We start from the raw sequence: 72,089 nt of genomic DNA on the forward strand, positions 1-72,089 counted from the left end.
TGTGAGGGGACGGCGTGTGAGGTCATGGCGTGTGAGGGGATGGTGTGTGAGGTTGTTACGTGTGAGGGGATGGTGTGTGAGGTCATTACGTGTGAGGGGATGGTGTGTGAGGTCATGGTGTGTGAGGGGATGGTGTGTGAGGGGATGATGTGTGAGGTCATTACGTGTGAGGGGATGGTGTGTGAGGTCGTTACGTGTGAGGGGATGGTGTGTGAGGTCGTTACGTGTGAGGTGATGGTGTGTAAGGTCGTTACGTGTGAGGGGATGGTGTGTGAGGGGATGGTGTGTGAGGTCATTACGTGTTAGGGGATGGTTTGTCAGGTCGTTACGTGTGAGGGGATGGTGTGTGAGGTCGTTACGTATGAGGGGATGGTGTGTGAGGGGATGGTGTGTGAGGTCGTTACGTGTGAGGGGATGGTGTGTGAGGTCATTACGTGTGAGGGGATGGTGTGTGAGGTCGTTACGTGTGAGGGGATGGTGTGTGAGGTCATTACGTGTGAGGGGATGGTGTGTGAGGGGATGGTGTGTGAGGTCATTACGTGTGAGGGGATGGTGTGTGAGGGGATGGTGTGTGAGGTCATTACGTGTGAGGGGATGGTGTGTGAGGTCATTACGTGTGAGGGGATGGTGTGTGAGGTCATTACGTGTGAGGGGATGGTGTGTGAGGTCATTACGTGTGAGGGGATGGTGTGTGAGGTCATGGTGTGTGAGGGGATGGTGTGTGAGGTCATTACTTGTGAGGGGATGGTGTGTGAGGTCATTACGTGTGATCGGATGGTGTGTGAGGTCATTACGTGTGATCGGATGGTGTGTGAGGGGATGGTATGTGAGGTCATTACGTGTGAGGGGATGGTGTGTGAGGTCATTACCTGTGAGGGGATGGCGTGTGAGGTCATGGTGTGTGAGGGGATGGCGTGTGAGGTCATTACGTGTGAGGGGATGGCGTGTGAGGTCATGGTGTGTGAGGGGTTGGCGTGTGAGGGGATGGCGTGTGAGGTCATTACGTGTGAGGGGATGGCGTGTGAGGTCATTAGGTGTGAGGGGATGGCGTGTGAGGTCATGGTGTGTGAGGGGATGGTGTGTGAGGTCATTACGTGAGGGGGTGGCGTGTGAGGTCATTACATGTGAGGGGATGGCGTGTGAGGTCATGGTGTGTGAGGGGATGGCGTGTGAGGTCATTACGTGTGAGGGGATGGCGTGTGAGGTCATTACGTGTGAGGTCATGGTGTGTGAGGTCGTTACGTGTGAGGGGATGGTGTGTGAGGTCGTTACGTGTTAGGGGATGGTGTGTGAGGTCGTTACGTGTGAGGGGATGGTGTGTGAGGTCATTACGTGTGAGGGTTGGTGTGTGAGGTCATGGTGTGTGAGGGGATGGTGTGTGAGGTCATTACTTGTGAGGGGATGGTGTGTGAGGTCATTACGTGTGAGGGGATGGTGCATGAGGGGATGGTATGTGAGGTCATTACGTGTGAGGGGATGGCGTGTGAGGTCATGGTGTGTGAGGGGATGGTGTGTGAGGTCATTACTTGTGAGGGGATGGTGTGTGAGGTCATTACGTGTGATCGGATGGTGCGTGAGGGGATGGCATGTGAGGTCATTACGTGTGAGGGGATGGCGTGTGAGGTCCTGGTGTGTGAGGGGATGGTGTATGAGGTCATTACGTGTGAGGGGATGGCGTGTGAGGGGTTGGCGTGTGAGGTCATTACGTGTGAGGGGATGGCGTGTGAGGTCATTACGTGTGAGGGGATGGCGTGTGAGGTCATTACGTGTGAGGGGACGGCGTGTGAGGTCATGGCGTGTGAGGGGACGGCGTGTGAGGTCATGGCGTGTGAGGGGACGGCGTGTGAGGTCATGGCGTGTGAGGGGATGGCGTGTGAGGTCATTACGTGTGAGGGGATGGTGTGTGAGGTCATGGTGTGTGAGGGGATGGTGTGTGAGGTCATTACGTGTGAGGTCATGGTGTGTGAGGTCATTACATGTGAGGGGACGGTGTGTGAGGGGATGGTGTGTGAGGTCATGGTGTGTGAGGTCATTACGTGTGAGGGGACGGTGTGTGAGGTCATGGTATGTGAGGTAATTCCAGAGTCCACACAGAGAAGCATCGTCTGCCTCCCCCCTCATGAACGGAGGACAGCCCTCCACACACACGTCACAGTTCGGAAACAAAAGGGCCGAGCAGGGAAAATTCCTCTGCTGAGAAGTGAGCCTCTTATGTCATTTCCCCTTTAAGTGAATGAATCCCTAGACAGGGAAATTCCGGTAGTGGGGGAGGGGAGGTGTGCAGTCAGGGGGCGGGGACTGGACGTACAAAACCCTTTGAAGGTGTGTGTGCCCAGCAGAGGGAAGTTGTGCGCACAGTGTGAGCGGACAGTCAGGACTACAGAGCGGGATAAAGTTTTTATCGTCCGGAATAACTACAAAAGCAGACATGAAGATCGTCATCCTCCTCGCTTTCCTACTATGTGCGGCATCCGCCGAGTCGGTGAGTGATCGGGGGACGGGATCCGCCATGGACCGGATACCGAGACCACCTATAGAGGGGGGAGGGGGAGAGAGTGGAGGAGGGAATGTGGAGGGATCAGTGTGTGTGGTATGGGAGGGGGTTGTAGAGTGGTATGTGGGGTTCTATGGGGAGTAGGGGCTCTACATAAGAGTACTGCAGATTATTGGGGGTACAGCGGAGGGTTTATGAGAAGCTGTGGATTGTAGGGGGGGGGGGTTACTATGACTAAAAGGTAATTTTGGGGGATATCTTATAAGGGGGTTCTGTAGATGGGGGGGGGGGGGAGGGTTTTTTTTGATGGGGGTTATGTTCAGGGGGAATACCTGTATAGTGGAGGTGAATGGGGGGGGTCTTTTAGAGTAAAGATGACTTTGTAGAGGGGGGAGGGGGTTAATAGAGAAAGTTGATATAAGGGGTTCTATAGAGTGGAGGTGAATTGGGGGGGGGGGGGGTTCAAAGAGTAAAGATGACTTTGTAGGGGGGGGTTAATAGAGAAGGGTGAGTTGACATAAGGGGTTCTATAGAGTGGGGGGGTATATAGAGTAAAGATGACTGTAGGGGGGGGGGGTTAATAGAGAAGGGTGAGTTGACATAAGTGGTTCTATAGAGTGGAGGGGATTTGGGGGGGGGCGGGTCTATAGAGTAAAGATGACTTTGTAGGGGGGGTTAATAGAGAAGGGTGAGTTGACATAAGTGGTTCTATAGAGTGGAGGGATTTGGGGGGGGGGGGGGGTCTATAGAGTAAAGATGACTTTGTAGGGGGGGTTAATAGAGAAGGGTGAGTTGACATAAGGGGTTCTATAGAGTGGGGGGTATATAGAGTAAAGATGACTTTGTAGGGGGGGTTAATAGAGAAGGGTGAGTTGACATAAGGGGTTCTATAGAGTGGAGGTGAATTGGGGAGTACCCTTTAGAGTTGGAGGTGATTTGTGGGGGAAGGGCACTATGTAATATAGGTAGGTACCTAGAGTGGAGGTGACTTGTGTGGGTAGGAGTCTATAGAGTGAAAAAGGTGTCAAAAAATGGAGTGGGAGTGTTTTCTATAAGGTGCTGTTTGTTGTGTTTTTTTTTTTTTTTTTTTTTCTTTGGGGTGGGCTTTAGGAAATTGTTGGAATTGTTCATGTAAAATGTGAAGATGTGGCCCCCTCTTATTGCTGGGTATCCATGGAATGCTTCTCCTTATGTGTGCTCTGATGTGTTAAGTGTAGTAGTTTCCCCATACTCCCAGCGTGGGGGTCCTGGCTGCATGGTAACATTCAGTGATGTTGGTGGATGGGGTGTAGAGGGGTCAGTGCCCCCAGGGATGTAGTGCTCATTGAGCTGTTCTTGTGGAATGTCTGGGCAGGAGAGGCTCCATTTATTAAAGCATGCCTCTCTTCTCCTCTGTGCCCCCCTCTCTACATCAGAGCATGAGGTTCGCACTCTGACCTGGCCCATTGTTCCAGCCAAATTCCAGCACCTTTTCCTTGCAGATGTCATTCTCTTGGTTAATGGGCTGTGGATGAGATTCTCTCCTATGTGGAGATGTCAGGAAAGCGGCACAATAAATGAAGTTGGTGTTCCCTGTAATGTCTTTAGGTATCACAAAATTGAGGATGTAAATTTCCCACTGGGGGCTCTGTTTGGAAACTTTGCTTGCTCTAGTCATCCAGACCACCAGTGCAGTATGTCAGCTTATCATGGGATGTTCATGTAGAATGGATGTATATTGCCATCCGGCCAGCACCTTGTTTATTTTTAGGCTTGTTCCATGACCTCGTTCCTTGCACCATAGGCCCCAGGAAGTAGTGACTACGTCACTCATTCCTGCCTCTTGGCCAAGATAACATTTTGGCACAGGAATTGCATTTGTGGTGGCTTAGAAGATATTTGGATTCCAACTTGAGAATGGAATCTTTTTTTTGTCTGGGATAAAGTAAGCTCTTGACTGCCTTATTAGCAGATGCAGCGGCTTTTCCCCTTGAATGTATCTTTCTTTTACTCTGTCAAGTAGTTATGTAAAATGAGATGCTTTGGATAAACAGGACAGGAGAAAGAAGCCAAGGATGTGGAGTGCATGCATCAATTTTACCTGACCCTAGCTGTGTCTTCTGTTTGTTCAGAAGGATCAGATTAGTGTTTGGAAGAAAGTTCTGCCTAGAAATATGCTGTGATTACTGCTAATATCATTGTCCTCTTCTTGGATGTAGGAGGAGGAACTAAATGGGAGGGAAAGACTCCACTGCCATCCCCTTGGAGATGCCTGGAGTTATTTGGCTTTGATGTCACGGTACATTAGTGTTGCAACATAGGCCCTCCTTTGTTGCGTAACGTCACATGAAAACATTTTCTTGGATTTTTTTTTTTTTTTTTTTTCTCCCTTCATTTCCTAAATTGGGTATCCTTCCTGCTTTTGTGATTGCCCAATACATAATGCCGTAAAGTTTCAGTGGAACGCTGAGATTGAGATGTTTCCATTATTGCTCTGAAAAACGATGAACATTCTGACTTTGGGATTTAGGTTTTAAGCGAACTTTTAATGCCGTTTAGCTTATTTATATTTTAGGACTAATGGCCAGTATGGAGACTATACAGCCCCAAATGCTTATAGAATTGGTCTATACTCCCTGTTTGCAATATTATGTAAGTATTCCTGTATACACTCCACTTTGTGGCTGTAGTCCCTTTGCACTGTGTGGAGGCCACGTTCATTAAGGTTTTAAAGAATGCTGCAAAGAATAGGTCATTGTGGAAACATTACCGTCCAAAGAACTTGTATAACAGTTCAAAGAGGGACTATAGGCCAATGTGTAAACAGTCTCTATGGCTTGTATAATGGTGCAATGAGGAGCTAGAGGACATTGTGGAGACCTTATTCACTAACACTTGTATAATAGTGCAAGGAGGGCCTGTAGACCAAATGTAGACACTAGTCACTAAGGCTTATATAATGGTGCCAAGAGGAATTGTAGAACATTGTAGAGGCAATACAGTCACTTAACCTTTTATGTACCAGTGCAGAGTGGGGTTGTAGACCAATGTGGAGACTTCGCCATCACCAAGGAATCTGTAATTGGGCAGATATGGACTATAGGCCAATGTGGAGATTATACAGTTGTCAAAGTGCTAGTGAACCCTCACATTGTAAACAGCCTATTCAATAGAAATGAAAGGCAAACCATTTTGTGTATAGCTTAAAAAAATATATATATTTTTCCCTCTATTTAAGTGATTACATTCCCTCAGTTCTTAGATGGGGGAAGAGAAACAGCATTACACTAATCTGAACAGTGAATGGCTGTGCAGGAAGGGAGGGGTTGTCTGATCATTGGAGAACAGGCTGAGTTCCCAGAATAGCTGGAGAACTGAACATACTGTGCTCTCATGCCTAGTATGGTCAGCTTAATAGGAAATTGGAAGGACTGGCAGGAACACCAGGGATTTCACACAAAGGAAGCAATACGAAGAGAACAGGATATGTCTTCATACAAGTATATAATAAAGCAGGCACATTTCAGAAATTATGAAATATTGGCTTTACATATTCCTTAATATAATGGTTCAAAAAGGGGCTTTGGCCCAATGTAGAGATTGCACTATTGCATAAGCATAGGGACAGTATAAACAGGCAATATAAACTAATGTGACTTCTATGCAGTCACAAGGTGAATAGTGTGTGTGTGTGTGGAGCCGAGAGCAAGAATGTCTTGGTTATTGGCAAACTTTCAACCATGTGTATTGCTCCAGTAAAAATTTAAAAGACGAAAAAAAAAATTTGGTGGCTACAAAAACTGTAGCTGCTGACTTTTACAAGACACCTGTCCTTTGATCCAGCAGTGTCCTCAACTCAGCCAGTTTCACTGGCTGTCCTTTCCTCAGTGCCGGCATCTTAAGTGTGGGCACAAGGCTGTGACTGCTTGTGGCTTCACAGCAGAGTGCTTACTGCCCAATGCGTTAGATCCCAGAAGCCTATGGGACAACTCGCAAGGAGCAGCGGTTCTGTCACTTGCCCTAGAAGACAACTTGGGGGGGGGGGGGGGGGGGTGCAACTTCCGCTTCAGATTGCCTAGGCAAGGTGTGTTAAACTGGAGGCCCTACAGCTGTTGCGAAACTACAAGTCCCAGCATGCCTTTGCCTTTGGGAGTCATGCTTGTAACTATCAATCTTGCAATGCCTCATAGTTTTGCAACAGCTGGAGGGCTGCCAGTTTGACACCCGTGGCCTAGGCAATCACAGTGGGAGTGGGTACCTGTCAAATTTGGGTCCACCCCTCTCTAATTTACCTTTGCCAACAGTGGAAAGTCTCTGGCCCTTTTGAGTGATGTTTCAGCAAAGATTATGCAGAATTATGAGGTGGTGCATTCTGGAACTGTCAGTGTCCTATTCATAGCCATGGTATTGCTCTTGTAATATTGGCCAGCTAGTTGCAATAGGTGGAACCTTTGGGGAAAGCGCACCATACTGTGTTTCCAGTCTAGGCTGCTGCTGCTGTTTTCATTCTCTTGATGAAATGATACAAAGCAGACTTTTAAATTGGTTGCTGGCAATTACCATTGCTCCTGGCACCACAAGCCTTATGTTTCAGAAAGTTCATTATTTGCCCTATTATTTCTAGCAGCTGATAAGAATTTGACTTTAAATGTCTTTCTAGTGCTGGTTAGGAAACAAATATTAGTTGCTGTGTGTGACTGACCTCCAGACATTTTAATACAGGTCATATGAAGCACAACTTTAAAGGGGAGGGATTTCTCACTCAATCAGTGATCTGTATATACAGTCATAGCTCTGTGTAATATAGCATATGGGCGTTAGAACTGAGTTCACTGTCCTCGTGGGCATTGAATTGTAGGACATGGTTAAATGTTAATCTTGAGTAACAAACTCTCCAGTGTTTGAACCCTGTTTGGTAGACGGTGCTCTTTTCGGAAGCAGTGAGGTATGGATGCTACAATGGTTTTGACATATGCTTCTAAAGGGGGTGGAGGGGGCTTCAATTGCAGCAGTTCAAAACAAAAGTCAGCCTGGCAGTTCAGAAAGACTAAGGCCTATAGATTGAGGCCCTGCTAGGGTTATTGTTCTCTGGGTTCCCCTCATTTGCATATAAATGATACTGCAGTTTATTAGGTAGGAAAGTGTTCCACTTAAAACATAATTTCCGTTGGAATGATTAAATTACCATACTCTCCACACATACAGTGCAGGCCCCCTGTTCATTAGCTAAATCATTAATTGGCTGCATGTGAACAGAGAAACCAGCGGTGCTTCTAGTACCCAACCCACCACCATATATTTATGTACTGGCTTGTGTTAATGGGTTGCAGTCATAGATTGCATCATGTTTGGAAGTATCCTGTTTAGTTTTAGTATGACTTTAGTAGACCAATAGGTTCTTTAGCTTGTTTGGCTGGCTGGCAGGTTTCTCCATAGTAAGTTGGCCATACACCAGTAGAATTTTTTACATTCAAAACTTTTTCTTTTTAATTCACTGTTTTCAAATTGTCTGATTTAATGAGTACGAGTCATCTCCTTGCATTTAACCATAGTGATGAAAAATTCCATTAGTTCCAAAACAATGTTAAAAGCAAATGACAAAATGTCCTTTGAAAATCCAACATTTCAAGTTGGTGTTATGAAATTCTTCATATGAACGTTCATTTTAAAATCGACCTAACATATGGCCAGCTTTAAAATAGTAGATATATAGCGAGCGCTCAGAGAAATCGGCAGCTAGAACCCTTCAAGGAACTATCGGACCTCATAACAGAAATATAGTGTGGTGTGTGTGTGTATATATATATATATATATATATATATATATATATATATATATATATAGTGCAGCGCTGTAATGTAATTTGATATAAAATAATTCAAGTCTTTATTTACGATAAAATCAAATATGTGCAGGCCTTTTCCTCATTAGGTGACTGGAAAACAATAAAAATGCGCACTCACCGACCGCACATTTTAAATGCGCCTGTGTGTAATCTTATCCAGAGGACCAGCCAAGCATGCAGCTCCAGAACACATATGGATCCTCCCTCTCAAGTACTGACATCAACCTTGGGTGTAGTAATACCTCCAGATCCAGAGACCCTCTCGCCCCAAATAGGCAGGGATCCCCCTCGTGACTCCAGGCGCCCCAAAATCGAAGGTGTAGATCTGCAACCCTCCAATAGGAGAGTCAAGGAAAAAAGGGGAACGCCAATAGTGTGGTAGGTTCAAAACTTTATTGTAGCAACACTCATAAAGCCAGGGTCACATACACATACATACACTATTAGCCAGTAAGCGGACAGGTAAGTATGAAAAAATAGGTACTAACCCGGCAGTGGTATAGATTGGAGACCACGATTGGAGACCAAGAGGGTCTTAATGGCCAACCTGTCACTAGGGTTATCGTATACCCGTTTTACAGGCATATCATCCAAATCCCTTAGAACTTTCTCCCTAAAAACATTTAAGTAAGAATGTGATTGTGGAGGGGGATTAAAGGTGGATGCGTTTCTTAAATTGGAGTGAATCATACCCGAGGGAGACTGGTTCCCTAAACTAGGTTTGTTAAAAAAATATTTTTTGAGGGACAATTGTCTAATAAACTTGTGCACATCCACATAAGTATTAAATTTATTCATCCGTGTGGCAGGGGTGTATTTTAACCCTTTATCAAGAAGGTCAAGCTCTTCATTAGTCAGCTCAAGGCCACTGAGGTTAAAGATTCCCTGACCTTTCAAACCCGTCTTTTTTGGGGTGTCCTCTCGTTCTCCTTCCTCCTCTTTCCCCTTCTGTCTCTCCTTTTTCGTGGTTGGCGATCGGGCGGCGCATGCGCAGTTCGATACTGCACAGCCGCGATCCACGGCAAAATGGCGGCTATTCGCGCATGCGCAGTACCGCTTTTCGGACTTTGGACGATAGAGCGGGATTTTCGTGCATGCGCGAACCGCGTTTAAATAGGAAGTCTTGCTGTCACACTGCTAGTGGCGTCCATCCTCTGATGAAGTGCATTTGGCACGAAAGGCCTCAGGAGGAGCCATTAGCAAGTGTGACTTCCTGACCACTGAGACCACGAGGAGGTCTAGTGGTCTCCAATCTATACCACTGCCGGGTTAGTACCTATTTTTTCATACTTACCTGTCCGCTTACTGGCTAATAGTGTATGTATGTGTATGTGACCCTGGCTTTATGAGTGTTGCTACAATAAAGTTTTGAACCTACCACACTATTGGCGTTCCCCTTTTTTCCTTGACTCTCCTATTGGAGGGTTGCAGATCTACACCTTCGATTTTGGGGTGCCTGGAGTCACGAGGGGGATCCCTGCCTATTTGGGGCGAGAGGGTCTCTGGATCTGGAGGTATTACTACACCCAAGGTTGATGTCAGTACTTGAGAGGGAGGATCCATATGTGTTCTGGAGCTGCATGCTTGGCTGGTCCTCTGGATAAGATTACACACAGGCGCATTTAAAATGTGCGGTCGGTGAGTGCGCATTTTTATCGTTTTCCAGTCACCTAATGAGGAAAAGGCCTGCACATATTTGATTTTATCGTAAATAAAGACTTGAATTATTTTATATCAAATTACATTACAGCGCTGCACTATATATATATATATATATATATATATATATATATATATATATATACATACTATATGGCCAGCTTTACTTGGGGGGTGGAGAATCTATTTTAATTTTGGATCAAGCTTCCTGAAAATGAATTTTTCAGCTGTACATCTCTTCTCCATAATTCTAGTTCATTGTGCAAACAAGGGAGGAGCAGTGCGTACCTATACACCCTCCCCATGACTAATGATTACTGCATATGTCAATAACTTCTTTATTTAAAATCTTTCTTGTTGCCAGTACTGCACGTCAGTTGCGTGTTCCTCCTCTCACTTAGTAATTTCACATGTGCATGACACATCTCTATGAACAGAACAGCTGCAGTACTATTCATCCAGGGCCTATGGTGAATGTTTTGAAGGGCTGCCTCTTGGCTTCCTGAAGGCCTTTGTTATGCCTTCACATAGAGTAGTCCTGTATGCAGTATGGGGCTCCAGGTGCCTTTTACATGTAGGGTAAACAGCCTGTGTGTGTCTACCTATTATGATGTGTTCATGCTTCACATCCTGACCACGTCATTGCTTAGGACTAAGACAACTCTTGTTTGTAGACATTTGACTGTTATGTCTTTACTTAACAAGGCTTGGCCTTCTGATTGGTGCTGGGGAAACCATGAGACCCTTCCTTGCCTTGCTAAAGGACTGTATTTAAATCCCAATTCCAGCCCTAACCTAGTTTCGGGTAGGGAAGGGTTGAAATTATTGGGTTTTAAATGCTGTCCATAGAATTTTCTTCTAGTCTGATCTCTATCCCTGGACAAGAAGTAAAGTCTCACTTCCCGTTTTGCCAAATGGATAGGGAGGATTCTCTAGTCTCTCAAATGGGAACACCGAGAGCAATGTAACGTTGAGAGGTCCTAACTCTCCCCCACTTTTTTTTTTTTTTTTTTCTTTCAATGTTCAAACAGTTTGAAGATGACAAATTTATATAGGTTTGTTAAATTTCTCAGGTTCTACTGTATAATTTGGTACAATTTAGGTACAGCTGTTGGTGACAAAGTATTCCAGGAGTAAGACTAATGTGTGGCTGGGTTTCTTGGCTTAGAATTAAATGTTATGAGAATGATTTCATAATTGTGCAGTGTTAAGCTTGTGAGATGTAGACCTCAATTTGTTACTAGTACATGTGGGCAAATGAAATGCCCCTGCTGGCCGTTATTGGCAACATGCTTCATATTCCACATTTTGTGCAAGAGTTTGCCCATTATGATCACGTAGATACTACAAAAGTCTTGCATCCACTAATATTGCTATGAACCCAATGCTAACACTTGAAGTTCCAATTCTGTCCCTTGGGTTTAAATGCCTTCAACCTGGTGGGGGAAGAACACCTGCTGGTACTCTTGGGGTGTGAAGAATAAAAGCTGCAGCATCCAGAGTAGCCTATTTTTCTCTGCACAGAACAATGCACTGCTCTGGGTACTGTTTTGATGCCATGGCATTTCAGTTCTAAGAATGTTTGCCATATGCTGAAATCCTCAACCATTAAAGTTGACAAGAAAATCTAGCTACGCAACTGATGTATGAGAAGTCTTGCCTGCCAAAGGAATGTTTTGATTGTGATCTGGGCCCCTCAGCCAGACAGCATAGCCAGGATGGTGACAGCCCATTTCATCTCTAAGAATACAGCTAGGTGCCTAGCGCCAGTCTTGACTGGAAAGGAGCAGCAGCATGTTGGCCATTATTTTCTCATGTTTTCTACTTCTGCTATACTAATGTGGATGTAAAGTCCTAAGATTATTCAGCCGTGTTAAGTATATTCCAAATCAGTCATCAAAGTATAATGATGGCATGTCAAATACATTATCCCTCCTGAATCTGCTTATATAGTGCAATATTAAACGTATATCTTGCATCTGACCAGAGATGGCTTCAAGACTGATATTTTTAAGGACCTACATAAGATTCCTGTGCCAACCCCCCTCCAGTTATGATGATTGGTGGTTTAGTATTGTCACTGGCTCAACATGTATAGATTTTGGGAATGCTGACTTTCTGATCTACTTGCTTGTTCCAGGTCATTGTTTACATGGTTGATTCCAGAGACTACCAGGAAGCTTTGACAAGATCTGCAATAGCAGCCTTTGCAGTTTTCTCATTCTAGGTTTCTGCATAATAAAACTAGATAGCAAGTCACAAGTTGCCCATTTCTTTGGACTACCACTGAAACCTCTTGGAATCTGGTTAGTGGTCAGTCCATTATGTTTTGCCCAGTATCATTAGCACACATGGATTTTTTATGCTTTGCTCTATGAAAATCTTGCATGAGTTTCATAAAGTTAGCAGGTATCTTATTTCCTTTTGAAATGGAAAAGTACAATTCCCTTTATACAGGTTTCACAATCGCGTATGGACACGTTTAACTGTTGAGTGAAAAAGAATAGCTCTATTGTATGGGTGTGCTTTGTTCCAACAGGTGCTTGTCTCGTGTTCGAACTGCGTTATCTCCTTTTACAGCTTTCTCTGCTTTACTTGATCAGTCTCCTGATCTGAGAAGGTGTTTTTGCTTTTTGTGTTTATTGTATACAAGGAGTCAAACTACAAGTTGTGTGTGTATATGTATTGTTTGTACATTCTGCCATAGGATATGAGGGTCATTCTTTATAATCTTGTTGTGTCTGGGGTTTTTTTTTTTTTTTCTTCTCCCCCTGCTTTTTACTAAGAAAGTAATACTATCCTGAGGGTCGTAGAGCCTTTAAGACTGACATATGCATCACAGTACTTGGTTGCTTCAAACCTCAACACTTTCAATTTGTATGCAATCAGACAGGCCCTTGCACTGCATAGTTGAAGGTAATGCTAGAGGAAATTTAACAATAACTTTGTATAATGTGTAGCCAGCTTTAGGGAGATTCCCCCTTTGTCCTGGTTACCATTATCATTGAAAGTAACCAATTCCAAAATTTTGGGTTGCCCCAGAAAAGTCTTCCATTGGGGACACCAGTTCTGGTTTCCTGGGGGTCCTCAAATTCTCTTACGTTGCAGGGATTTCATCTTACTTCCTGGTTTGGTTATGGAACAATTTTTTTTTTTTTTTTTTTCTCTCCCCTTGTGTGCACTCTTCTAGCCACAATTCATTTTTATTGGAGCAACTAGATAAGGTGTTATCCTGGGGAGGTAACCTTTTGTAAACATATTGTCCCCTTTCTACATAATTACTTTGTGACTAGGTCTATGGAGCCTGGCACTATTGGTGTGCAAATGACTTTACACTGCAATCAGGAATCTCTGCATGATCCCAGGTGTAGGCAAACAACTGATTAATTACTGATAGCCAAAGTCAATAGTATAGAGGTCAGGCAATGAAATGGATTTAATGGTAGACACTTTGATTATGCAGTCTGCTAAAGTGTTAATTTCCTGTTCCCCAAAAGATCAAATTGGGCATTTGTTTGTCCTTCCAGCAGCAAATGTGCTCCAAGATGTTGGATGACTATCTCCTGATCTATCCTGATTGTAAAACTGAATGTTTGAAGCAACCTTGGTATGCTGGATGTTATGGAACTACAAATCCCATAAGGCGGCTACAAAGCATGACCTTCAAAAGACAGAGGCATGATGGAGTTTGTAGTTTCCTACCTCTGGTCTATAGGCTGTTCACTGAGCATATAGGAAAAGTTGGCAAACCTTTTCTGGCCATATATACTTTCCTTAGAATATTGAGCCATCCTAGTCATTCGCATCATAAAACCAGTTGAGTGGGTGTCAGCCAGCATGTTGGGTTTTTAGGATGATTTTAGTGGTGACAAAATGGTTTTTCCTTTTTCGGTGCACTCCTACTGTTTTGTTTTTCATTTAGGCCATATAGTTAGAATCCAAAGTTAGTGATGAGTAAAGCTGAAATGTACTATTACATAAGCGTGCGTCTGTATAGTTAAAACTGGGGTGACAGAATCATGAGCTCCTGTGGATTTTTAAAGTCTATGCTGAATGAATTCTATTGATATATAAATTCCCTTCACCTTAAAACACCTTGTGGAGCTTGAAGGCTATTTGTTGTGGGGACGCCCCTACCTTTAATGTTAATGTGCCGTGATTGCCTTCTGCTGTTTTTACCAAACATGTACAGACTCCGAGCTCAGTTGTACTCTCAGGAAGCAGCCCCCCCCAGGCTTGGAATCTCTCCCCTCCATGGAGTTTGATTCATTCTTAAAGAAGGTATTTCCTGTCTATCCAGTGTGGATCAAGGGGCTGGCTTATAGTTTTTCTTCTACAGCATGTTTGATATCACTGCTCTGATCTGCATCTAACAAAAGACATCACATGGATTTTCTCAAAACTGTTGCTGGCCTCAAAGTGGCAGATATGAGGTTAACAGCTAAATTATTTGCCCACCAATATCCCCTCCCCTCCCCCCACCTTCATTTAAAACTGTTTTTTTTTTCTTTATGCTTCATAGGCAGAGCTGGTAATGTTTTATACTAGGAGTGGTTAACAGCTAGTCCATACTAGGACACCACAACTAAGCCTATTTGGCCATGTCTGTGAACCTGCAGTTCATCTTCACACCTAACCCAATCTCCACAAATGAAAATTCATGTATGTATAGCATAAATCGAAGACGGCTTGCATAGTAATTCAGTGGGTTATAAATGTTGCAGATGTGCACTCCAACTGATAGAATTTTTGTGCACCCCCTCATATCTTGCTAGGTTTACCTTTCTTTTATAGGGTTTTCATGCATTGGACCATGTGCATGTTGTCTTCATGTTTTTTGTTTTTTTTTGTTAGGAGTTGGCTTTTGACTTTTAGACTCCCACGTTTTTCTTTAAAATACTTGTCTTGTTTTTTTTATTTGGGTCTATCCAAAATGATTGGGTCCAAATTGCACTGCACTGAATCACATGAATCTAATAGGAATGCACAGCATGTTCTGTGTACTGTATTAGTGTGAACCAGGATTTGGACAGAATACTTTGCAGCCTCTCTATATGGTTTTAGTGAATCCCTATTAGAATATAATTCTGCTTTTACCTGCTAGTAGGTATCAGAGGGTTAATGATGTATACCAGAGGGGCTGGACATGCAGATTGTAGTTTGATTACTGTAGTCAGCTGACTATGATGAGCCCAGATGGTTAGACATTGCAGTGCCTTCCCTTCAAGAACCCAAGTTTGTTAGATGGAAATGTAGACCTTTTCCCCCCCCCCCCTCCCATCAGCTAACCCCCCCCCCCCCCCCCCAATCATGAATGTTGTGCATACTTCAACTGTGTTTTTTCAATAAAGTTTAACCAGTAGGATTCCGTAAGAAGCAGAATATTGAACACTAGTACTTGAAACCATATAAATATGCAGAGTACATTCTTGTGCATGATTTGCTAGGAAGGAATGAATGTGCAAGCCAAGGTGGTGGTTTAACTTCATGCTCCTAGTTATTAAAAGCAGATTTAAGATCGATTACCCCTTCTTTGCCCTCCACTGGTGTGTAATGTGAAATTCCAGCTTGGGCGGTCTTCTTTCTTTTTCTTTCTTCCTTTTTTTTTTTTTTTTTTTTTTTTTTTTTTTTTGAGCTGTTCTGTCCCAGAGACTGACCTTGTTAAGAGTACAACTTATCATGAATGCTAGTTGAATATTATCCACATTGATTTACTATGTACAGCATAGACTGGAAAACTTGTTTTATTGATATTGAAACACAGGCAGTGCATATTGCAAGGACACACATGGAAAGATGCAAATCTGTTAATGTACTTGGTAACCTGCATGTTTCTACATGCATAGAATGTAGGCTTTTCTATTCCTAAGGCTGGCCATAGATGCCTCATGGGTGTGTGATTTTGTATTCTGGCAGCAGGACTCTCCACTGTCAGAATACAGTAATCAGCAACTGGAGCCTATTGGTGAATTGACAGAAGTGTTCCAGCAGGCCCAATTGACAAAGTTGATAGTTTGATCGACGTCTGTCGAGGGGGAACAGCTGTAGATGGATCGAAATTTCAGTCCATCTATGGGTAGCTTAATGTTACTAAACCCACAAGGTAAAATTGGTCTGTATATGCAGTATAGCATGCTTGTTATACTCGCTGTGGAACTTAAGGGGGTAATCCTTCGCATTGTGTAAGAGGGCTGTTTGATCCTGTCTTCTCTGATCCTCCCCTTCTGCTGTCCTGGATTCATCTACTGATAGTACAGAGCTCTAGGAGTCGCTCTGCACATGCCCAGTTAAGTGCGTTATTCATTATTATTTATTATATATTTTTGGGGAGTGCATGTTATCAGCACTGTCAAGACAGAGGGCCAGGGGTTATGCAGCCTCATAGGACAGTCAGAGGGATGAGAGCTCCTCTTACAAGCTTTAACCAGTACTCAGTCAGACACTGATAGAGGTCACAAGACTGCTATATACTGCTATTAGCAATATTTAGTATTTAGCTGTTTATATTTACTAAAATAATTGCATTTCCATGTGCATACTGTGGGAGACCATATATATTGAATGCAGGATCCTGGGTTTAGTAACACTTTAAAGTGGTTGGAAACCTCAGCCATGAAATCAGAACAAAGCGTATCCCTCTATAGTGTGTACTTGTCTCGAGAGCACGAAACATCATTTCTGTCTGCTCCGTTGTTCCTCAATCCGTATAAATCGCTCCTGACATCACATAAATGGTGACTGAGAGGGCACAGCCTGTGACAGCCTCAGCTCTGTTCCTGAATGTATCTGCTTTCCACTTCTTCTTTTTTTTTTTTTTTTTTTTTTTTTTTTTTCCCTGAACACTCAGACAAGCTGAAGTTCTGGACTTCAAACATACAGTTGTGTTCAAAATAATAGCAGTGTGTTGAATAAAGTTCAAAATTCTTCTAATAGCTTTTATTTCCATACACACAAATGCATTGGGAACACTACACATTCTATTCCAAATCAAAACATGAAGGAAAAATATATCAAATCTGTGGTGTTACTCTAAGAAAAAAAAAAATTGAAGAAAAGTGAATATTAGACTGTAAAGAAAACACTATTTTATTTTTTTTAAACTCAAACATTCACTGAACTGAAAAATGTTTGAAGATTATGCTTTTCTTTTGAATCATTTAATGAATATTTAGTTGTATAAGCACTGTTTCTGAGAACTGCTGTACATCTGTGTTGCATGGAGTCATCCAACTTCTGGCACCTGTGAACAGGTATTCCAGCCCAGGATGATTGGACTACATTCCACAGTTCTGCATTTTTGATGTCACCCCACAAGTTTTCTATTGGATTAAGATCCGGGGATTGGGCTGGCCACTCCATAACGTCAATCTTGTTGGTCTGGAACCAAGATGTTGAACGTTTACTGGTGTGTTTGGGGTCGTTGTCTTGTTGGAACACCCATTTCAAGGGCATTTCCTCTTCAGCATAAGGCAGCATGACCTCTTCAAGTATTCTGATATATTCAAACTGATCCATGATCCCTGGTATGCGATAAATAGGCCCAACAGCGTAGTATGAGAAACATCCCCATATCATGATGCTTGCACAACCATACTTCACTGTCTTCACAGTGTACTGTGGCTTGAATTCAGTGTTTGGGGGTCGTCTGACAAACTGTCTCCGGCCACTAGACCCAAAAAGAACAATCTTACTTTCATCAGTCCACAAAATGTTGCAGCATTTCTCTTTAGGCCAGTCAATGTGCTCTTTGGCAAATTGTAACCGCTTCAGCGTGTGTGTGTGTTGTTCCCCCCCCCCCCCCCCCCCCCCCCCCCCCCCCCAACAGTGGGACTTTGCGGGGGCTTCTTGCAGATAGCTTGGCTTCACATAGGTGTCTTCTAATTGTAACAGTACTCACAGGTAACTTTAGACCTTCTTTCATCTTCCTGGAGCTGGTTGTTGGCTGAGTTCTTGCCATTTTGGCTGTTCTATCCATTGGAATGGTAGATTTTCGTTTTCTTCCACGTCTTTCAGGTTTTGGCATTTTTTTAAAGCATTTTTGATCATTTTAGCTGAGCAGCCTATCATTTTTTTTTTTTTTCTGCACTTTTGTTTTCCCCTCTCCAATCAACTTAATCAAGGTACGCTGTTCTTCTGAACAATGTCTGGAACGACCCATTTTCCTCAGAATTTCAGAGAGAAATACACTGTAACCAGCATGTACAACATTTGCTGCCTTCCTTCCTTAAATAAGGGCAAAAATTGCCACCTGTTTTTCAAAGAATGAATGACCTCACTAATAGAACTCTACACTGCTATTATTTTGAACATGCCCCCTTCACTTAGTGATTCAATTACACAGAATCAGCAGCATGCATGTCATGACTGTTTGGTCTGTCAATGACTCTACTACACCTGCTAGTAAATTATTTGCCATGTAGAAATATCATTTCTACCAAAAACAGTAATTGATCAGGTTAGTGATGTCTGACTGCTATTTTCTACACAACTGTATGTAGAGAATGATGCAGCTAAACAGGTACAACTTATGAGTATGTGTTTAATGAAGTGAGGCCAGTCACTTGGTATATGTAAGGGTTCACAACCACTTTAAAGTGACACGAAGTAACATTCCTTATTCTCCCCCCCCCCCCCCTCCCCCCCCCAAAAAAAAATCTATATATCACGCATCCACTACTTAATGGCCCAGTAATCTAGTTTTCATGAAATTGATCATAGTGTGTGTGTGTGTGTGTGTGTGTGTGTGTGTGGTTTCTTTGTATCTTTGCTTTGTACATATCAGAAGACCCTATTATAGTATGTCTTTAGGGCCCTGGTCACACAAGCATTCAGTCTGTCTGTCCATTTTTCCGACAGATTCACAATGTGAGTCTATGGGCAGGCAGATGTAAACACTTTCATCCAAATCTGTGTATAACTGGGGAAAGTCTGCGTTCTTTTCAGTTGTGGACAGATTACACAGGTCTGCGACTAAAAAGCTGTTTAGGAGTTTTTCAATATTTTGTTTTCAGCACACCAAAATACATGGAAATTAGATGAAAATAATCAGACGTCATGATTTGCCACAAAATGCAAAATTGTTTTCAAATTTATCAAATTTTTGTTTAAATTTGGTTAAAAACCCATAACAAAAAAAAATGTAAAGTCCACATTACTATTCACATAAGTGCATTTAAGATATAAAATGACAAAAAAACCTTAAAGGGGTTGTCCGAGTTATGTAAAATAAAATCTAGCACTGTAAATCTGATGGCCAGCAATATATACATAAGCTAAGCAAGTTTTAGGGAAAAAAAAATTCTATTTCCTTAGTTCTCTTCTGGCCCTTTATTTGCAGGTAAACAATCTGTTATGACCTTCAGTTTTATGTCTCATTTTGTAGGCAAGAAACCTTTTTTAGTTTTGTTGCCTATGACTACTCTATTTGTAGTCACTAGAATTTTTTTACTTTCCAGCATTGTTTTCGCCCACCTTTCATTGTAATGTTCTTGTGTCCTACCTCCTTTATCATGCGCGGCAACATATTGTGCCTTTTACAGGGAACATATTTTGTTAGGTGTGTTCCTGTGAATCAGGTGTGGTTGTAACGCTTGCTGTAAAAAAAACTTCTATACCAACCTGTTTTAATTGAGATCTCATTGAGAATGGAATGCTTTATATGCTGACATTAACATTTTCCTGCCAAACGTAAAGGTATAGGTGCATTTGTAGTGTAGATTTGTGATTGTATACCCTTTTTGTAATCGCCTCAGTCTCTACTAATTGGTCTAAACTGCTGAAATATTGCAAGCAGGGAACGAGAGATGCCGAATGCTGCACATCACACGAAGCCCTGCATTTCACTTCCATGACCAAGCCCTGTGGGTTGAAATGCTTTGGGACATGGCCTGGACAGAGTCTAGGCTGAGGCCTGCTCTTTCTGGCCATGCAGGGCTGTGTGTGATATGTGGCAATCAGGACTTTCTTCCTTTTCCCTGCTTGTATGCATAGAGCTTATACAAGATAATTTCCTGCCTCAACTCCCAGCAGTTGATAGTGAATAAGGGCTTACTGGAGCCTTGAGCATTGACTGAAGTTCAGCCTTGACCGGCCAGATTTCATGTCAATGTCCTTTGCTCATCAGAAGGTGGGGTGTGTAGTTTGCCCCCCCCCCCCCCCCCCCAACATCAACAAAAGGGTGTGTGTGTGTGTGTCCCCGTCCAGGTTTTACTTTTGTAAAGTATGGCCATATATTTTATTCCCAAAAAAAGGAAAGTAACACCATTCTACCATCCACATACTCTGTGGATGGGAATCCCTCCTGAATTATTGTACTTTGACTGTAGGGAGAATGTACTGATCAGCATCATGAGAATTTTCCAGCTGGTTTGTACACAAGTCAGTTGATCAACTTGTGTACAACCAACCTGCCCTTTCATCAGGGATCAACCTAATTTCAATCCATTGTACGGCTGTAGTTCATCCATTGACAGTTACGTGGAATGTGTTTATCACTTGCATTTCTTGCTACCTGCACCACAGAACACAGCCAACAGAGGACAAATTTTTCATGTAGCTAACACATTTCTGAATGGATTGATCTCCTGGGTCACCTGCAGCCCTCATTTACTTTGTATATTACCAGGGTGGCTTTAATGCCAAGTCCACCTAAAACCAATATTCTAATCTTTTTGGAGATTGCATGCATTTGAATTGCCTAGGTACTTTATTTATTTATTTATTTTTTTGTCTGGTTTGAAAGGCACAAGTCAATTTAGTTCAACCCACAGGGGCTACTTCTTCCAGGGACTCTTCAAAATTCTCAGCCACCCTAGTGGTTACTGCTATTGGCATGGGTTGACCAGAGAAAGTAACAGTTTGTGCACTGTAGTCGGTGATGGGTTTTATCACCCTGGTTTCTCCAACAAAGGCTTTGGAAAAAAAAAATTTTTTATATAATTTGTTTGATGTATTCTGTGATTGTTGCTGTCATACTATGAAGTTACCTATGTGTGGCATATATATTTAATTTTTTTTTTTTCCCCTACCTTATTGCAGATAAGAGAAACTGAGACAATGGACCCAAATGGTATGTTTGACCTTATGGAGTCCTCTGGGTCTCTACCTGATGATGAGGATTTGGATGACTTTTATGAAGACCTGGATTCAGATTCAGAGGATGATGAGGAAGATGATGATGGTTCTGCCTCTGGAGGTAAAACTTGTTTGTATTGGTTATTTAAAATTAAAGCAGATATAGAACCACCTCAGAATGAAGTGTGGGTTTTTGTTTTTTTTTTTCTAATGACGAAGCATAGAGCTGGATAATTAGCATTTCACCAGTAAATATACTGGGCATGCTCTGTGACCCAAGAGGGGCCAGTCGCTTTGTGTCATTTTTATACATACTGACTTTTACATCTATAAAGATTTTGCACTGGTTCCTTAACACTTATTAAAATGACTGTTTTAAGGTGTTTGTATGTAAGGGAACAGGTCCACTTAAGCAAAAAAAAAAACTGCCATGGCCAGAAAGACTAAAAGTAATTTTGTATGTAGTGTTCAAAGCATAAATTACTTTGCATTTACTTCCCTCCCTTTTTTGTATTCCTTCATTACACGTAGGCGCCAAAAGTATCTCTGGTGCCTACTGAACATGTTGAAACATACTTGACACATAAATGCATAGGAAAGATAAACAAGGTGTGGCTATAGAATACTTGGGAAGATGTTGTTTGGTGCACTGAGAAACTTGTGTTCTAAGTAAACATGCAAGTTATCTGAAATGTTATGGGGGATCTTTAGTAGTTAGCAAAAAATGGTACAATGGTCACCCAGACCCTTTTTTTTTTTTTTTTTTTTTTTTTTTTTTTTTTTTTCTTCTAAACGTTGAAGGTGCCTAGTTTTTTAAATGAGAACATTGTTAACATTTTTCACAGAGCTGTTGTGTACAGCTCATGCTTGGGGGGAGGGAGAAGTATGACTGTACATATGCATTACAATTGTTGCACAGAGTTTTTACTAATGACTTGTCTATTGCAAGTACCTGTGCTTATCTTTGAGTCCTTTTTTTGAATGATTGAGATTATCCAGTTTGAATTATCAGTTCTCTTAGTCCATTTTGAGATCCTTTTTTTAATAGGTGTTTTTTTGGAAACGTGATCTTTCTACTTTAAGACTACAGAACATTTTGTTTAATCCTGTTGCCATGTCATTTGAAAGTAGTCCTGTCTGCTTACTACCCCTTTGGTTTGCTGAAGCTGGTAAGGCCTTTGAAATGCATACTGATATTTTATCTTAATCTGCTTTCCTTTGCAGATGAAATGGATGACCTTGAATCAACTTCGGACACACCCACGGTGAGTATTGAGTTTAAAATGTACTGCTGCATCGCTCCGATCCTTTGCTCAGGGGGGTTGGAACTGTTCCCTTTTGTGCACTTGTCTTTTTTATGCTTTTTTGTGTTTTTTAGGATTTGTAATGCATATGCTTATTGCATATTGTGGTTGTATAGTACATCGCATAGCTTAAGTTTCAAGTAGGTACATGTTGCAAATGCACATTCAACACAGATGAGGCCAGATCCTTTTCCTCAGTGTGTTCTTTAGACCTTTTGTTCAGTTTCAGATCTTTGGAAATATTGCCAGTAATTACTTTGACCCCTCAGACCATATCTTATCAAGAGTTCAGTGTGTATTTTGGGGGGGATTTAGAGGAAACTGTTCAATTGGTCATGGTTGGAGGGGGTGTCTTCCACCCCCCTCCTCCATTTTTAGTATATGAATTTACAATCCTAATTTTAAGACATGCGTTTATTTTTGACTAATGGGAAATTTGGTGTTGCTAAAACCCAGGACCCTACATTCACTATATCTGGTCTCCCAATTATTTCAGGAAATATAAACTGCTAAATATCTTTTCTCATCAGCAGTATTTAGAAGTCTTTGACCTCTGTGTCCATCTAGCACTGGTTGAAGCTTGTAGGAGTTTTCATTCTGTCGGACTGTCCTAAGAGGCTGCATAACCCCTGGTGCTCTGTCTGGACAGTGCTGATTGGCTTTGCTGATCACATTCACTCTTCCAAAGGAAAAAAAACTAGCAATACACCTTAAACTCTGCTATCAGCAGATGAATTGGGGACAGTAGAAGAGGAAGATCAGAGAAGACCGTATCAAACAGCCTTTTTATACAATGTGGATGATTAACCCCTCAGGTTCCACAGGGAATACTTCCTGCCAGCAGGGAACCCTCCCTGCTAGCAGAATGCTGTCGTTTTGTGGGAGGGTTTCCTCCAACAACTATATTCCACCTGTGTAGAAGGAAAGAATTTGTTTAACGTCTGGCTTGCCTAACATGGAGCTTTTCCTACCTACTTTGCTGGTAGGTGGGACGATTGTGGAATTAATTTTGTTTTTCTTCATGACTTACAGACTACTATGGGTAACAAGATTCCAGAAAACAACTTCAGAGACTCGAATAATAACGATATTGATGTCCTCCATATTGACAATGATATCATACCCAGAAAGAATGTCTTACCTGATGAAGCTGAACCATCGAATGAAATCTCAATGGCTAGCACTGCCAGCAGCTTCTTCAGCAAGACTGAAGTTATAGTCGGTAGGTTCATTTTATTAACCCACTTCCTTCCATATAGTAGGTTTATATTTGTATACAGATGGCTGTAAGAGTTCCTGTTTGTACTGTTCTGCTAGCTGACTGCCAAATAACTGAACAGGCATTTTATTATGATTGTTTTCCTGATTGGCAGGAAGGAAAAGCAATGTGAATTGTACATTCTATTTTATCAAGAGGCATTTCCTTATTACAATAAAGGCTGGGGGGTGGGGGGATACAAAACCTTTTTGTATTTGACTTTTTATTAAAAAAAAAAAAAAACCCCTATCATACGCAAAATAGAGGCTATCATTTCTCTTCTGTGCAAACATGCTAGCTTCCTGATTGTCTGTCTGGTTAGGCTAGTTTATACAAAGGAGGATAAACCTAATTTGGTGTTAACTCAATTTTATGTGTTGGTGTTTTTGGCCAAAATTTGTGGTGCACATGTTTTAACATGTCTGTAACTTTAATGAGCTTTTTTTTTTTTTTTTTTTCCTTTACAGCTCTGGTTGCTGGTACTCTTGTTGGCCTGCTGTTTGCCATCTTCATCATTGTTTTGTTGGTCATGCGCATTAGGAGGAGCAAAGGAGACCTCACCTATGATACAGTGAAAAAGCCCATCTATAAGAAGGCACCTACAGTTGAGGCGTAGAGGTCTTTCAAATCTTTTGACTGAACTTTTTTGAAATTCATTACGGACCCAAGAAACACCTTTTTGTATAAAAATGCATTCCTATTACCGCTATCAAGAGGTTTTTTTTTTTTTTTAATATAAGAAATCAATTGACTCTTACCTAGTTAAAGTACATTGCAAGGATGCAAAATAAGCTGTTAAGTGTTGACTCTCTAAAGCTATGATGGTTGCCATAGTCTCTAGACTGGCAAACATATTTTTTTTTTTTTTTTCCTTCCCACCCCCCCCCCCCAGATGTTCATGTATGGGAACTGTTGCAAAACAAGAAGTTGATGGTAAATGTTAAGGTACACTACATAAAAGGTGGACTTTATGTTCATTATGCATAAACACTAATGCACATATACTGTATTTAACTTGTGTCACAGAGACTTTACACTGCAGTTTTTCTAGGATCAGCAATCATTATATATATATTTTTTTGTAATAAAATGCATTTTGGATTTTATTTCCTTCCACTAAGGCCAACCTTTGTGTTTAAAAAAAAAAAAAAAAAAAAAAAAAAAGCAAATGTATAGTATTCCAATATCACATCTGGGTTTCGGATTGCCTTCTAAAGCGGGGTTCTCCCTGTGGAACACGCTCTGATTTCGGAATATTGTGCATGACAGACACCATACTGCAGGGAAAACCTGGTTCTGCAGCTTTTCTCCTTAGATCTGTCTAGCTGTGATATGGGCTATTGTTGGGCAACCTTAGCTATTGAGGAATTGTGTTGTCTAGTACCTTACAGGCTGGCAAGGCACACTGGGAGTTATCTAGCTGGATGTCCATGTATTGCTTTCTCTTGGTGTGGAGCAATTGAGCTCCTTTATGCAGAGGTCCCATGATTGTTAGTAATATTGAAAAGAGCAGTCTCAACAAATAGGATGTTGGATTACTAGGAACACAGATTTTGTGGCTCTGACTCGTGTTGCGTACCCCCAGTGTATGCCAGTTCCCATTTTTAAAGGGATAGTGTGTGTGTGTGATGGACTCTGTACCTGCAGACTTTCAAGTCTCTCCATGATTGCTGTTTTCTTTCAATTTTGTAAGCATCACAGTTGCCAAATCTGACAGACAACTGTTTTCTGACCAAGGGAAAAGCTTGCTATTTTGAATGTCCTTATGTTTGGTGGTTTTTTTTTTTTTTTTTTTTTTTTTTTTTTTTTTTTTTTCCCCATGCCTAGAACGAATGTGGGGTTGTGAGTGTGGGGAAAATATATATGTGCGAAAAAAAAAATTGATATGGTCTGATACAGCAGACTTTTTTTTTTTTTTTCTTTTTTTTTTTTTTTTTCATTGGATGGGGGGGGGGAAATGGGTTTTTTAGAATTTTTTGACATTTTAAGATTTTGAAGTGAATATTTAAAGAGTATTTGCATTCTTTATATTCCCTTTATAATGTTAGGTTAAATAGTGTTTTAATATTGATCGTGTTTTGTAGAAATTTTGTTGCAAATAAAATTCTACTTCGTAATTTAACAGCCGCCCCCCCCCAAATGTTTTATATTAACCTGAGTGTGTATGTGTATATATGTATATTATATTTTTATACAAAGGGCATTTTCTTATTGTGAACCTGTTGCCAAAACTATTTTGATGACAAACTCCTTCCCCGCCCCCCCCCTTGCTTTTTTAAAATGTAATCTATTTTTTTTTTTTTTTTTTTTTTTTTGGCTATGGTTTTGAAAATTATAAAAACTGAGCTGTATGCATACTCTGTAAATCACCCCAGTGAAAGTCTGCCAAAATTCTGTAATTTTTTTAAGTGCATCAGCTCTAGGCCAAGTAGATGTCTTCCAAAAAGTCTTAACACAGCTTGTCACCAAAATAAGTGTGACAGGTTCACTTTAAATACATGTAGGGCAGTTGCTAAATTGCATTTCCAGCTTGTAAGTGCAGCCACAATGGTTTCCTTGTGTACAACTGCTCTGTACATCATTCAGTTCTTCTCACAGTACAGTTTCAAGTTTTTTTTATATCTTGTAAAATATTTTTATGTAGCAACTATTAAATATTTATATTTCACAACTTTAATAGCCGTTTATTTATTTTTTACTTGCAGACATTTTATTTAAAGCAGGTTGTTTCAAATATGAGATGTGACTCAACTTTGTGGGACTTTTGTGTTTTTACTCCCCCTGCCTCCCAATACATTTACCCAGTGAAGTGACTGGCCTCAGGTGATGGTTTAAACCCTCCTACAGAAGCTGTACCTGTTTATGAGCAGTCTTCTCCATCTGTTCAAAGTCCAGAATTTATACAGCTTGTCTGAATGTTCAGAAAAAGGTGTGGAGAGCTAATACATTCTGGAGAGCTCTGAAAGTGCACCCCCCCCCCAAGCTGCTCACAGGTAGGGCTGAGGCTATCAATCTGCTGGAGGTCCCTCCTCTGTCACTTTTTTCCTGCCTAAATACCTTATGCAGCCACTACATTCAAGGATTGGTAATCTGCAATATGGTTTTGGGTTTAATATAGCTTTAAAATTGAAGTGAGGGTCATTTTAATGCCTACAAACCTCTGGGTGGAAAGGGGAACCTTTTTTTAGTTTCAGTTGCAGGATTTTTCACTTCTGTTTAGTTTGAAAGTAACAGGGAAATGTGGCCCTTTTACACCACCCCTGCAGCCTCCTGGGATACATGTCACACATTTGTAGCTGCTGACTTTTTTTTTTTCTCGTAGAGTGAGCCTCAATGCTTTCTGGGACTTCTAGACCTTCTGCCAGATATGCATAATTGCCAGTCTCAGCCACCTAACCAAGGTGTGTCTAGAGGCATTGCAACCCTTTCTCGCCCCTGAAAAATACAAAAAGGAATCAGACTTCCTAATAATCCGATCTAAATAATTAGGAAATTTCACACGTTAGATGTTAAAGAGGTGTATTCTTTTCTTGGTCATGAAGGATTAGAACAAAATGTCAGTAATTTATTGGCCCTGATAAAATGCTAGTCCACATTTTGGTAAAACATCTGGGTCTGTACTGGATGTTACCCTATCTGGAGGAAAGGGGCTCACTCACCCTCCTTGCTGTGGTAATGGCTACCAGAAATACTGTCTTAGGAGGCAAATTTCTGAGCAAAGGCATTAAGCACTGTCAGGTCCCATTCAGGAAATGGCTGCTCCCTCTCTGGCTTTTGTCTGGCCGAGGACTTAAAAAAAAAACCTCACCATGAGCTTGCCCCTGGCCAAAGGGGACTCCTGGGATGTGCTGAGACCTGCCACTTTGTCTGCCCCCAGCCGGAAGGAATTCTAGGGCCAACACTAAACTATGCACTTTTGAGAGTCTGAACACATCACCTGATAATGTTTCCAAACCTTTAGGATAAATTGAACAGGTTTCCTTTTACTTTTTAAGAGGGTTATTGCTACCCTAGAAAAAAAACCCTTTCCTCAGCAGCTGTTTTACAGAAACAAAGCTGCTAGACTCCACCTGGGGGCATAGAACTGGACCCTGCAAGAGAAGATCCTTAGCATGGCAACATCCAAGGAGGACAAGTTGCCAGGGCCACGAGGGTCAAAAACCACGCCTGCCTGGGCCAGTGCAAGGTTATCAGGGAAGTTCGCTTGGACCTGAACTTTCTTACTACCGCTGGTAGTAACGACACTGGAGGGAAATGGTAACACGGGGAAAGCTCCACTGCTGTGTTAGTGTCCACCACCAATGCCCCTTCATGACAGTTCATGGAAAAGAACTGGACCTAGGCATTCTGCCCTGATCCAAATAGGTCTATGAACAGAGTCCCCCATTTCTCTATTATGACCTGGTAAACCTCCTGGCTGAGCATCCGCTCTGATTCCCTCAACTTCCTCTGGCTGAGAGACTGCCACCTGGTTCAGGTCCCCCTTCAGGTGGACTGCAGATAGTGAGGCTACAGTGGCCTTGACCCAGCTGAGCAGATCTAAGGCAAGGATCCACAGGGCTCTGCTTTGTGTTCCTCCTTGTCTGTTGAAATACGCCATGACAGAGGAGTTGTTTGAAAGCATCAGCACGTGTTGCCCCTGGAAGGCTGAGAAGGCCTGCATCACTGCTTTCAGTTCTTTCCAGTTTGGGGATCTGGCCAGCTCTTCTGAGAGCCCTGTGCCACAAACTCCTACAAGTGGGCTTCTCAGGCACTTGCATCTGTTGTCTCCTTGGAGATGGGAAGGGTCCATATCAGCCCTTGAGTTAAGTTGGTTGACCTCCTTCACCACCAGAGTGTTCTCTTCACCCAGGAGGAAACCTGTACAAGGGAGTCCAGAGACTCCTGACTGATCTCAGATATCCAGAATGAACAGCTGGAGGGACCCAAAATGCAGCCCTGTTCACTTCCCTGCTGGGATAGATGAAGTCAGGAGACCTAACACCAACATGGCCTTTCTGAGGGACACTGTCTGACTCCCTAGCAGCTGCTGGATTGCCCTGTCCAACTTTAGAATATTCTCCTGGGATAGAAAGGTTTTCTGAAGGGTGGAATCCATAACCTAGCACACCATCCTTTGAGCCAGGACCAAATTTGAATTGGCTAAGTATAGAAGCCAACATAAATTCTCCAGGTGTCTCATCACTAGGTCTATGTCCTGTGTCAACTGCTTCTCTGAATATGCGAACAGAAGAAGATCGTCCAGGTATGCCACCACTGAGACTCCTCTTAGTCGAAGAGACACCAGGTCCTTGGCGATGACGTTTGTGCAAATCCTGGGTGAGGAGGAAAGCCCAAAAGGCAAGGCTCAAAACTGCAGGTTGACTATTCCCCTGGGGCCCTGAATTGCCAACCTGAGGAGCTTCTGAAAGGGTTCCACAATTGGGATGTGCAAGTAGGCATCCCTTAAGTCTATTGAAGCCAGAAAGCAATTCGGGGGAAGAAGAGACCTGATTGAAAATATGGAATCCATATGGAACTTCTTGTATTTTATGGACTTGTTGAAAGGTCTGAGTTTCAGAATGAGCCTGTACTTTCCCAAGCGCTTTCTGACCACACAGACATGGGAATAAAAACCTTTGCTGATCTCTGAAGAGGGAACCCTGACAGCAACCCTCTCCAGCTCCTGCAAGGAAGAAAGTAAAGGAGACACCTTTTCTGCACTCTGAGAGTTCCGTAACCAATAGCCTCTGTGACGGAGGTTTTAAGAACTCTAGGGGGTACCACCTCCTTACTATACCTAGGGTAAAGTGACTGGAGGTCACCACTTCCCACTGTGGGAGAAAAACCCCAATCTTCCCACTGTGAGAACTCCATCATTGAGACTTTTGGTGCCGTTCAGGAGGATGTAAAATCACTCCTCCCCTGCCTCTCCCCTTCTGCCCCCAGGATCTCTTATCCTCTGGTCTACTGGCTTGTGTAGCAATCGTGCCCCCAGAGATGGACGCGGACCTCCATTTTAAGAATTTTCCATGTTTTACCATTTCTCACTCCCAAAGCAGGCTGCTTCCTCCAATTATTCCCCCCCCCCCCCTCGCTTTGGAGTGATGTGGTCTGGGTGATGACAGAGGTCACAGGCAGCCAAAGCACAGCAGGAGAGCTCCAGAGCTATAAAACCCCCAACAGAGCTGGGGCCTAGCTGTCTGGTAGCTGTGCAATCTGGGATATCGTAAAGGCGTAAGTCCTTCACGGGAGTTCAGACATTCCAGAGAAGGCATAAAACAAGACACCACATTCAACATCCATTTTCCCCTATGATTTGATATCTTAGAATATGAGACTTGCATAAAAACCAGGCATATCTTCAGATTGGTCAAGTTAATACAAATTGTTTGGTATATTACATTCCCTAACTGGCATATATAGGAGGGCAGGAAAGTACCGTATTTTTCGCCGTATAAGACGCACTTTTTCTTCCCCAAAACTGGGGGGGAAATGTCAGTGCGTCTTATAAGGCGAATATGGAGCGGCAGGTCCGGTATTTCCACCGCGGCCGTGTCAGAATACCGGGCCGGCCGCTCAGCTCTGCAGCGGGACCTTACCTGTTCCTCTATCCAGCGGCGTGCTGTCTTCCCGGCTTCTGTAGTGTGGGCACTGGGCATGACAGCTGGGTGCCAAGTGTGCATGCGCGAGAAGCGGTGCGCTTTGTGAATGGTAAGGCGGTACCTGGGACACATGACCGATCCCAGAAGCCGCCGGACCAATCACAAAGCGCAAGTGCTTCTCGCTCATGCGCACTGGGCACCCGGCTGTCATGCCGAGCGCCATTACAGAAGCCGGGAAGACAGCGCACGGCTGGATCGAGGAACAGGTAAGATCAAACAAAAACTCTGCGGAAGTAAGAGCGGGTACCTGTCAAATTCAGGTACCCGCTCCCCACTTCCCCAAAGGTCAGCAGTCATCTGTACTGTCCGCAGTCTGTGGTCATCCCTGTGCTGTCCGCAGTCTGTGGTCATCCCTGTGCTGTCCGCAGTCTGTGGTCATCCCTGTGCTGTCCGCAGTCCATTAGTTCAGAATTTTTTTTTCCTGTTTTCTGCCTCTAAAACCTAGGTGCGTCTTATACGGCGAAAAATACGGTATATCTCCTGAACCATTCAAGTGTATAATATTATTATTATTATTATTATTATTATTATTATTATTATTATACAGGACTTGTATAGCACCAACGGTTTGCTCAGCGTATATGACATGTTTCATCTCTAACCATTCCGCAGATGCTGCTGAGTATTAATATACTAGTGCCCAGGCTGCCAAATGCCCCAAGAATAAGTTCTGAATCATAATAGCAGCTATGAGAGTTTCTAGCCTTAACTTAGGGCTCCACCTACACCACCCTCCCCAAAAGGAGACGATTGGTTTACTGCTCCAAGTAGGCACCCGGTGGAGGTACTAGAAAAGCTAAGCTGAGTTAAGGGGTAGAAAGAAGAGTCCTCTGATTTAACATCGAAACTGACAGTGGGAGATAAATCCTTTTGGCTTATGAAACTTGAAGCTGCTTAAACCAAGGCTGACCGGCAAGTACTTTAACCCTCTAAATTCCTTTCTGTTATCTCTTTGCTGTGCTGTTGTTCTCCGTGTATATTTATATATATTGGCTACATCTTTTTCTGTAAATATTTTTATTGCACCCTTTTTGACCTTTTAGTAATAAATTTTACTTTCTGAAAGTGAACTGTTTCTAAAGCTCTTTAATGCAAATTACGAATTCCTGTTGCTGAAGAGCGCTACTGTGTGTTTAACCCTCTGTATAGCCTGCCTGCGGTGACAGTGGTATACAGACGATTATTTCAACCATCATAGTGTTATTGCTGATATTACCGAGTCTCCCCTTTCTCTGTACAAAAAGGAGGTGGTGGCAGTGTGAAGGGTTAATTGCGTAATTAACCTGACCCAGTAACAATTGCTGCCAGTACATCGATTGTGGTCCAGTGAGCTGGAAAATCTTTGTGCAGGGTGCAGCTGGGCATGGCATTGTTAAGCACGTGACATCGCGGTTTTAGATTGGCTAGTCCTTCGGTCACGAGTTTGGTGAGAAGGGCTGGGGTCTGACACCGTGATCGTCACAGCTTGTACCTGCTTTTGGGGGCAAAATCTCTTCTTCCCCTGTGCCTGGGTTTTTTTCTTATGCGGAAAAGCCTTTTTCTTGTAAGCGGTGTGGTCCACTCACCGTCTCAAGACCGGGCCCAAAAAGAAGATCCCCTGTGAATGGGATGCCATTTAGCTTAACTTTGGAGGCAGCATCCCTCTGCCAGGGCTTAAGCCACAGCGCTCTGTGGGGTCGAGTTAGTCAAGGCTGCTGACCTTGCCGTCATCCTCACTGACTTCTGAAGCGCCTGCAATATTAGACTCCCTGCAGTAAGGTGGGAAAGGAGGCTAAAATTTTTTCTTTTGGGGAACCTGCCACAATATGGGCCTGTAGCTGTGTGAGCCAGTATTGCATGTTCTGGGCAACCACCATAGTGGCCATATCTGGCTTTAAGTAGGATAGTGTGGAATTTTAGGACTTCTTATGAAGGGAATCCGCCCTCCTGTCCATGCTGTCAAACAATATCCCCATATCTTCTAAAGCGACGTCAGTCTTTCTGGCTACTTGGGAGAACGCTGCATCAAGCTTAGGGCTTTTGTTCCACACAGAGGACAAATTCCCATCAAAAGAATTAAGGGATTTAGCAAAGAACGGCTTCCTCTCTGGGCCCTGCCACTCCTTTTTTTTTTATGGATACCACTAGTAGCTCGAGAACTGAGAAGACTCTACATCTTTGTTCCCCCATACCCTGGTACATCTGATCATGTGACTTGAGGGGCTTCCTATCCTCTTTAATCCTCAAGGTGGTATAAATGGCCCCCAGTAAGTCGTCCACCTCCTCTAGGGATAACTTATACCTAGAGCAGCTTCTTGACTTGTGAGTCTAGGAACGGCTTCTCTTCCTCTACTTCAGGCCTCGGACCCACCGCTTCCCTACTGGTCAGTGGGGAAACTTGGTGAGTTGACGCCTCTGCCTTTTGGGGGGGGGGGGGGGGAGCTCTATGCATGGGGCAGAGAAAAATTTTCTACCAGGGACCTAAAAGAATCAAAAGTGGTTCTCAACTCTTAACCAAGTCCCCCCTTGAAAAGGAGCTTGCACCTTAATAAGGCCCTCAAAACAAAACCCGCATATCACCTTGGTCCAGGAGTCTCTAAGTGTCACCCTGTAAGGGGCACTTCTTTTTAGTCCCGTGGTGTGGCTTGGGCTTCTCTCTGGTTTTCACCTAAACAGAAACACACAGAAAAGAAGCCCATTACACCATAGCCTTCCAGGCCCCCCCAACAGTGCAGCGCCTGGCAGGGTGTGGGAATCTCCTTAGCCTGAGAACCCCCGCTTCCTGCCCTGTCACCCCACCAGGAGGACCAAACACATTCCTGTGGAGCTAGGGGCCAAACAGGTAGAGAAAAGGACCCCTCAAAGCCACCTACCAGTGTTTGGCTGATAGCGGTGTCACATGGTCCAGCTACCTCCACTCTGGACATTGTCCCAGTGTGGTGGTCCGACCCAAGGTCCGCCTTGTCTGCCTCTGCAGGGTGCAGCTCCCCGCACCAGCCTGCTCTCCTGCCTGCTAGCACGGTGCAGTGGCTGGAAGCCTCGTGCCAGGAGGAAGTTCCACCCTCAGCCGGAAAAGACGTCCCCTGCCATCCCGCCCAGTGAAAGCTCCACTGCCAGAGTCTACACTGAGCATCGGCATCTCCCCCTGGGCCAGTGACCAGCAGACATCTGACACTGATCTCCTCCCCAGGCAAAGACTGTCCGAGGACGCTCTGATTTGCCAAATTCCCCAATCCATCTTTTGTCCCAGGGAGTAGTTTTGCTAACATGAAAAAAAACAAAAAGGGTATCTTTCCTATTCTGGGCATAAAATCCCTCAGCAATTACCTTCAAATTTCAAAATTTTGAATGGAAGTCATAAGGTTGGTAATTGCCTCTCTGAGACAGGGGAATACATGGCATCCATAGACATCCTATATTATTTGTCCACCTCATCAGAACTACCTGCACTTTGCAATGCCAGACAAACACTTCTAGTTCATGAACACTCTGGGAGCAGAGGACAAGCCAAAGGTCTTTTCACCTCTTTGTGCCCTATTAGAGGCATTCAGGTCACAGGTCATCTAGATGACCTCCTGAAAGACTCCTCTCCCTTCCAACTGTCAGCAAATGTCCACAGGACAATTCCGAAACTCCAGACTGTTGATTTGGTGATCAATTAAAAAACACTGTTTTCCAGTTTTCGCTCTGAGCCCATGTTTGAGAATTGAGGTTGAAGAGTGATCCCACAAGAGATTCTCCATGAGAGTTTTAGGCCTCAAGGTAGCCTCCTTGGGGCTGTACCATTTTCTCTAAATCATTCAAGACCTCTCCAACACATTTTGTTGACCTGGAGCAACCATACTCTTTGCGACCTTCCCATGCTCCGGTCTAGACAAGCTAGGGATTTCCTAACTTAATAAATCTCCAGCTCAGCCTTAAAAATAATGAAGTCTTTCTTTTCCTATCACTGGAAAATAACAGTTGCCAGTCTTTCAGGCTGGGGAGGAGTGTTCTAGTCCTTTATAGTCCATGGAACATGGTCATGTGGAAGCCAAGTTCTCATTCAACATCCTGGAGCTCAGAGCCAGCGGTGTATTTTGGTAATATTGCCCCCCTCCCCATCTAGATTTTACATTTTACACTTGTTGCAAAACTTGTAACAAGTCTGCCATCCACACAGCCACAGCCTGCTCTCATGTACACCTTATACATGCCCCTAGTGCCCATACTCACTTTTAACCACACTCACATGCACCTTGTACATTGACCTCCCCAGTGCCCCCATAGTCAAATGCACCTTTTAATTCCCTGGCCCTAAAGTGCCCACACTCACAGGCACCTTGTACACCCCTTCCCACTACTTACACTTTTATATACCTTGTACATCCCCACTTCCCCCTCCAGTGCCCACTCATATACACCTTGTACATCCCCACTTCTCAGTGCCTGCATTCCCATGCACCTTGTACACCCCCACTGCTCATACTCACATATAAGTCCCTGGTCACACTGGATGCGAATTGGCATGCGACTTGCAAATCTCATGCCAAATCGCACCCCATTGTTCGCAGTTACAGCAGTCAGTGTGGTTCTGACTTGGTCGGAAGCGCACCAATTTTTATAGTAGTACATCCACTACCTTTGGTATGATTTGCATAGACGTCTGTGTCAGATGTCTTGCAAGTTGCACCTGAAATTGGCATGTCATCCAACTTTGAAATCGTGCGACTTCACTGTAAGTTGCGCAATTTAAAAGTCTGGTTTGGCGTGACCGGGGGGCAACTTGTAAAGCCCCCCCCCCAGTTTCGACAGTCACAACACCTTGTACACCCCCCAGTTCTCACACTCCCATTCAATCCCTTACTTATGGATGAGGAGGGTGGGGGTGGATTATACAGTGGGAAACGGAGCTGCCACACCAAACAGATCACGGTACAAGCACCGCAGCAGAGCTGGCTATCCTCAGGGGAGATATGACCGTTGCCCAGCCCAGCCCAGCCCAGGGGAGCCAGGAAAGCTGCTGGAAAATCAACTCAGGAGCCTCTGAGCTGCCCTGCTCTGAAGACCGCTCACACCTATGTGTCCTTTCTTCGTGCTGTCCTTCAAAGATGCTGCCCTAGGCAAATGCCTTGTTTGCCTCGTGGTAGATACACCCCTGCTCAGAGCAGTTTGGATTGCTCTGCACCACTGGACCCCCCCCCCCCCCCCCCAGTGCGAAGACACTCAATCAGACAATATCATCACTGTGGCTTACATCAACTATCAAGGAGGCACCAGAAGGCTTACAGCCCGGAAAGAAGCAAACCAGATAATCTCATGACCGGAAAAACACTGTCCAGCGATCTCTGCGGTCTGTGTCCCAGGAGTAGCCACCTGGAAACCTCAGCCTCTACATCCAGGATCAAAGGGAATTGGCCCCTTCACACAGACATTTTATAAATGATTTGCCAGAAATGGAGACTCCAGATGTAAGCATCCCAGGGTCCAGATTTAACAACAAATGTTTGTAGCAAGGACCAAAGATCCTCTAGTGCTGGCTTCAGAGGCCTTGATAATTCTCTGATCTCAGCTAAGGGTAAACTAAGGATTCTCCCCAGTGTGAATGCTGCCTCCTCTGTTAATAAAAAATAGCAAGAAAGGACAAAAGTGATTCTCATTGCACCAAACTGGCCCAGAATAACTTGATACATAGACATACTCAGACCTCTAACAGACAACCCTTGGCCTCTTCCCAACAGGTCAGATCTGCTGTGTCAAAGCCCTCCATTCCATCCTGCCTCTCAGTATCTGCCTTTAATGGCATGGCTAAAAGATAGAAGGGTCTATAAGTCTGTTATTCCTACCTTGCTCAAAGCAAGAAAAGCCACTTTCAGAAAGATCTGTTGTACCTGGAAAACCTCTTTCCTGGTGTGAACATAGGTGCTTCAATCCCAGAGATTACTCTATGCCTCACATTCTAGCCTTTCTACAATCAGGTCCTAACCAAAACCTGGCCTTAAGCACTCAAAAGACATTTTGGCGTTGCCCGTACTTTTTTTTTTAAAGAACTCTGGCTTTGCTCTATCTTGTCATCTTTTTATTAAGATGTGTCTTGCAATAAGCTCCCATTGCACTGCCTTGTGCTTCCTAGGAACCTGGTTCTCTCTTTCCTATTAAAAACACTCTTTGAACCCATCAGGGATATTCCCATAGGCGACTTCTCTTACAACTCAGCCTTTTTGGTTGCTATCACATCTGTCAGATACTGTATGTAACTGAGTTGGCAGCTCTCTTGAGCTGTTCCTCATACCTCACAAAGATAAGGCTGTCTTACACCTCAATGAGGACTTAGTCCTACCATCCTTACTGTATGTCCTTCAAAGCACCTAAAGTAAATACTGTATCTCTTCAATGCCTGGATGTAGCCAGAGCCATTGGGGGTCTTCCTCAAAGCTACAGCTTCAATCAGACAGATGGATTCCCTATTTGTACTGTCCTCGGACCTTGCAAGGGACACCTTGCTCCCATGTCCACAATAACAAGATAGATAAGAAAGCTGATTGCCAGAGCTTACACTCTCAAGGACAAATCTCCTCCATTTTTATGCACTCATTTAATCAGTTCTAGCAGGTGGTTGTCCAAATTTCTGTGGATGTATCTTTTGGCAGCGAGGTTCTTGCAGTGGCAGTCTGAAGATATGCCTTTTTGACCCTTATTGTTGTTGGGCAGTTGGCACAGTTCTCTTTGCCAAGTTGTTGCCCACCCTTCCTGCTCCAAGTTTGTGATGCTCCTGTACTTTGTAATTAAACTCACCTGTATCAATTAACAGGTGCTGACAATATAGAAATCACACCGGCAACCAGTTAAAATGGTGAAAAATTTACTCAACCTTTCTGTTGTGTCTCTCTGTGTGCCACATGGAGCATGGAGGAGAGAAAGAGCAGCAAAAAAATTTGAGGCTTCGAAAACACAAATTGTGGAAAAGTATGGCCAATCTCAAGGTTATAAGTCCATCTCCAGAGATCTTAAAGAGTTACTAAACCCACAACAGTAAAATCAGTCTGTATATGCAGTAAAGTGTGCTTGTTATACTCACTGTGGAACCTAAGGGGTTAATTCTCTGCATTGTTTAAAAATGCAGTTTGATCCTGACATCTCTCATCCTCCAATTCTTCCAGTGTCTCCCTCATCTCCTGATAAGACATCGTGTGGAGACACTCTGCACATGCTCAATTTGGTCTGTATTGCTAGAGAATTTTATTTTTTCTTAGGAGAGTGCATGTGATCAGCACAGGGCCAATCAGCACTGTCCAAACAGAGGTCATGGGTTTTACGTCCTCCTAGAGCAGAAAAAAAACTCCTACAAGATTTAATATGTACTCTGCTGGACACTGATGGAAGTCACAATACTGCTCTAACTGCTGATGAGAAAAGGTATTTAGCAGTTTATATTTACTAAAATAATTGCATTTCCATGTAGTGTGTACTGTGGGAAAGCAGATAGAGTGAATGTAGGGTCCTGGGTTTAGTAACACTTTATTGATCCTGTGTCCACTGCGCACAACATTGTCAAGAGGTTTACAGCCCGTGGCACTGTAGCTAATCTCCCTGGACATGAACAAAAGAGAAACATTGACCAAAGATTGCAACAAAGGATTGTTCGAATGGTGGATAAAGAACTTCGATCAACTTCTAGACAAATTGAAGCTGACCTTCAGGCACAGGGAACAACTGTGTCAGTTCGCACTTTACTTCGCCATCTGAATGAAAAGGGACGCTAATGTAGGAAACCCAGGAGGACCCCACTGCTGACACAGAAACATAAAAAAGCCAGATTGGAGTTTGCCAAAACTTACCTGAGGAAGCCAAAGTCCTTCTGGGAGAATGGACATACAAAACAAAATTACAGCTTTTTGGTAAAGCCTATCATTCTTCTGTGCTCAGAAAAAGAAATAAGGCCTTTAAAGAAAAGAATACCGTCCATATAGTTAAAAATAGTGGAAGTTCACTGATTTTTTTGGGGTTGCTTTGCTGCTTCAGACACTGGATGTCTTGATCATGTGCGTCATGAAATCTGAAGACTACCAAAGAATTATGGTGTGCAATGTAGGGCCCAGTCAGTGGCGTCACTATGGGGTTGCGGACCACACCCAAGTGACACGGAACAGAGGGGTGACACCGTGCCCAGCCCCGCAATTTACACTGTATTTGGTCCTCTGAGCTTCATCTCCTTCTTCCATTCCTGCACTCAGGGCTGGGACAAGAGAGGGCAGCCTGGTGCAGTAAAGTACAGACAGTGGGTAGCAGCGGTAGAGTGGATAGAGCTAGGAGGAGGTTCAGGCTGTGCCCTCTCCCTCCTGTTAGTGGAGCACTCCTCCTTACAGCAGATGGCACTGCCCTGTGTAATCTGTTGTATGGAGGAGTGCTGTCCTGTGTCTCTGTAGTGATTTTCTGCATGTAAATTAGGGTGGTGGAACTTACAAGCAGAGAATTGTACTGGGAACACAGTGATGATGGGGAGGGGTAACAATAATTTGTGCTTGGGATGAGAGGTTTTTGGGGGAGGCTATCTGGACTGGTTAAGGTAATTCTGGGGAATGGGGATTGGTAGGGGGATATGTGCTAGGAGTGGGGATTAAGGGGAATTAATATGCTTGGAGGGGGGATTGGTGGGGGGATATGTGCTCAAAGGGAGGATTGGTGGGGGATATATGCTAGGAGAGCGGATTGGTGGGGGGATATGTGCTAGGAGGGAGGATTGCTGGGGAGATATGTGCTAGGAGCAGTTGGCAAAAGGAGAGTGGTCCAAAAGTCCAGTAGAAAAGTGAAGAAAATCATTGATCGTTACAGGAAGCGATTGACTTCAGTTATTTTTCCAAGCAGTGCGCTACCAAATATTAACCATTAGCCGCCCGGCCTATAGCCATTTGGCGGCTGCAAAAATGCTTCAGCTTTCCGGGTGCAGGCCATGGCTTCAATCATGCCATCCATTGTATACTAGTGCCTAGCTGTGAATGGTCACAGCAGGTCACATGCACATGTCATGTGATTAGCTGTGGCCAAATCACAACTAAGCACAAAAAAAATAAATAAAAAAAAAAACCTGAATGAATTGATTTCATTCAGGTAAATGCTTGCTTATAGCAAAGTAATTCTTTGCTATAAGCAAATTGTGTAACAAAAAAAAAAAATACTGATCACTTCCCCAAAGTAGTACAATGTAACTATGGTAACATTGTACTACTTTGGTCATAGTAAAATATGAAAAAAAATCTTAAAAAAATAAAAAAAATTGTAATAAAAATTAAAAATAATAAAAAAATATATATATATATTTTTTTTTTTCATACTGTCACCAGTCAGTGTCCCTGTTCACCGCCATGCCAGTTATATGATGACGCTGTACTGCACTGGTGACAGTATGTAAAAAAAAAAAAATAGTGAAAATAATTTTTTTAATTTTTTCATTTTCCGAAACATTATGACAAAAAAAATACAACTTAAAAAAACTCGCCATTCCTCTTATGAAGTACGTCGGACTGTCTACTCTGCAAAAAGGGGTCACTTGGGGATATCTGTACTGTTCTGACATTCTTGGACCTCAAGAAATTAGATTGGCTGTCAGTACTTCAGGATTGATCAATATTCAGATCTATACCATAGTTTGTGAACTCTATAACTTTCCTACAAACTAAATAATACATCCTAATTTGGGTTATTTTCACCAAAGACATGTAGCAGAATACATCTCGGCCTAAATTTATGAAGAACAATTATTTATTTGTAAACTTTTATAACAGAAACAAAGAAAAACGTGTTTTTTTTCAAAATTTTTGGTCTTTTTTTGTTAATTTAGCAAAAAATAAAAACCCCAGCGGTGATTAAATACCACCAAAAGAAAGCTCTAGTTGTCTGAAGAAAATGATAAAATTTTAGCTTGGGTACAATGTTGTATGACCGCGCAATTGTCATTCAAATTGTGAGAGCGCTGAAACGTGAAAAATGGCCTGGGCAGGAAGGCGTAAAATTGCCCGGTATTGAAATGGTTAAAAAGAGGGTGCCAATAATTTTGTCCAGTCCATTTTTTTGAGTTTTGTGTGAAATGTGTCAGATTTGGCTTTCAGTTTCTTTTTTGTGTCATACCGATACAAACAAAAGAAACATTTGTAATTGCAATAATTTTCTGGGCATTATCTGACAGAAATGCAGGGGTGACAATATTTTTGGCCATGACTGTATATATATCAGTTGTAAATGGGTTACAGAGGACTAGTTAGTGTAGGTGTTGTCTGTCACAGCAAGGCTACAGTACAAAATACTCCTGTGTAGCATTACACACAATGATGTTTTAGGAATTGTTCACAAATGTGTGCGTTCCTGTAGTGCACTTTTTTTTTTCCAAGTGCGCTTTGTTGTCTCTCATTCTTAATAGCATCCCAATGTCCTAATGCACCTTGGTAAAGTGCGTGGTAATAAGTACCATCTTTTTTTTTTATTTTTTTTTTTAAATATACATTATTTTTATATAAGTATATAAAAAAAAACATCACTTAACCTCCCTGGCAGTCTGATTACAGTATGTCAGTATTTTTTAATCCAAAGCGGTACATTGTTTTGCATGGAAATTTGTTGTTTATATTGTAGGTTTAGGAATAACTCACTTAAATCTGTCCAAAACAAGAGTCTAGTAAACATCCCGGATATGATAAAGTTTGAAATACAAAATCATAAATTATAATATAATAAATAATTATCAAAAATAATATTATAATAATATAATTCAATAATGTTATCAAACCAAAAACATTGACATTTGTCCAAACAAGAGTGCAATATTACTAGACACTACATATTGGTTTAGTAAACCTCCCAGGTATGAAACATTTTGAAGCATGGAACTGCACAAAGTCCGACGTCACAATCAGAACAATGGAACCTGGTTTCCTTTCTGATTTTCCTTCCACTGTCATCTCGCTTCGAGCAACAAACCATGCACATCCTAGTAGGTGCTGACTTTTTCTCAGTTGGTGGGATGTAGTCGGTTAGCCCTAACGGTTCCATAGGCATCAGTTTTGTTTTGTAAAAGAAACTCATGATGTTCAGAAGACGTATAAAAGTTGTCAGTTGTTACTCAATAGCCCTGATTTAGCAATGGCTCAATTAGTGAAAGAACGGAAGATGTTGCCATTTCATAGTTGCTGTATTTTGGATTGAATTTAGTTCATTTTCCAGTGTATATCACTGAATTCCAAATGTAGACGCTTCGCATATCATGTAGGATTTTACGCCAAATTGTGCTCTCTTTGATGCAATGTATTGCACCCAGCTGAGCCTTCCCTTGTAGGCCATTAGACTTTCATCTATGCTAATATCTCTGTCTGGCACATAGCTCCATTGGAAATTCTTTAGAATCATTTGAGATACTTCCCAAATTTTCTTTAGTTTTGGTGCAGGATGAATAGTTTCATCAAATTCTTTGTTGTTTTCAAAGTGTAAAAATTTCATAATCAGGGAAAATCTGTACTCTGACATGACCGTGCCAAAGAATGGAGTGGCAAGTAATTTATTGGTTGTCCAATACCACTTCTGAAGGGGTTTCCCCACCACTCCCTGAAGCATTATTAGGCCCAGAAATTTCCAAATGTCATCTTTGGTCACCGGTTCCCACTTTCTGCTGCTTGAAAACCAAGTAGCCAATTGTTGCTCTTGGTACCGTTTTGTCTCAGTAACAATTTTTTCAATAACCTCATCAGTCAGAAATAATTGTAAGTATGCCAAGGGGTTTTTATGTTCGACGTCTACCTTCATACCAGGTGCTCCAGTAAATGGGAATCTTGGGGGTGCTGCCTGATCCATACCACAGACAATAGCGCACCAAGTTCACACATAACTTAGCTCAGTCACAGAATTGTCGCTGTCCTCACTTTCAGTGTCTGATGACGAATTTCCACATGAATCACTATCGCTCAATTCTGCAAGTGAGTATAATTCTCTGTCTCTGTCTTCTAGCTGGTTCAAAGCCCCTTTTGGCATACAGGGATGCTTTTTAGATGCCATGGCAGAAAGAACGGTCAAAGTGCAGCCAGGGCACTGGACAAAGCACTAGGGACAAATCTGAGGTGAAATGGTTTGATACAGTAATGTTATACAAATATATTACAATGTATTGTGTTTGTGTAACTTTTTTTAATTTCCGCCCCCCCCCGTACGTCCTGACGCTCACAGAGAACGGAACCCGTAAGACGGATGCCAGCATCTGCTGGAGGACATGGCCGGGGACGCAGCGGGAGGACATCACGGGACCGCAGGACAAGGTAAGCGCTCGAGGGATCACTGCAGAGTAATTCCAACTGTTGCTCGGGGTTACCACTTCTGTTACTGAAAGTTAGCCCCGAGCTACACTCAGGATTACCGCCAGGGAGGTTAATCACTTAATCAGGGTACATTGTACCCTGTACTGCGACGCAGCGCATAAATACACCACATAACAATACAGTTCCAATCATACAATAAATATATTCTCTCAGCGGTATGATGCCTTACGTGATGTGCGGAGCAAAAAGTTCCCCGTACCATCACGTCATGTATGATGCTGCCTACCCCAAGACCATTTTGTAGCCTCCACCAGAGTATCTAGTGGCTTGATGTCAGACATGCAGTGCCTGGGTTGGACCCCTGTTCCACACGTCCTACCTGGCACCACAGCATAAACTGTAGAATGCAAAACATTACCAATGAACAAAAACAGTTCAATAAGCAACGGGTGTGATGGGGAGTAGGAAAGAGATGAGGCTGAGGGAGGGAAAAAGAGTTAACAGACACAAAGCTTTATTGAAAGGACAAAGACACGCAAGGGAGAGTGTGGGAAGGGGAAATCTTCAGATGTCTTCTTCCTCTTTGAAGTCCATCAAGTTATAGTCACTGAGCAGTCTGTGGACCAGTCTGTGACTGTCCTCAATGTATATCCTCTCCTGCTGTTGGATGAGGCGCTTCCTGGTGCATCATAAAGCATCCTTGAAACAACACAGCACCCACCAGTCGCCGTCAATGTCCTCCTGAGTAAAGGTTCCACAGAAAAGTATGTTCAGAACACCAAAGTGTGTGATGGCTGCCTGTGGCACAAAGTCCTTGAGTTCTGGTTCCAAGGCCCTCAACAGGTCCTGAGCAAAGAAGCACTCCCAGAAAACGTGCAGTGCAGTTTCCTCATGGATGATGCAAAAAAGGCAGTGTCTGTATCTGCTCAGGTTCCTGGCATGCATAAATATCCTGAGTGGCAACCCCCCTTGGATCGCCATCCATGTCAGGTCCTTGTGCCTGTTGATGAGTCTCTTTGAAGAAACATTCCTCCAGACCACCTTACAAGTGGCTGAAGGCAGGCCTGGAACTGACTCTAATCAGCTTGTAGATATCATTTGGCTTCCACAAGTCAGGCTTCACTCCAGCCAGCCCCTGCTCCTTGATAAACTTAAAAGTGTCCAAGTAATACCAAGAAGTGTCCCAATTGTAGGGGATGGAACTGTTACATTTGTCCGAGGGACCTCTAGAAGGGCAATAGGAAAAAACATGACATGGAGTTACCGCCAGAATCCATTGTCCGGTTCAGTTAAGTCCTGCGGATGCAGTTGCAGACAAGGAACACCCTCAGTTGAGCAGCAATGTCAGGCAAACCCTTACTACTCTTGAGGGGCTCCTTGAAAATGACTGCTCGCTTCACTCTGTCCATCTTGGAGCCACGCATTAAGTAAAATGCCACCCTGGTGATGGCTTTGCCGGTGTTTACCTGTGGTGGCCAGGCCTGGGCGAGGTACTGCAACACAGGGAGAATCTCGCTGCGGAGTACCAGTGTCTTCCCTTCGATTGTAAGTTCTCTGAGGTTCCCAACTTTTGCTGCATTTTAGACAGTCTGTTCTCCCAAGACTTCAGGGCTGTGACCTCAGCTCCAAACCAGACTCCCAGAATTTTGATTAAGTCCGTCTTGACGCTGAAAGGGCTGGATCAGAAGGCAGGAACCACTTTCTGAACAGCATGACTTTTGATATTGCGCAGTTGACTTTTGCCCCTGAAGCTTGACCGAAGTCTTCGCAGGTCTGGACGAGCAGGTCGATGGAGCGCTGATCAGCACAGAACACCGTCACGTCGTCCATGTAGAGCGAGCACTTTACTTCCCTTCTGTGTGGTCCCGGTTCGGTGATCACTCTGATCTCTGAATTTCATCTGATGCATTTAGCGACAGCTCTATACAACAAACAAAAAGCAGAGGTGAGAGAGGGCAGCCTTGCCTGACCCTGGAGAGAACCGGGAAGGGGCCAGTTTTTCAGCCATTCACCAACATCATGCTGCAAGTATCAGTGTACATCAGGTCAACATAAGAACAAAACAAAAACGAATCCTGCACAGGGCTCTGCGCATAAACCCATGAGAAACACGATCAAAGGCCTTTTCTTGGTCAAGACTGACCAGGGACAAGCGCAAGGCTGTCCGCAATCCTGGGACCAGGAATACCGCAAGTCTGATCCAGGTGGATGATTTGTCCAATGACCGCCTCCTGCCTGTTGGCCAGTACCTTGGTGAGGATCTTGTACTCCACGTTCAGGAGAGAGATGGGACACCAATTTTCAAATCACATCTCTCCCCCTTACGCTTATACAAGATTGTGATCATCCCTTCCCTCAACGAAGGAAGCATTATGCCCTCCGCCACCATCTCTTCGTACAGCTCAGCAGGTCCGGGCCCACGAGATCCGACAGCGCTACATAGAGCTCCCCTGGGAGACCATCGCAGCCCGGGGTCCTGCCCTGCCTAAAGGATCTGACGGCAGAGTGCAGCTCCTCCAAAATCAAGGGAGCGTTGGTGGCCGACGAACCTGCAGCATCGATAACGTTAGTGATACCTGACAAGAATCTGTCGGCCGCTGTCTTGTCCATGTCTTTAGGAGAGTAGAGGTTGGTGTAGTAGTCGCTGTCCACTTGCATCACGGCCTGTTTCCCCTTCTGGAGAGTTCCAGTCTCATTGTGCAGCTCTGACAAGGGTGTGTGTCCTGAGTGGAGTTTCCTGAAAAATAATGAATTGCACTTCTCATCTTTCTGTAGATTCTCCACCTTGGCACGGAAGACAATGTGCCTGGATTCTTCCTCGAAGTGTCCTGTCAGTCACTTCTTGTTGTCCTGCAGGTCCTGCCTCACATCCCAGCCACAGTGTTGAAGATCTTGCAGGGACCTGCAACTGACGCTGCAGCCTCCTGAGTTCCCTCCTTCTGGCACACACTTGCTGATGTTCCCTTGCCTGAAAGAAGCTGTGCAGCTTAACTTTCACAAACTCCCACCAGTCACTGGTAACTTTCACAAACTCCCACCAGTCTCCTCCTGCCAGGTGACATAAGCCTTCCTGAATTCCTCCAGCAGTTCCTCATTTTTCAGCAGGGTACAATTCAGCTTCCAGGAGCCTGAGCCAGGATCGAATCCCTTGACCAGGCCACAATGAACAATGGCTTTCTTCTTGCCATTCTTCCATAAAGGCCAGATTTGTGGAGTGCACAACTAATAGTTGTCCTGTGGACAGATTCTCCCACCTGAGCTGTGGATCTCTGTGGCTCCTCCAGTTACCATGGGCCTCTTGGCTGCTTCTCTGATTAATGCTCTCCTTGTCCAGCTTGTCAGTTTAGGTGGACGGTCATGTCTTGGTAGGTTTACAGTTGTGCGATATTCTTTCCATTTTCAGATGATGGACTGAACAGTGCTCTGTGAGATGTTCAAAGCTTGGGATTTTATTTTTATAACCTAACCCTGCTTTAAACTTCTCCATGATTTTATCCCTGACCTGTCTGGTGTGTTCCTTGGCCTTCATGATGCTGTTTGTTTACTAATGTTCTCTAACAAACCTCTGAGGGCTTCACAGAACAGCTGTATTTATACTGAGATTAAGTCACTGGTCACAAGGCTGCAATTTAAAATTGAGCGATTTGTGTGCAATTACAGTGCGATTTCAGGTGCGATTTCTGAAAACCTTTTTGCTACTTGTGAAGATTTTCAATGATTTCATGCAACTTGCAGGGCAATTTCCATGATATTCTATGTATGTAAAATTGTAACAACACTGCAGAAAACGTAATGCAAGAACTACTTTATAAATTGCGCTGCAGCAAATCACACATGTTAAGACACTGACATTCACACTCATTAGATGCGATTTCAATTTGCAAATCGCACCGGTATGATTGGGCACTAAGTTACATACAGGTGGACTCTATTTACTAATTTGGTGACTTCTGAAGGCAATTGGTTCCACTAGATTTTAGTTAGGGGTATCAGAGTAAAAGGGGCTGAATACAAATGCACGCCGCACTATTCAGATATTTATTTGTAAAAGATTTTGAAAACCATTTATCATTTTCCTTCTACTTCACAATTATGTGCCACTTTGTGTTGCTCTATCACATAAAATCCCAATAAAATACATTTACATTTTTAACTTTTATACTTTTTCAAGGCACTATAGCACTGCACTATTTTAACTGGTCATGCACACTGTACCCAAGTGAAATGTACTGTATATATTTTTTCACACAAATAGAGCTTTCTTTTGGTCGTATTTGATCAATACTGGATTTTTTATTTGTTATTAAATAAATGAAAAAAACAAAAATGTTGAAAAAAAAATATTTTCTACTTTCTGTTGTAAAACATATCCAATAAAAAAATTAAAAATCTAATTTCTTCATAAACTTAGGCCTACATGTATTCTGCTACATGTCTGTTGTTAAAAAAAAATCTCAATAAGTGTATATTGATTGGTTTGCATGAAAGTTATAGCGTCTACAAACTATGGTATACAGAGCTTTTTTTCAACAGTAATGTGGTGGAACATAATTTCGGCATCTCCAATACTTAATCTATGTATTGGCAAGGAGCGCTGGGGTTTGCTGGAGGGTCTATTGATGCTGGCTGCTGGGGATCTATTGTCACTGGTGGGAATCTATTTTTGCATTGGGGTCTATTGTTGCTGGGGGGTCAGTTGTTGCTGGGAAGGATCTCCTGTTGAGGGAGGAGTCTATTGTTGCTGGGTGCTGGAGGGCCTATTGATGCTGGCTGCTGGGAGATCTGTTATTGCTACTGGAGGTCTATGGTTGCTGGCGTTGTATTTTGTTGTGGGGGGTCCATCGTTGCTGGGGGGGTCTATTGTTGTGTGGGGGATCAATTGTTTCTGGATCCAGGGGATCTACTATATTTTACTGCTTTTCTTGTTATCATTAACATATTACATACAAATTACTTTGCACCACAAAGTGATATTTGGTTCTATATTCTTTAAAAGGGGCTGTGCTGGGAGGTGAGCAGGGGGTGGAACCAAAGGACGATGCTTGGATGTGGGTAGGGGGCAGATAAGGGGTGGCTCAAAAGGTGAGGAGTTCCTGCACCTATTCCCTGAGAAAAAAAATCCCTGATGATATATATACTGGAGTTTTTATTTTATTTATTTAGTTATTTTTATACTAGTAATGACGATGGTCAGCAACAGTGGGACTGTGAAAGTGCGGCGGGCTATCTGACACTAACTGGGAGGAATACTTAATGACTAATTGACAATGGCATCACTGGTGACACTAATGCAGTGATCAGTGATAACACTACACACTGTCACTATACTTAATGCACTGGCTGGGAAGGGGTTAACATCTAGGGGTGATCAAAGGGCTAACTGTGTGCCTAACAATGTGTAAAGTGTGTATTGTGTGCTGCTTTTATGTTTAAGTATCTGTTTGTTCTTTCTCTCTTCTTTGTACAGAATCCTGTGTGTTTATCAACACAAGGCTCAGGGGTGTGATTGAACACAGCCAATCAGATCTCAGCCATGAATCATTGGCTGAAACCTGTTGACAAAGTTGACCGGGGGGTGGTCCTGTGCGTTCCCTATACCCGGAAGAAGGTACGTGATTGTGCCTGTATGAGTCACCTGCCCACAATAAAATTACTGCGGGCAGTCAGCAAGTGGGTAAAGACGGGCACCTAAATGCTATTGGGTGGTACATTTTGTCTACAGAGCTGCCATGCAAAATAGCACCTTTCCCTGAATTTCGATTTTCTCCTATATAAAGTATAAATATATACAGTATACACTATATTGCCAGAGGTATTGAGACACCCCTCTAAATCATTGGATTCAGGTGTTCCAATAACCAACATGATCACAGGCGTATAAAATCAAGCACCTAGGCATGCAGACTGCTTCTACAAACATTTGTGAAAGCTCTCAGAAGCTCAGTGAATTCAAGCAACAAGTCTGTCCGTGAAGTTTCCTTGCTACTAAATATTCCACGGTCATCTGTTTGTGGCCTTCAGATTAGCATAACAGTTCATAGAGAGCTTCATGGAATGGGTTTCCATGGTTGAGCAGCTGCATCCAAGCCTTAGATCACCAAGTGCAATGAAAAGCATCGGATGCAGTGGTGTAAAGCATGCCACCACTGGACTCTAGAGCAGTGGAGACGTGTTCTCTGGAGTGATGAATCACATTTCTCTGTCTGGCAATCTGATGGAGTGGCTTCGTTTGGCGGTTGCCAGGAGAACAGTACTTGCCTGACTGCATTGTGCCAAGTGTAAAGTTTGGTGAAGGGGGATTATGGTGTGGGGTTGTTTTTCAGGGGTTGGCCTTGGCCCTTTAGTTCCAGTGAAGAGAACACTGTAGGCGTCAGCATATCAAGACATTTTGGACAATTTCATGCTCCAAACTTTGTGGGAACAGTTTGGGGATGGCCCCTTCCTGTTCCAACATGACTGCATACTAATGCACAAAGCAAGGTCCATAAAGACATGGATGTCCGAGCTTGGGGTGGAGGAACTTGACTAGCCTGCACAGAGTCCTGACCTTACCCGACAGAACACCTTTGAGATGAGTTAGACCAGACCTTCTTGTCCGAAATCAGTGCCTGACCACACAAATGCGCTTCTGGAAGAATGGTCAAACATTCCCATAGACACACTCTTAAACCTTGTGGACAGCCTTCCCAGAAGAGTTGAAGCGGTTATAGCTGCAAAGGGTGGGCCAACTCAATATTGACCCTACGGACTAAGACTGGGATGTCATTACAGTTCATGTGCTTGTAAAGGCAAGCATCCTGATACTTTTGGCAATATAGTGTATATATACAGTGGATATAAAAAGTTTACACGCCCCTGTTAAAATGTCAGGTTTCTGTGATGTAAAAAATGAGACAAAGATAAATAATTTCAGAACTTTTTCCACTTTTAATGTAACCTATAAGCTCTACAACTCAGTTGAACAACAAACTCCTTTTAGGTGGAGGGAAGTAAAAATAAAAAAACTAAAATAATATGGTTACATAAGTGTGCACACCCTTAAACTAATACTTTGTTGAAGGACCTTTTGATTTGATTCAAGCACTCAGTGTTTTTGGGTATAAGTCTATCAGCATGGTACATCTTGACTTGACAATATTTGTCCACTCTTCCTTGCAAAAACACTCCAAATCTGTCAGATTGCAAGGGCATCTCCTGTGTACAGCCCTCTTCAGAGCACCCCATAGATTTTTGATCAGATTCTGGTCTGGGCTCTGGCTGGGCCATTCCAAAACTTTCATTCTCTTCTGGTGAAGTAATTCCTTTGTTGATTTGGGTGTATGCTTTGGGTCGTTGTCATGTTGAAAGATGAAGTTCCTCTTCATGTTCAGCTTTCTAGCAGAAGCCTGAACGTTTTGTGCCAATATTGACTGGTATTTGGAACTGTTCATAATTCTCTCTACCTTGACTAAGGCCCCAGTTCCAGCTGAAGAAAAACAGCCCCAAAGCATGATGCTGCCACCACCATGCTTCACTGTGGGTGTGGTGTTCTTTTGGTGATGTGCAGTGTTGTTTTTGCGCCGAACATATCTTTTGGAATTATGGCCAAAAAGTTCAACCTTGGTTTCATCAGACCATAACACATTTTCCCACATGCTTTTGGGAGACTTCAGATGTGTTTTTGAAAAATTTAGCCAGGCTTGGATGTTTTTCTTTATAAGAAAAGGCTTCTGTATTGCCACTCTACAACATAGCCCAGACATATGAAGAATACAGGAGATTGTTGTCACATGTACCACACAGCCAGTACCTGACAGATATTCCTGAAGTTACTTTAATGTTGCTGTAGGCCTCTTGGCAGCCTCCCAGACCAGTTTTCTTCTCGTCCTTTCAACAATTTTGAAGGGACGTCCAGTTCTTGGTAATGTCACTGTTGCGCCATATTTTCTCCACTTGATGAGGACTGTCTTCACTGTGTTCCATGGTATATCTAATGAATTGGAAATACTTTTGTACCCTTCTCCTGACTGATACCTTTTAACAAAGAGATCCCTCTGATGCTTTGGAAGCTCTCTACGGACCATGGCTTTTGCTGTAGGATGCGACTAAGAAAATGTCAGGAAAGACCTACTAGAACAGCTGAACTTTATTTGGGGTTAATCAGAAGCACTTTAAATAATGGCAGGTGTGTACTGACTCCTGTTTAACATGATTTTGACTGTGATTGCTTAATTCTGAAAACAAAATTTATGTTTACTCCCCCCCAAAAAATATTTCAGTTTGTTTTTCAACTTAGATATACAGTTTAGAGGTCACATTAAAAGGTGGAATAAGTACTGCAATGATTTATATTTGTGTTATTTTTTTCATCACAGAAACCTGACATTTTTACACACAGGGGTGTGTAGACTTTTTATCACATACTTTTTATCACATATATAGGTTCAACTAATCCCTACAGTCTTGCAATTCCTGTTTTTCTTCCCTGTACTTTTCAAAATGAAATTCGCAACAAATGCACATACCCACCATATTTATGAGCATTTGTGGGCTTTCTGGAATCCCCTGTTAAGCCTGATTACACCTACCTTTAAAAAGTGATGCAATAGCTACCATGTTCTGAAAGTGATACCACCACTGGCAACATTTTACTCGTTATTAGATTCTAGTCTTTTGAGTAAACTGTCTGCTCAGATTTTCAGCCAGGCAATAGCCCAAGAATGCAATACATTTAAGAGGACAGATTAACTGTTCTTACCTTTTAAAGGAAAGATTCCACGGTGATGAGGTAAATGTTGGGTCAGTGAATCTCATTCATGTTGGAGATGCTTGGTTTTACATAGCCAGCTTTATCAAAGGGATAATAAAGATAAAAAAGAAAAATCAGATTATACAGAGACATTTCAAGTTTAGGTGTAATCTCGTCCAGCAGAGAAGGGTGCAGACTCCAAATGGCTAGAGCTAAAGATCTGCCATGATGCATATGCGTCTGCCTTCTTTGGGTTAAGGGAAAGCCTGATGCTGGTATTTCATGTCTTATTGTGCACTGCCATTTAGCTCAGCTTTTATTTACCGCAGCCTGTGGGCATTAGGACCACATTTTCAGAGTACCCCTTTGAGTCATGTGTATATGAAGATTTATGTCCCATTGAAGAGGAAATCTGTATTACAAGATATTTCCTGCTAATATCTAGAGCAGCCATTCTCAACTAGGGTTTCTTTAAAGGTTACTAGAAGTTCCTTAAGCTGTGGATGTATGATCTCCAATTTGATGGTGCCTGCATGTTATCAGGACCAAGGTCACTTGGCAAAGCTAGCAGCAAAATGCCAATGAACTTTATCTGTTTCTAAGGGTGGCATTCTGACCACTATAGTGATTGCATTCTTCTTACTGACCACCAGGGTACTGTCTGTTTTTCCTATTGATCTCGATTAATTGGCTTTAGTAAGGGTTCCTCAAGACATGAAACTATTTTAGAGGTTCCCCTGGGGTAAGAAGGTTGAGCAAAGCTGACCTAGAGTGTGTTAAAGCAGAACTCCAGTCAAAACTTTTTTTTTCCCAATGCAGTGGGGCTGTGCCCACACTGTATGGGTTAAGTGCTCATTTTGTCCAGGTGTTTAGGGAAAAGCTATACATACCCCATCCTATGATCCTTCAGAAAAATGGTGGACTGTTCCTGCCTTACGTCTGGAGCAGGTCTATGGCCGTGATGACGTCAGGAACAGCTCATTCACAAGACCACTAGTGTGCGTCTGGCAGGAGTGGTGGGACCAGTCTTGCATTTGGAGGATCAGCAGATTAGGTAAGTATGTCTTTGCTTTCCTAGCCCCTAAACAAAAACAAGCATTTGACCCATGCAGTGCAGGCACAGCCCCACTGCATGGGAAAATAACAATTTTCTTCTTTAATGAATTGCTAAGGGGATAAAAATAGCTATATTGCTATGTTTCGTAAATTACTGTACACTCCTTTCAATGCCCTCCAACAATCTGATCTTTATTTTGAGACCTCTAATTGGGCAAATTATTGTCCTTATTTCTTATTATCAGAAATTTTTTTTCCACTTTGGTGCAGAGAATGAAACAAATGGTTCCAAAAATTATTTGAACTGTGATATTTTATCGGAGCATGGCAGACTAAATTGGTGTTCTGGGTTTATGGTTCATGGCAGATTTGGATTTTTGGAAAGCTCTAGAGCCCCTTCCCACTTGCGCATTGTGGCTAATAGCACTAAAAACCATGCAGTAACACATGCTGCTACAATGCATGTCAAGACACCTGCTCTATGTACATTTCATTGCCATTCCTTGTGAAAGGCACCACAATCAGGAAGTACAAGCGCCATAGGATACCACCATTCATATTCTGTTAAGTTGGCATTATAAGTCATTGCTGTATATTCAATCAATGTTAAGTACTTGTTGTGTGTTACATCTGTAAATATTTTTCTGATATGTGCACTTCAAAGATCCACCCCCCATCTTTCCCTGATGAAGATTCTCTTGAAATGCGTCAGACTGACATGTAAGAATCAGTCAACGTCTGATTGTAAAGAATCTATAACTATATTAATGTGACATATGTGTCAATAGATGGTTTTATAAACGATGTCATCCAACTGTCTAAGCAGCCTTGATTTATCAACGTTTCATGGGATGTTCAATAAAAACTATTTGTTTTATAATTGTGTTTCTTTTTGGTGCCTAAAAAAATAAATCTAATTTTTTTGGACTCTAATAGTATCTTACATATTGGGGATGTGGCACCTTGGACTACATGAAACTTATTTATGAATATAGTGAATGTAACCATCAGAATAATCTCAGGCTATATCTGGGCCTTACCGGCTAATGCACGTACCTGATTTTAGTAACACAAGCAAAATGTACTATTTATAATTTTGTTTAAATGTTTAAATTGTTGGCTAATGTACACAACTGATGTGGAAATTTCCACTCACACCATTGGAAATGTGAGAAAAATAGATTTTGTTTGCAACCCCATGTAGACATGTTATCCCCAAGTCATGTTCAAGGAAATACTGCACAGGGCTGGTTATGTGACATTCTTCTCTATGTTGTTGTAAGTTCACGGAGTTAAAGAAATCTATACAAGATATTTCAAAATCTTAATTTTTTTCCAGGAAGTTTGAAGAAGAGTGAAAGGTAATTTTGAAAAGTTGAGAGGAAACAAAATCTACATAAAGTATGTTATGATGTACGTATGTATGTAATGTTAATTGTATTTATTAAGCCATCAGAAAAAATTAAAAGAAATGGGCCAGGGATGTATTTAGATATCATGCTGCCATGTGAAATGTGACACCCCTTTCTTCAAGCTCTGTCCTTTATAGCATACATACTGCTAAAATGTGCTATTGTGGACAGCTTAATTGTTTGTATACCTAGGTACTTTTTACCTGTACATAACTAAGAAGCAAAAGAAATGAGAGATGGTTTAATGTTTTATGAACTTTATCATGCCTTGTGACTCCCCTCAACACACCCCATACATACTGTACCATATACCTTATTCACTAAATTTAACCTTAAAGTGTTACTAAACCCTGGACCCTGCATTCCTGGTCTTCCAAAGTACATGAAAATGCAATTATTTTAGTAAATATAAACTGCTAAATACCTTTTCTCATCAGCAGTCTTGTGACTTCTATCAGTGTCCTGCAGAGCACTTAATAAAGCTTGCAGGAGGTGTTTTCATTCTCCCATGATTGTCCCATGAGGCTGCATAACCCCTGACCCTCTGTCGGGACAGTTCTGATTGGTCCTGTGCTGATCACATGCACTCTCCTAAGAAAAAAAAAAACTATAGAAATACACACCAAACTGAGCATGTGTAGCTTACCACTCTGTTCTATCAGCGGATGGATTGGGAACAGTAGAGAAGGGGAGGATGAGAGAAGACAGGATCAGAAATCATTTTTACACAATGCAGAATATTAACCCATTAGGTTCCACATAACAAGCATGCGTTGTGGGTTTAGTAACACTGTAAAGTGATATTAAACCCTCCATTTCAAGCACTTCCAGCAGCAAATGTAACCACTTGTTGAGCATACAGCTTCTTTATATTTTCATCCTTGCTGTTCTAGTTTTGGCTGGTGCTATGACCACTGCCCCAGGTTTCTGTTTCAGGGCAGCTCCTTTCTCTTGCAGCATCCTATGGAATCACCCTTGCATGCAAAGAATAGAGTTGTATCTTCCTACACTGTGTGCATCAATAGAAACACATAGCCACATAGTATAGGATGGTAAGGCACTCCCCCCCCCCCCCTCTTCTCCAAGCTAACAGGCTGACTAGAGACTGCACTGCTTTCTGTTAACTCCTTCCTGCAAAGACTGGAGGTTCAGGGAAGCATTACTGGGAGAGCAGGAGCCAGTAGAGGGAAACTAAATAAGGCCTCTTTCACACTGCCATGCTGTGGGTGCTGTCCTGTATATTGCATCTTCGGTGTGCTTTTAGAAAATGCCCCACAGAGGTCCCCATCCTGTACAGAGGTACAGAGGCTTAAGTGTCAAGTGCACATGTAGAGCTTGTGCTAAGTGCATGTTGGGATATCAGTAGTGGAAAATGCTGGACAGGTGACTGTGTTCAGTGTTCGTCATGCCCCGCCTAATTGCAGGCTACAGTGGGAAGATGTACATTTACACGGAGATCCGAGAGTTAACTGGAGAACAGTTATGGTGCAGATATACAAGGTACAAGGAGGCCTGCCTTAAGGTTGAGTATTCTCCCACGATGACCTCAGCCTTGTCCCAGGGCATTGATGAAAACAGCACAAGAGTAAAGATACTTCATATGTGTGAAGTAGAGTGATCCTGTTACAGATGCCTAGTGTAGACCAGAAGAATCCACCCCAAGAGTAGTCCTCGCATGTGACCCACACTTGACACCCAACAATGTAATTGGGAACATGGAAGAAGGTCCGTCGTCAGCTACGGAGGAGAAGTGTTGCTCAGGCGCCCAGGAGGAGAAAAGGAGGAAAGAGGTCAATAACGCATCAGGCAGTGTGGGGTTCTTAAAATTCTGCTTAGAGACACTAGGATATTTATAGGCAGGGAGGGGTTGATGATACACCAGCCTGAGGGTCTTGAGTAAGAAGCTTCTGGATGACTCAGATCAGGGGCCACATGAGTTGCAGTGGAAGGACAGGATACTGGCTAGGGAGGTTCAGGCACCATGGGGTGATCTAGGGTCAGTAGAGAGTTAATGGGTCCCAGGGTGGGGCCCCAGGAAGCTGTGCTCAGGGGCTATAATGCATACATGGAAAAGGCTCTTACTTTCAAGCTACATCCTGACAGATCATCTGCAGTCTGCTCTCCTCTCTTCCCCTTCCATTGCAGCCTGGATTGCAGCCTCAGGGCTCAAAGTGTGGCGGGAGGTAATACCTTGCTCTAGGCAAACACAACATACATTGGGCAAAAATTCATGTTTGTACTTCTTACAGTGGTTACACCATTGGACTACCAGCTTAGGCCTTGGTAAACTTCTATTTTAGCTGATTTGTTTGTTGTTCAGTGGGATTTTCCTCTTCTGATGTGCAGTACTCACTCAAAGTATGGACTTTCCATTTGCCAAAAGCAGAAACCACCAAAAGGGAAGTTTGCCTTTAGGGAATAACGCACTTTTGTCCCCTGAACTCTGTGTTATGCACTCTTGATCCCTCCATTATTGACCAAGATCAGAGTAGGTTCAGGCTTTATTTAATTATACCCTCTAAGCCCCCTCCCACCACAATCTGGCCCCACCCACCATTCAGCACATTGCACTACACGCATTGCAATAATACAAAGTGGGAAACCATAATCTCTACACATACTGTGTAATATCCAAATCAAATAAAAATTATGATTTACTGACCAGGGAGAACTATGAAGATCAGGAAATCTTTAAAGTAAAGTCAGACTTTTTACAATGCATACTGTTTCCAGATTAGAAGTCGTACTGAAGGTATGAAAGTCATTGGATGAACATGATAATCAGGGAACTATGACCTTTGGTGTAGTTGCACTATATTAGAGCCCCTTCATGCCTCCTTGCCGGCCTTATACTCATCTGTCACTCAGCTGGCCCATGCATGCACTCTTCAATCCTAGTCATTAGTAACTCCTATGAACTTCCAATTACAAGCTCTTATTCCTTGTACATAGAAATGAGTAAGATTGCAGACCAGGAGCACCAGTAGGGAGTCTCAGAATAGGAAGATCGGCTGCTCTGTGCATAACCATTGCACAGAGCAAGCATGTATGATATGTTTATTTTTTTTCTAAGAAGCTTTGCAATTACTTTAAATGTAATACTTACAGTATATTGTAATACTGTACTGTTATAAATATTATTAGATTTTTATTACTATATTGTATAAGGTCCTCTAAAAACATTACTTTCCACTGTGTACTCGGGACCAGCACCAGCTTCTGCAAGTTTATTAAACACATTTATTCAGCAGCCATGAGTATTTGCATTATAAATTCACTTGCATCATATATTTGATTTGGCACATTTATGCGTGTGCTGTTATACTGTTGAACATGCTTGTTGACTTTGAATTCTGTTTTTCATTTTGCCTCTTATTCAGTATTTAAGTATGTGGTTTAGTCTTACAGCCCAAGTTACTGGGTTTTAGATGGTGGGTCTCAAATGTCTGTGGGTTCCTTAACCACTTGAAGACCAAGCCTATTCTGGCACTTCTCTTCTATATATAAAAATCAGTATTTATTGAAAGAAAAAAACTTAGAATCCTCAAACTTTATTTATATATATTTTTAAGTAGAGTCCCTAGAGAATAATATGGTGTCATGCAGTATTTGTGAATTTTCAAACGCAATTTTTTTGGATAAAAGATACCTTAATGAATTTTAATAGACAAAAACAGAATATAATACAAAATTGTTTGGTAAAATATAAAAGATTATGTTATGCCGCGTAAATACGTAGATACCTAACATGTCATGCTTTAAAACTGTGCATGCTCGTTGAACGGCGACAAACTACGGTACCTACAAATCTCCATAGGCAACACTTTATAAGCCTTTACATCAGATACCAGTTTAGAGTTACAGAGGAAGTTTGGGGCTAGAATTGTTGCTCTCACTATAATGTTCGCAGTGTTACTTATCATGTGTGGTGCGAACACTGTTTACATACGCACTACCTACTTTGCATGCAAGCACAGGGGCACAACAACAACAAATTATTTATTTTGTTTTTATTTTTACACCATCCCTTTAAATTGTTTGCTTACTTTTATTTCTATCAAAAGGAATGAAAGCATCTTTGTGATAGCAGTAAGCACAACAGGTCCTCTTTTCTGAGAGATCAGGGGTCTGTTAGACCCCAGATCTCTCCTCTGCCCTTAAATGCATAGGATCAACCCAAGATCGGTGTGATCAGATGCTTTCCCAAGCCAAAAATTGCTTGTTTACATTCAGGAGAAACCAGTGACAAAGTGACAAAATACTTGTTGCTTCAGGTTTTTCATACCATAGAGATGTTGGGGGAAGATCTGGTCCCCATTCAGCTCTATGGGAAAAGCATGGGACACTGCTACTTGTACGGGAAAATCATGGAACACTACAACATATACAGAAAAAGCATGGAAGACTCCTATTTGTAAGGAAAAGCATGGAACAGTACTACTTGTATGGGAAAAGCAATAGTACGGGAAAAGCATCAAACACTCCTACTTGTACGGGAAAAGCATGGAACACTCCCACTTGTACAGGAAAAGCATGGACCACTCCAGGGGCGGACTGACAACTCATGGGGCCCCCAGGCAATAGGGGATCATGGGACCCCTGTGTCCTTGCCCAAACTCAAAAAAGCCTATGAAAAAGGTACCAGGGGCATCTCATGGGGCCCCCTACTGTGCACTGCCCGAGTTTCCAAATGGTCAGTCCGCACTTGGACCACTCCCACTTGTATAGGAAAACCATGGACCACTCCCACTTGTACAGGAAAAGCATCGAACGCTCCTACTTGTACGCGAAAAGCATGGACCACTCCCACTTGTACAGGAAAAGCAAGGACTACTCCCACTTGTATGGGAAATGCATGGACCACTCCCACTTGTATGGGAAAAGCATGGATCACTCCCACTTGTACGGGAAAAGCATGTACTACTCCCACTTGTACAGGAAAAGCATTGACTACTCCCACTTGTACAGGAACAGCATGGACTACTCACACTTGTACAGGAAAAGCATGGAATACTCCTACTTGTATGGGAAAAGCATGGAATACTCCTACTTGTACGGGAAAAGCATGGAATACTCCTACTTGTACAGGAAAAGCATGGAACACTCCGACTTGTACAGGAAAATCATGGAATACTCCCAATACTCCCACTTGTACAGGAAAAGCATAGACTACTCCCACTTGTACAGGAAAAGCATGGAACACTCCTACTTGTACAGGAAAAGCATGGAATACTCCTACTTGTACGGGAAAAGCATGGAATACTCCTACTTGTACAGGAAAAGCATGGAACACTCCTACTTGTAAGGGAAAAGCATGGAATACTCCTACTTGTATGGGAAAAGCATGGAACACTCCTACTTGTACGGGAAAAGCATGGAACAGGTCTACATGTACAGATAAAGCGGAGAACAATAGTGCATTTTTTTTTTCAACCAAACATTCAAAAAAGAAGAAAGCAGACACAGATAAATAACTATTTTCAACACATAATTATGACCAGGAGAGAACATAATTCCTTTGCAACTTATATTGCTACATAGGGGTCAAAGAACATTAGAGGAGCTATCAGGAAGGTACAGGGTAACCCATAGGGAGTGAGATGAGTGCCCTGCTGTTTATCTTGGCTTCTCTTTAGTGGAGTGTAGTAAACTTTTCAAGAGACAATCAAGCTAAACATATGATGAAACATTGCATAAGCAGTAAAAACTACATGGCAGGGCCAAAGTCACACTGTTATGTCATACAGTTTTCACTTAAAGCGATTGTAAAGTTTCAATGTTTTTTTAAACAAACATGTTATACGCATTTACTTGCTCTGCGCAATAGGATTTCACAGAGGGGCCCTGAACCTCCTCTTCTCGGATCTCCTGCTGTTGCTTCTCAATGTGCCCCCATAGAAAGCTGCTTCCTATGTGGGCCCACCTGTGGGCTTGCTCCCAAGAGGTGCAGCTTGGCCCTGCTCCCTGCTCTCTGCTCAGATTATTTGATTGACAGAAATGGGAGCCAAAGGCTTCTATCGCTCCCACTTTAAAGTGGACTCAAACTAAAAAAAAGTGAAGATTTGCTATTATTATTATTATTATTATACAGGACTTATAGAGCGCCGACAGTTTGCTTAGCGCTTTACATTATGGAGGGAGACAGTACAGTAACAATACAGTTCAATACAAGAGGGATTAGAGGGCCCTGCTCCTTGGAGCTTACAATCTAGGAGGGAGGGGATAGTGGTACAAGAGGTAATTAGCTGTGGGGAATGGAGTGGTTGGGGGAGTAGGGGATTCCAGTAGTTAGCCGGGGTCAGGGTTGGCTTCCCTGAAGAGATGAGTTTTCAGAGTGTGCCTAAAAGTGAGCAGAGTAGGCGATAGCCTGATAGCTTGGGGTAGGGAGTTCCAGAGGATGAGTGCAGCCCGTGAGAAATCCTGGAGACGAGCATGGGGGGAGGAGACAAGGGAGCTAGAGAGTAGGAGGTCTTGCGGGGAGCAAAGAGTACGGTTTGGGCGGTATTTAGAGACAAGGTCAGTGATGTAGTTAGGGGCAGTGTTATGAACGGCTTTATATGTCAGTGTTAGTGTTTTGAATTTTATCCGCTGGGCAATTGGAAGCCAGTGGATGGATTGGCAGAGAGGGGTGGCAGATACAGAGCGGTTAGTAAGGTGAATGAGTCTTGCAGCAGCATTCATGATGGACTGGAGTGGGGATAGCCTGCGATGAGGGAGGCCAGTGAGGAGGGAGTTACAGTAGTCAAGGCATGATATAATAAGGGAGTGGATGAGTTGCTTAGTGGTTTCCGAGGTTAGGAACGGTCGTATCTTGGAGATGTTGTGGAGGTGAAGTCTACATGAGTTTGTCAGTGATTGGACCTGGGGCTGAAAGGACAGATGGGAGTCCAGGATTACACCTAGTACCCTGGTGTGAGGGGAGGGACTGATGATAGTGTTGTTGATCTTGATGGAGAAGTCGAGGGGGGGGGGGGGGCATGGGCTGGGGGGAATACTAGAAGCTCAGTTTTGGAAAGGCTGAGTTTGAGGAGGTGGAGTGACATGCAGTCCGATATGTCACTTAGTTGACTGGTGATGCGATTGGAGACTGAGGGGGTGAGGTGAGGGGTAGAGAGATAGATTTGTGTGCCGTCGGCATAGAGATGGTAGTTGAAGCCGTGGGAGTTTATCAATTGGCCAAGGGAGGAGGTGTAGATGGAGAATAGGAGGGGTCTGAGGACAGAGCCTTGGGGGACCCCGACAGAGAGAGGGAGTGAAGGGGAGGTGGCAGCGTTATAGGAAACACTGAAGGAGCGCTGCGATAGATAGGAGGAGAACCAGGAGAGAGCAGAGTCTCTGATGCCAAAAGAGTGCAGTTTTTTGAGGAGGAGGGGGTGGTCAACCGTGTCAAAAGCCTGTCCTATGGTATAGGGAACAACTAGAAATGCTTCTAAGAACCACCATGAAAAAATTCCTGCAATCTTGTTAATTAAAAAGACCACGGGAGTCATGGCCCATGCATGAGTATGCCATCACTTCAGAGCACATGCGTCGGTGATGTCATCAGCTGCAAAAACTGTGAATATCTCCTAAACGGTGCATGCTTAGGAGATATTCCTTGTACCTACATGTAAGCTTTACTATAAGTGTACCTGTAAGTACAAGTATCAAAGTAGTGTTTACTACCACTTTAACTCCTTTAGTAAATCGGCCTCACCATTTCTATGTCTCTTTTTAAATCTGAACTTCAGGCAAGCAGTTAAATAAGCAATTTAAATAAATAGACACTTGTTGTCAAAGGATTTATGATTCCTTTCAGCCGTTCTTTGGATCCAAGCACCCTTGTCAGACTTCATAGCCAGTGACCTCACTTCAGGTACGCACCACAGCTGGGTCACTGACAGGTTCCCAGTCTGCTAACTGGACTATGAAGGAGCCTCAGTATACTAAAGAGGTTAGCACTCTACTCTGCCAAGCTCCTCCTGTGAAGATTTCAATGTAAAGCTGGCTATACACAGTAGATTTTTTCAATGAACATTCGTACAAACATTAGCACCAAAATTAGTATGCAAATTCTTTGTACTTTTGATGGTTGGACAAATGTCGCTGGAAAGCACTTCAAGTTTCATTTGCTTTTACTGTTCAATTTTGAAACTAATGGACTTTCCTGAAGGAAAACCATATTCACTGTTAGAAACCTGTTCGTTCGAGAAAAATTTTCCATCCCGCTCCTTCAAACTTTCTCACCACTGCTGTCTCTACTAGCATTTGGCCATCTTAACATGATACTGAAGGTTCATTTTGTTTGGATTTGTTTAATAACAAAGATGTTATATTTGCCTGCTCTCTGTAGTGGTTTTGCACAGAGAAGCCCGGATCCTCCTCTTCTCGGGTCCCCTGGAGGTCCTGGCTCCTCCTTCCTGTCGGGTGCCCCCATAGCAAGCAGCTTGCTATGGGGGCACCCAAGCAGGCGTGCTCCCAAGCCGCTGCTCCGTGTGTGAATGCAGCTCATTCCCGCACCCTCCCTCTACTCTTTGGTTCACAGGCTGTGATTGACAGAAGCGGGAGCCAATGACTCGAGCTGCTGTCTCAGCCAGAGAACCTTGCTGAATCACGATGGAGCTCAGGTAAGTATTGGGGGGGCTGGGAGCTGGGGCACTGCTGCACACAGTAGGTTTTTTACCTTCATGCGTAGAATGCCCTTCTCACCAAACTCGTGACCGAAGGACTAGCCAATCTAAAACCGTGCTGTCACATGCGTAACAATACCACGCCCAGCTGCACCCTGCACAGCCCTTCTCACCAAACTCGTGACCAAAGGACTAGCCAATCTAAAAAAGTGCAGTCACGTGCGTAACAATGCCACGCCCAACTGCACCCTGCACAAAGATTTTCCAGCTAATGGACCACAATCTGTGTACTTGCAGCCTGGGAGCGATTGTTACTGGGTCAGGTTAATTATGCAATTAACCGATCACACTGCCACCACCTCCCTTTTGTACAGAGAAAGAGGAAATATCAGCAATAACACTATGATGTTGAATAATCATCTTTATACCATTGTCACCGCAGCCAGAGATATACAGAAGTTTAAAACACACACAGTAGCGCTCTTTGGAGACAGGGGTTCTTAGTTTGCATTAAAGAGCTTTAGAAACAGTTCAACACTTTCAGAAATTAAGATTTATTACTAAAATGTCAAAAGTGTGCAATAAAAATATTTACAGAAAAAGATGTAGCCAATATATATATAAATATACAGACAGCAATAACACAGCAAAGAGATAACAGAAAGAAGTTTAGAGGGATAAAGTACTTGCCGCCAGGCCTTGGTTTAAGCAGCTTTCAAGTGTCAGAGCAAAATGGCCTTATCTCCCAAAGTTAGTTCCGATGTTAAAAGGGAGCTTCTTCAACTTCAACTCAACTCAGCTTAGCTTGCTTCAAGCATAACAGCCTTTTTCTACGAACTCAGCAGGGTGTCTCCTTAAAGCAGAGAACCAATCCCTCCCAAATTATACTATGGTCAATAACGTTTCCTAGGTACATGTAACATTCTATCCACGGGTAGATTAATACGCAGAATCATCTGCTGAACGTCTAGATATGAAATATGACATACCTGCTGTGATGGTTATTATTATACAGTATTTATAAAGCATCAATAGTTCGCTCAGCGCTGTACATTACAAAGGGGGACAGAACATGTGACAGAACAATACCAATACAATGCAAAACATGAGGGGATCGAGGGCCCTGCTCTTTGGAGCTTACAATCTAGGAGGTTAAGGAGATATCATTTTCTGCTCTCCTGTTTGTGTCAGCTAGGGGGTGTAATATATCAGACGACTTGTATTAAAAGTGACCAGTCTGAATATATGCCTGTTTTTTATTTAAATCTTTCATATTCCAAGATATGTAATCATAGGGGAAAGTGGATGTTGAATGTGATGTCTGGTTCACGGTTTATCTGGAATGTCTTTGAAGCTCAGCGAGGGACTGGTTTATGGTTTTACGATCCTTTTCCAAGCAGAGTCAGACATATGGGGGCCAGGCTAATTGGGGTTTATAGCCAGGAGCTCCCCTGCTGGGTCTTGATGCCTTTTTGAACTCAGCATCCAGGGACCACATGTCACTCAACAGAGAGGGAGGGGGGATTAGGGAAGAGGGAGAGAGAGATACAAGATGGAGGGTTTGGAGCAAAATGGATGACCGCATCCATCTCTGTGTGCACGATTGCTACAATCAGAACTCCTTGACAGCCAGTTGTGGCACTCGGTTTATCAGGACCACACAAAGCTACTGATGTAGAACAGGCAGCTGTCACTGACGACTGAGCTCTTATAATTATATGGGGACAACCGTGCTCTCTCTGTGCAATCTGTAGGACTGTGCAGACCTGTACAGTGCAGGAGACATCCAGACAAAGATTAGGCAGGAGAAGCTCTCATGCTAGCTGTGTCCCTGCAGCACAGCTCCTGAACCAACTGCTTTTTCTGCCTTGACCTAGCCCTCCCTCCTCTTATTTGAAGTCGCCTGCTACAGCACCCAATGAAGATCATTCTAAGATGCATAAGCACCTCAGATGTCATCTCTATATCTGAAGGCATCCCTATTTTACACTCTAAACTTTTCACAATTCCACAGAGATGGTACAGAAAGTAATTCCAGCAACCTAGCTGAGATATCTCATGGTCCACAGATTGCACCCATGAGCTTGTTCTTTTTATTATTACTCATAACTATGGGTAAGGTTACGGAAGAAGACTAGCTGGTACAAGCCTTTCTAAAATTCAGGTCACCTATGCATACCTCTTAACATCCTGAAATAAGGAGGGACACCTTTTAGCACACAGTATGTAGGCAAAGGAGACATCCCTGCCACAGCTTCACTTACACAGACCACAAAGATCTAATGTGCAGAAAATGATTGCTCAAACCACACAAGTGCTTTCTTTACCTCGTTTCATTTTATATTGGCTTTTCAAAATAACAAATGCAGTAATCTAGGTTGGATAAAAAGTTTAGTGCAGAATAACACTTTTGTTAGTAAAATAGTACATTTTGTATATAGATGTACATATCAGACCAAAAAGAGGGACAACTGAGGCTGCACAAGGGACAGAGGAATTTGGAATTTGAATTGGGACCATCCCTTCAAATAGAGGACAGCTGGGAGCTATGTTTACCAAAAAATATAGAAAAAGAAAATTGCAACAAAAAAATGTGTCTTTGTGAAGTATTTTTACCTAATAATGTATGTGACAGATAATAAATGTAAAGACAAGTGTGACTGTTAGCTTCAGGGAAGATACATGTATCAGCATGGTAGTTTGGTGAGCCAACAGAAGGTTTCACAGGCCCCCAGTATCATTTTTTACCTTGCACGTCCAAAAAAACTCATGGTAAGCAGCCTTGTATTCCAGGACAAAAGCTTTCTGAAATGCAGCTGTCTCTGGAATGTGGCTAATTCACTTGTATTGTGATTGTGAACTGGGGATGAAAGCAGAGTCCTAGCGGGGTTGGGCTGACACACTACCAGCTCCCATCACTGAGAAATATGAGTGAATGGACTAATAATTTGAACTCACCTAATCCCTTACACAATTTGTTTTCATTTTGTTTAAAAAGAATCTATAGTGGTTTTGAGCTCACATCTATACATTTTTAAATTGCAGTTATATTATAGTTCATGACTATACATTTTTCAATTGCTGTTTTAATTTAGTTCATGACTATACATTTTTCAATTGCTGTTTTATTTAGTTCATGTCTATACATTTTTAAACTGATGTTTTATTCTAATCACTGTTTTACCAATAAACATTTAAAGCCTAACTTCATCAGGTTTTGCATAGAAAGGAGAGGAGATAACATATCTATCATGCTTATTTCTGTTTGTGAAACTATTGGGGAGATTTCCCCTGACTTCCTGTTCTTGTAACATCAGGGCAATTGTGACATACTAGGACTGTGAAGATATAGTACAATGAGGTTAAGCACAAGGGACCCAACGTGCAAGACATTTATTGGAGGTTGGGATGGGGTTTTGGTTTGCAGCAGTGCAGGGTCCACACCAAAGACAGGCTGTTCACAGTTTATCAACTGGACAATGTTTATAGCCTTTTTTGCTCTCTGAAAGCAGCAGAAAGTCATTAATTTACTGGTAGTATTACAACCATCAAAGAATTACAACTTTCTTGGTTATTGGTTGCTAAGACCACTAGCAGCCATACAAGGTCAATGGTTGGCATGACCTAGCAACTGCTATACCATTACATGCCAGCTTGTAAATGAGCCAACAGGCATCCTGGGTGAAGTCATTGACCAAATATGGTCATGAACAATCCTCTCTTTTATTTGGGCCTACAGACAGTCTAGGGCTCCTCATTATACTCTTTTTTGCCCTCATTTGAGGTGCCCCCATTGGAGTCTTATCATTGTTCGGTTTGTAGTTGAACATTCAAACCCCAGGAAAGTTCGACTGAGAACTTCGAACTTAATGCAAGTCTATAGGACTCAAACTTGTAAAAGTGCTCATTTTAAAGGCTTATATGCAAGTTATTGGCCATAAAAGGGGTATGGAGACTCGGGTACTGCCTTTCAGTATCACCTATCAGTGCCAGTCAGTGCCACCTATCAATGCTAGTCAGTTCCACCTATCAGTGCCAGTCAGTGCCGCCTATCAGTGCGCATCAGTGCCGCCTATCAGTGCCCGTCAGTGCTGCCTGTCAGTGCCGCCTAACAGTGCCAATCAGTGCTGCCTATCAGTGCCATATAGGAGTGCTGTCTTTCAGTGCCCATCAGTGATGCCTGTCAATGCCCATTAGTGCCACCTACCAGTGCCTCCTCATCAGTGCCCATCAGTGCCACCTATCAGTGCCCATCACTGCAGCCTATCAGTGCCCATCACTGCAGCCTCATTAGCGCACATCAGTGAAGGAGAAAAATCACTTATTTACAAACTTTTATAACAAATACTAAGAAAACATTTTTTTGGCTCCTGCTTCTGCCAATCAAATCCTGTGAGCAGAGAGTGGAGGGCGGGACTGGGCCACACTGTGTGTATCAGTAGAGTGAGCCCATATAGGAGCGAGCTGCTATCTATGGTCTCACACTGAGAAGAGGCGGAGCCAAGAGCACTGTTGGGGACCCCAGTAGAGGAGGTTCAGGGCTACTCTGCGCAAAAGCTTTACAAAGGCTTTAAGGGTATGTATGCCTGAACGGAACCTATTCCTCGCTAAGGCCCCATGTACACTGTGCATTTACTCCCGTACATGGGGCTGTGGCATTTAGCAGCAGGCAGATGGCACATTCCCTGTTCAGCCCCACTGCTGGCAGCCTGTCAAACTCTATGATCCTGTCAAACTCTGACAGCTGCTGCAGCTGGATGGGACAGAATGGCCGAGCGGTATGAAGCTTTAGAGCAGTATTCACCGAGGGTTGAATGCTCGGAATGCAGGAAGATTGCGTTCCAGGCATTCACCCCTGAGCACATACTGCCCTAAATGTTTGTACAGCAAGGTGACCCGTTCAGCCACAGCAGTTGTCAGCTTCTCCTAGAGTTTATAGGCTGCCAGCAGTGGGGCTGGATGGGACACCTGTGTCTTCCCGCCTGCTGCTAAATGACAGAGCCTCATGCATTGGGGCCAAATGCCCAGTGTGCATAGGGCCTGAAGGCACAGAAACACACCAGAAGCCAAGCAGAGCACAATATGTCCTGTGCGACCCCACATCAATTCCAGCAAGCTAAGCAAAAAATGACAACTACTCGTATTTATTACTAGCTTGTAGAATAAGGTGCACATAGAAGGACTTTGCACACAGCAAACAAAACAAAATGTATTTCCTGGAACACCTTAGCAGCTAGCCAGCTTACACAACTTGACCGAGGTTTTAACCATTTCACCCTATCCAAAAAGAACTTTGGACATACAATAAAAACATACCTGCATTTATTATTACTAGAAAAGGGTTTGAAGAAGACAAACAAAATTCACTTGCACTGTCATTAAACCAACAAGCCATTCACAACGCCGCCCCAAACTACATAACTGACCTGATACCCAAATACTACCCTACCCTTGCCCTCCGCTCCTCACAGGACCTCCTACTCTCTAGCTCCCTGGTCTCCTCCTCCCACGCCCAATTGCAGGACTTCTCTAGGACTTCCCCCATCCTCTGGAACTCCCTACCCCAATCCATCAGACTGTCACCTACCCTCCTCAGCTTCAGGTGCACCCTACAAACCCTCCTCTTCAGGGAAGCCTACCCCAACCTCACCTAACACCTGACCTCACCCAACAACTAACCTCCTCCACTCCTCCCACCACTCCATCCCCCACAGCCATTTCCTCCTGTACCACCTTCCCCTCCCTCCTAGATTGTAAGCTCGAAAGAGCAGGGCCCTCGCACCCCTCGTGTATTGTATTGTTACTGTCTTGTCTCATGTTCTGTCCCCCTTGCTACTATACAGCGTTGAGCATACCCTTTGGCACTATATAAATACTGTATAATAATAATAATTACTTAAGTGATGGGCCCTGAAGGTTCTTCTAAACTCATGAAAAGAGATATTGGGTTTAGAAGTCTCATGTACATTCTTAAAGTTCCAGACAGATTTTAGTGACACCACCCCTGCACAAGTGTCATGCACTGTGAATCAGTTATGATGATGAAGACAGCTGGGTGAAAACAAACAGGTGAGTCACTTGCCCAGCAGTTTACTAGTGATCTCATTACTCGCTATTGTTTCTCTGCAGTATTTTTATTCTTTTGTTGTTTTGTGCACTATACTCTCACATCAGAAACAATTAGATGGTGTCTAGTTTCTGCTGCAGCTGGTTTCCCCAATAGCTTGTCCAGATGGGTCGCTCAAAGCTTCAGCTTCAAACGTTGAAATCTGTGCTCCTAGTATAGCCGCAGGATACAGGACATGAGTAATAGTGTGAGACGGCCTGAACAGGAACAACAAGCACACTCCTGTTAGTAAGGCTTTATCTGGAAGCCAATTATACATTAAAAGTAGACTTCAATTAAAGACTAGATAAGTAAACCTTTGTGGTAGTATTGCATGTTAGATCTATTCAGAAGCAGCATATGCACTGTGAAATATATAAAAAAATGTGTGCAGTAAATTATTAACCCCTTCTCACCCAGCACCCACGTCTCTTTAACTCTTTGCGTTCTGTTGGGTGAAAGACTGCCTGATCATGAGATCACTTTGACTGTTACACGAGGGGCAGCCGGCTTCGCCAGCTCAAAATCATTAGTAGAGATCGGGAGCTGTCTCTGAGAGCTTGGTCACTGTGCTGGGAGTGAGTAGTGAGTGTGCTCTTAGCACAGAATCCTCGGCCTTCCCTCTTTGCCACCGCACATACACTATATTGCTGAAAGTATTGAGACGCCCCTCCAAATCATTGGATTCAGGTGTTCCAATCACCTCCATGGCCACAGGTGTATAAAATCAAGCCCCTAGGCATGCAGACTGCTTCTACAAACAGTTGTGAAAGAATGGGTCACTCTCAGGAGCTCTGTAAATTCAAGTGTGGTACCGTGATAGGTTGTCATCTGTGCAATAAGTTCATCTGTGAAATCTCCTTGCTACTAAATATTCCACGGTCAATTGTTAGTGGTATTATAACAAAGTGGAAGCAACTGGGAACAATAGCAACTCAGCCACCAAGTGGTAGGCCATGTAAAATGACAGAGTGGGGTCAGTGCATGCTAAAGAGCACAGTGCACAGAAGTCGCCAAGTGCCTACAGAGTCAATAGCTAAAGACCTCCAAACTTCATCTGGCCTTCAGATTAACACAACCACAGTACTTAGAGATCTTCATGGAATGGGTTTCCATGGCCAAGCAGCTGCATCCAAGCCTTACATCAGCAAGTGCAAAGCAAAGCATTGGATGCAGTGGTGTAAAGCTCACCGCCACTGGACTCTAGAGCAGTGAAAATGTGTTCTCTGAAGTGATGAATCTCGCTTCTCTGGAAATCCGATGGACGTGTCTGGGTTTGGTGGTTGTCAAGAGAATGGTACTTTCCTAACTGCATTGTGCCAAGTGTAAAGTTTGGTGGAGGGGGGATTATGGTGTGGGGTTGCTTTTCAGAGTTTGGGCTTGGCCCCATAGCCAGTTTGGGGTGAAGGAACTTGACTGGCCTGCACAGAGTCCTGACCTCAACCCGATAGAACACCTTTGGGATGAATTAGAGCGGAGACTGCGAGCCAGGCCTTCTCGTCCGACATCAGTGCCTGACCTCACAAATGTACTTCTGGAAGAATGGTCAAACATTCCCATAGACACCCTCCTAAACCTTGTGGACAGCCTTCCCAGAAGAGTTGAAGCTGTTATAGCTGCAAATGGTGGGCCAACTCAATATTGAACCCTATGGACTAAGACGGGGATGCCATTACAGTTCATGTGCGTGAAAAGGCAGGCGTCCCAATACTTTTGGCAATATAGTGTATGCCAGGCCTTGAAATTTCCACTCACCTGCTCGCCAATGGCGAGTGGAAATTATGGTGGGGGTGAGTGTGTCCCCCAGGGCCATCTTGCTGAGCAGGCTCGGAGCTCAGGCTGAATCTGTCATTGGCACTGGGAGCCATCAGACTGCTCAATAGCTGAGCGCAGTGAAAGCAAAGGAAGGAGTGTGTGCTGTGCTCTCTGCCTCCCCCTAGAATGCAGTACCCGGCTCTGTGAGTGAACAATGAAGTACTGCAACTTTTTATAGGGTGAGTGTGTGTGTGTGTGTGTGCACGCCTACCTAATTTCAGCTCACTCTGGTCACATGATCCTCTATGTCAGCCAGTGGTGGCTTCAGGGGAGAGGAGAGAGCACGTGTACGTGTGTGTGTGTGTTTGTGTGTGTCTGTGTATGCATGTGCATGTGTCTGCGTGTATGTACATGTATGTGTGTGTGCATGTACATGTGTGTTTGTACGTACATGTGTCTGTGTGTATGTACATGTGTGTATCTGTACATGTGCCTGTGTGTATGTACATGTGTGTATCTGTACATGTATCTGCGTGTATATTCATGTGTGTGTGTGTGCACATGTGTGTGTGTATGTACATGTGTGTGTTTGTGTGTATGTACGTACATGTGTCTGTGTACAGTATGTATGTACATGTGTCTGTGTGTGTGTATTTCTGTGTATGTACATGTATCTGTGTGTATGCGTGTCTGTATGTGCCTGTGTGTGTATACATGTGTCTGTATGTGTGTGCGTGTACATGTGTCTCTGTGTGTGTACATGTTTCTGTGTGTATATGTATGCGTGTGTGTACAGGTGTCTCTGTTTGTGTGTGTTTGTTGGTGGCGAGTAACTCTTAAGACCTGGCTAGTAGCTCAGGACTTGAAATTTTAAGCCCTGGCTGTATGTGTTACATTTAAAAAACTAAATAAACAAATTTACAGTAAATGCTAATATTTTTTCCTATTTGCTATATGAAGAAATGTGAACATTCAGGGTAGGATAGAACCTCATAGCAAAATGATTTTGTACAGGAAAAGTAAACTGAACAGATGTACCCTTCTCCTCTGGCTTATCAATATGGATTAATCAAATCATACCATGTGAAAAAAGTAATGTGTAATAGAAAATAATCACTCCATCGAGTCCTTTAAAATATGGAATTAAAGTGGTTGTAAAAGCTGAAGGATTTTTTTACCTTCATGCATTCTTCAATGTGCTTCCTCAGCCCCCCCTAATACTTACCTGAGCCCTCTCAGTCCAGCGATGTTCATGAGAGCATCAGCTCTTCTGGGTCTCTCTCTCCTCATTGGATGACACACAGCAGCGGGAGCCATTGGCTCCCACTGCTGTCAATCACAGCCAGTGAGGAGGGAGCAGGGGCGGGACTGAGCCACGCTCTGTGTGTCCCATAGACACACAGAGGTGGCTCAGGAGTGAGCACACACAAGTGCCCTCAGAGCAAGCAGCTTGCTCTAGGGGCACTCAGCAGGGGGCAGGGCCAAAAGTACCGGTAGGGGACCCAAGTAGAGGAGAATTGGGGCTGCTGTGTGCAAAATCATTGCACAGAGCAGATACACATGATGTGTTTATTATTTTACATTTTAAAAAATTAACCTTTATAACCACTTTATTAGTGTGATTATAATTCTATAAAACGGTCTGGTTTATATAGAAAGCATATTATGTAATAGTCACTGTATTTATTACATTCTAATTGTACACACTTTTCAAGAACAACTGTTTAGATGAGTCAATCAACGTTTTCTTGTACAATATGTTCCTCAGTATTTTAATTGCCAAGCGCAATGCAAAATTCTATTTTATAACATTTATATTTTTTAGATCAATAAAAAGAGTTATAAAAATGTTAAAATGGTACTAAAAGCATAATTTTTTTTTACCTTAATGCATTCCCTGCATTAAGGTTAA

General features: G+C 43.0%; 1 protein-coding gene across 1 annotated transcript; it reads left to right on the forward strand.

Moving 5' to 3' along the window:
* The first annotated feature begins 2,313 nt into the window (after positions 1–2,313).
* On the forward strand, positions 2,314–26,290 carry LOC149451467 (syndecan 4-A-like). The gene is made up of 5 exons (XM_089690643.1): positions 2,314–2,482; positions 21,016–21,172; positions 22,276–22,316; positions 23,388–23,577; positions 24,081–26,290. Exons 1-5 carry the CDS (start codon positions 2,429–2,431, stop codon positions 24,227–24,229), a joined length of 591 nt encoding a protein of 196 aa, XP_089546769.1. The 5' UTR covers positions 2,314–2,428; the 3' UTR covers positions 24,230–26,290.
* The last annotated feature ends 45,799 nt before the right edge of the window (positions 26,291–72,089 follow it).

This window comes from Staurois parvus, unplaced genomic scaffold, assembly GCF_062004578.1.
Source record: "Staurois parvus isolate SC_StPar_1 unplaced genomic scaffold, SC_StPar_1.0 ptg000538l, whole genome shotgun sequence".
Lineage (NCBI taxonomy): Eukaryota > Metazoa > Chordata > Amphibia > Anura > Ranidae > Staurois > Staurois parvus.

Excerpts from the sequence above, each read along its gene's own strand:
- LOC149451467 (XM_089690643.1), top strand. The coding sequence starts at position 2,429 with ATGAAGATCGTCATCCTCCTCGCTTTCCTACTATGTGCGGCATCCGCC. Across the intron at positions 2,483-21,015 it reads GTGCGGCATCCGCCGAGTCG|ATAAGAGAAACTGAGACAAT; the intron begins GTGAGTGATCGG and ends ACCTTATTGCAG. Across the intron at positions 22,317-23,387 it reads CAACTTCGGACACACCCACG|ACTACTATGGGTAACAAGAT; the intron begins GTGAGTATTGAG and ends CATGACTTACAG.